The following is a 72,089-nucleotide window of genomic DNA, read 5'->3' on the forward strand; positions in this document are numbered from 1 at the left end:
TTCTAGCTAATCGAAAATAAAATGGGAAAACAATCTCAAACCCTAGTTTTCGTTTTCTGTTGTAGACGGCTACCGGCCGCAACTCCCCAAACCGGTCTCCCTTTCCTGTTGTTGTGTCTCAGAACATATAGGGTGCTGTTGCGTAGGGGTGAGCATAAAAACCGGAATCGCGGATTTGACCCGTATCCGTCCGCAAAATTGCGGATTTCACCCAAACCGCAAAACGTATGGGCCGGACACGGGTGGGATTCTCAAATCCGTACGTTTTAGCGGTTTGGGTGCGGTTGAATATTGAAAACCGCGGATTACCCGCACCGTAGGTTAGTAAAGTAAAACCTTATAACATAAGACAGGCCCAAACCCCAATTCAATAGCATTGGCTTCCACTAGGCTTAAATGGGCTTCCACTAGGCTTCCAATTCAATTCAATAGTAAAGTAAAACCTTAAATGAGCTTCCACTAGAATTTACGCAACGGTAGTAACGACTACCAACTAAAAACACGATGCCAAAGACAGGCCCAGATCTCTTTTTTTTATCCCTAATCTGCGGTTAATCTGCAACCGGACCGCACAATCCGCGGATCCGCGGATGTAAAATCCGCGGATGATTGGGCCGGTCACGGTTTGATTTTTCAAATCCGCAGCTTTGACGGTTTGGTTGCGGGTGACCCCTAATCCGCAACCGTCCGTCCGTTGCACACCCCTACTGTTGCGAGAAAACAAGACCTAGCAAATAATTGCCAGGCCCAGTCCAAACTCCTCCGAGAACAGCCCAACACCACTTCTATTTTCTGTCCGTTCTTTCCTTGCCAGACTGACCACTAACCAATTCCCATTTCTGAGCATTCAACCTCAGCACCAGACATACCACCAGTAGCATTCATCCATTCCCCCAGCTCCTTCCTAGGCTCATACGAACCCACCGGATTCTGACCAACTTCATGAAAACTTCAGTTTAAATCCAACCAACTCCTTCCAAATCTCGTGAATCACCAACAGACTTGAGCCAATACCAGTTTACTTCCTTGTTGCAACTCCGTTAACCTCCATGTCTACATCCATGGACATAAGCAACCATCTTCTATTCTCTGCCTTCTAAAGCTCTCGTCATCAGCCATCCCAATCATGGCAGTAACAGCTCAGTCAAACTAACTAATTTTTGCAGGCAAAACAAACCCACAACTTAGCTGCTCGTACCACGAGTTTCATTCCCTTATTCAGCTCAAATATTAGCCTCAACTCTCGACTCACAACCATAGAATCTGTGACATTCAGGCCAAGTACTTCACATTCATCGGTTGTAATCAATAACCCTGCCAACGAACATCTTTACCACAACTCCACCACTGCCATTGCTTCAGCCATACCCTTCACCTGTTGTAATCCGTCCTCCTCCATTGTCGATCACTGAGACAACACTAACATGCTTTAAGATTACCTGCAATCATCCATCTATTCTCGCGTCTTCTCTCATTACAGTCACCAGCTCAAGCTCAACTGACTTGAGCCCAAAGAATTAGACTAACTCCGTTCAAACCATATACACAGAACCTCCATTCTCCAGTTCGATCCATTGCTGCAGTTAAATTCCATCACATCGGCAAACAAAATCCACCTTCGTTCCATTTCACACTGCCACAAGCATCCGGTTCGAAACACATCCATATAGACTTTACTGCTAGAACCCGGTTGAATCCATGCTGATTTCGATAAAATTCAACACCACCAGCTGCTTCACCCCATCGTTTACAGTTCCGAAGCTTTATCAAAAGCATGACCTTCATTCTCGTCAAATAAGTTTGGTGGTGACGGCAGCTACTTGGAATTGTTCTTCTGGTTTGTTAAGAAAATGAGATGTGGTGTAGACCTTGATACGTTACCCACTTATTTCTTCCTTCTATTTACTGCAGCCAACACGTAACATCCCTGCCCACTTTGACAACTCCGTGAAATGGCAAGGTGCTTCTGCATAAGTAACAACCTCATTTAAGTAAGGTCTCTGTTTGGTTGCACTGAGAAGTAGGCTGGGTGTTTTGTGTCGCAAACGCCTCTATTACGTGTAGCTTAGCCATTTTATTTTCGGACGATCGAATTTGTTCGTACTTTCTACAAAAGCACTAAAACAGTGTCATTAGTCAAAATATCGAGTCCTAGCTAGTATAAATATGGGTATAAAATATAGCATTTGCGTGCTTATCACGCAATAACATTGATTTGCACCATGGACACACTTCCTTCCCTATCAAAGATTTTATGGGTCTCAGAGTATGTGTCCCTCAACATCCTCAGACTTAACTTCCTGCTTATATAACCATCCTTCTTCACAAACAAAGTTCTCATCCAAACCGAACAAGATCTTGGTCAATTTGAATATTTTCTCCCAAGAAATGCCATCTTCGTAGCCATCACTGAGTGCTTTTCCCTCAAGCTCGAGGCCTAGAATTTGATGAGCATCATCGGGAGATACCGCCATCTCACGGAATGGGAATATCATTGTATCAGCCTCTCCGTAGAACCTCTCACAGAATGCAGATACAGTAACTTTGTCATACTCAACAATCGAACTCTCCACCGCAGGCCACATCCCAGAGTTCTTGACAATCACTTGCACCTCGGCAAATTCCCATTCAAATGGCCATATCGTCATCATAGTGTTTGAAGCTTGGCGCCTCAAAATACGGATGGCATGCTTGTGATCCTAAATTCCAAAAACACAAAATTAAAACAAATACAAACACTGGAAGCAAATTTAAGATAAACAGATAAATACACTTAAATAAAAACAAAGTTTTATTGAGATTACTTATGATAGCATTATGGATTTCACATGCCCATGTATCTTTTTATCCAAAAAGAACATGTTCACCATCTTCTGGGATCCGTAGTGGAGGCTAACCTGGTTTCAGTGTGACCTTCAAGTGAGGGGAAAGCATGTGGGGAATAAGCTGGTTTAGTAATAACCCGCTTCGGGCTTCCGGTTGCAGTTGCAGTTCTACTTGCCGATTGAATTTGTTGATCACTACCTATTTTTGTTCCACCTTTTTCTTCTTCCTCTTCAACAATTAATTTCATCTTGTCTATCATTATCTTAATCTCCATCATTGTTATCACCATCACCATTACCTTCTCCAACAGTGACATGTCTTGATCATCATCATCATGCTCATCATCTCCTCCAGCAACCGGAGTTCTTTCAATACTATCATGATCACTACCTCTTCTACCAGATGGATTTGATTGGTCTTCGTCTGGAGTTTCATCTAAATCACTGGGTTCCGATGGTGGTTGAGAATTATTCCGTTCATGGATCTTGAGCATTCCCGGCTCAACTAATGCCCCTCGATGTGTTGCAGTTAACAGTTTGTCACCAACACGAGGAGGTCTTGAAGGAGGAGTAACATTTTTCTTCTTTCCCTTTTGCAACCTAAACAAGAACAATTAAAAAAAAAATCAACTAGTCATCAGGGTCGACAACTATAATCTACGTCGACTAAGAAATAGTCGTCAGGGTCGATAACGTACTATAATCCATGCCGGCTATACAATAGTCGGCAGGGTCTTATTCAACTACCATGTCGGCTTATGACAAGTTTGAACACAAGAAATACAAATGATTTTCAAACAATTAGTCGACAAAGTCTATAATCCATACAATGCCGGCTAGAATGCAGCCGACAGGGTGGTATTCAAATACCATGCCAACCTTATGATTTTAGGCATCAGGAAACACCAACATTTTTCAAAGCATACCGTCGGCAGGGTAAAAATTTAAAATCCAACGACTAAAAGAAATACATTCCGGCGGCACGGTATTAAGGTTGAATACCTTGCCGACCCTGTAAAAAGCGGTTACAGATATTAACAGCCGGCATGATATTCGACCTAAGAGCCTGCCGACTAACCCTAAATATGAAAAGTCGGCAGGGTCGTCAATCAGAGACCATGCCGGCTAAATAACTGCAGATTCACAAATTTGATTTTTCTGACCTAATTTGGCATGCAAACATAAAATTGAAGTACTTGAGTGAGTTTAAGTAGACCCTTACTTTCTCAATCGAACCATTTCTTCGGTTTCAGCGGCGTTGATTTCTTCTTTTCCAACGGTTTTTTTACTCTGTTTTTGTTGAACTAAATTCGCAATTCCAGGATTATGTTGATTAGGTTTTCTATTTGTTTGTTTTATACGACTAGCCTTCGGCGGCTCCATGTTTGAAGATTACTCGGAATTTTCGAATCGACGATTACGACGAGTTTTCGTTGGTGGAGGATGGAGAAGCCGGTAAGGTAAAGGAGGAGAAGAAGAAGAGGATAAGATGAAATGAAAATGATAACTGGTTAGGACAATAAAAAATATAATGATAAAGGGTAATTTTATTACTTCACCCATTAGGACACCCCTTAGCCCTAAAAAGAGTCCACTTAAATTTGGGTATACCCCAATCAATCTGGGTATACCAATCCGGCCAGGTAAATAATACCAATAATGATCGTAGGCACGAAGTAGAAAAGTATATCCAACTCTGTCGACATTCTTGTTAATCAACAAGTACACATGATGCGACATTAGAACACAATATACATGACTCCAGTCCAAATTAGATATTATACTCAAATAAACAACTAGTGTGATAGAATCAAATCTAACTAATGGTTAAGACTTGATAGCATAGATACAAGAGTAACTAAGAACTTGTTTTTTTGCAGCTGACTTGGCGTCTGAATCTGAGTCAACCCCTGACTCGGACCGAGTCAGCAGTCAGACCGTTTGTTTTCCATTTTAAGTCAGATCTGACTCGACCTCTGACTCAGACATAACCCCTGACTCGGACTCATTTGAGTCAGGTAACAAAATACCCCTGACTCATGGGACCAAACCACTAACTCACTTATTTCTGAGTCAGATGAGTCAGATCTGACTCAAAACAAACATATCGACTCAGATCCAGATGAGTCAGGTGATTTCACTCAGATCCAGATGATTCATATCCAGACGACTCAGATGAGTCAGGAGTAAACAAACATGGTGTAAGTTAACAAAATATCAATTTGGTTTGTCCAACTAGGCAATCAGTGAGACTCTGAGCCGTGTTAAGGTCCAATGAGAATTTGATGCATCTTACTATCCAAGGAGTCCACATGAAATATTTGGTATTACCATTGGTTGCTCAGTTGCTGGACCTTTATTTATATTTTCTTTTTGGAACAGGACTTTTTGGTGATCAGTTAGGCCTAAATATATCTTTTCCGGTCATCATCCATCGCCAAACAGGAAAATAGACTGGGAAAAGTAAAGATATGCAAATAAAAAACCATTAGTCTTTTAATCTTTATAGGAAAGATGGCGCAAATCAGGTAAGGTACTGTCCATATAAAAGTGTGCATAGATCCTACCTCATGATTTACCAAGTCAAGCAGTAGAATGGAACCAGAAGTAACCCATATTTGTCTACTTAAAGATGTGCTATGTAGTAGCGATTGCAGTGCTGGGATAATCTGGCATCATTAAGGAACTAGATTTTGTTCCCGTGCTACGCACGGACGGCTTCGCAAACTTGGTTCACCAATTCAATGTACAACTACAAATATCAACCAACCATAGGAGTAATGGTTCTTTTTCTTTGAACCATTTTTGATTTGGTAAAGTTCGGCTTCGCCTCGCCCCGTGCAGATATGATTTGGTAAAACTCGACTTTGACTTCGCCTCGCCCGTGCAGATATATAGGTAAAGCTTGGCTTTGGCTTCACCTCGCCTCGCCCAGTCCCGATATGATTTCGTAAAACTAACAACAGTAGCTTTTCCCTTATCAGCCTTCCCTTTCAAGACGTAAGAACTGCACAAACTTGAACTGCATAATGAAGAACGGTTGCACCATCCTAGCCACATACGTTATCATTACTTTCGTCTTATAATCTTTAAGAAAACTGTTCGACATATTTAAGATTTTACTGATTTTATTTTGCTTACCCTGGCCTGTCTGTAGCATGAGGACTTGCGCATTTTCTTAAAATATGACTAATAACAGGCTCTTTTGTTGCAAAACCTATTCAAGCTCATTTGGCTTCAATAAAATAAGCAAACTTTCATACACTGAAGCATTTTTACAATAACTACAAATTTTTCCTTATCAATACCATCAATATCTACACCATCTCAAAGTAGTTTATGCATAAAATAATTCTGACTTGACTACGCAGTGGTCTCCACTTTTTCTATGTTAAGAGTCGTAACAATTTTCAAACACCAAAACTGAACTATGAATGCATGCCTTTTTTAGCGAAATTTTAAAGGGAACAAAAATCAAGTAGACAACAAAGGTTCAAGTAACTAACAATTAATATTTTAGTAAGATCAGGAGCTTCATTTTGCTCAAGGATTGCCCTTTCTTCTGGTCCCAAAAGTAATTCAACTTATGCAAAAACCAAAAACTAACTACCTTTAAAACACGTGAGTAAAACAACCTATGATCATCATATGGAAGGCTAATTACACTCTAACAAAGTATGTTTCATAGAGAAGATGGAGAAAATCCAGCAGCCAACTACTATAATAATCCAAAAATTGATCCAAGATTTCCCTTTCTTTTGGTTTTAATAAGATAGTTGATTCCCCAAAGATCATCTCATGCAACTTCAAACACAATAAGAAAAATAGTCAGCAACCAATGACTAATAATCCATTGCAATTGTATTGGATTTTCAATGAGAAATAAGAGACGTCTTAAACAGAATATTGGCTTGCATATCATGAACCACATACCCGTACGCACTCTATACTGTTAAAGCAATAATGCTGCACTTTCAATTTTTAAGTGCAATCAATTTCTTAATAAAACTAAAAAAAGCAAACCCAGTTTTTTTCACTCATAAGAGAATAGGTTTATCCGTTTAGGTTACCATAAATTCACTTGCACAAAAGGCAGAAAAAAATGGCAGCAAAGTATTTGCAAGAAAAGCAAACCCTAATCAAAATTATTTAAAAAAAGAAGAAGAAGAAGTTAGGGTTTGCTCCACCGGTGGAAGAAAAGAGGGAAGAAAAAGAATTTTCTTTGCAGCTGTTCACTTCCCTTTCTCCTTGAACCTGAATTCAAATCCAACTGAATTATGACCTAAATCAGCATACATGTCTTATCACTATCACTGACTGCACTCTTAATACTGGTAACAGCCATCACGACCAACGCCAATTTTAGGTCAAATCCCTGAATCCCTGAATCATAGCAACAATCTTTGTATATCCATCCATCATCCTTACTGAATTCCATCTCAGAACAACCTCATGATCCTCTCCGTTCATCACCATTTTTCCACACGAAATCAGTGGCAGCAGCAGTCCATGGACCCTCCTTTCTCGCCAGTTTATCGGCTTAAACGCAGTCGATATCCTTCAATAGATCGTTCCCCAGCACCGTACAACTGCAAAATACAACCACCAAACCTTGTCAACACCCATTGTTAACATATCACCAGCACCGTACCTTGTTTGCGTGTTGTCTTCTAAACTTGTCCAAGCCAATGCCAGACACACCTTGTACTCGTCTCTTGAACTCTGGTTAGAGGGATTACGATTAAATGTTTGTCAAATATTATCAAATTGTGTTAGACATGTACATGATATATAGAGCAGTAGGGTGGTTTCAGAAATTACCTGCCTTTAATCTTTCTTTTATTCATCGATCGTTCTTAAAGTTCCTGGTACGACATCAGCTGATGGATTTTGAGGACCGAATTGGAGACTGTTGGAGTCTCGTATGGATTACACGAGTTAAATAGTGCAATACCGTGGATATAACAACAAATATGCAAGGTTAAATAGGAGAAAATGGAACGTAAGAGATCCACATTAGTTATATGAGAAGTGTATTAGTAGAATTCAACGTACTGTAAATTTTCGTTACTATGATGAGTAAACTTACCTTGTCTTGGATGACATGAGCATTGTCAGAAGACATTTCATGTATCTCATTCAGAGAATGACCAAAGCATGACTTCTCGATGGCCTTGATGATAAAGAAAAAAACTAAGAAGCAAAAAACCGAATAGATTCAAATTGCATTTTTTTATAATTGAAACAAGAACTTTATGATTACTTTCAGAAAATTGAATCTCTGCCATTAGAATTGGCAGATGGTAGAGCTAGGCTGGCTTGTAACTACTGAAATGAAAAATATCCACATTCATAGGTTGCATCCATTAGCAGTTATACTTAACTTTTGCAGTGGCTGCATCATAAGTTGCATCTAGTAGCAGTTATACTTAATTTTTGCGGTGGCTGCACTGCAGTAGTCATTAAAATCACATTAGAATGTTAAGTTTTAACAATCAAACAAAAACAAAAAGAATAATAACAAAAGCGAGTACAGTTCACATATAAAGCGAGTTTAATGTTGGTTAGTAGTGGCAATTTTTGCACCGTGGACATACATTTCACAGTTATATACAATGTACTTTGCATAGTCCATTTCGGTGGCAATATCCATGAGTCAAGTCTTAAAGTACATTAAAAGAGAAGGCATGCCTGATCTATTCCCACCTCAGAAAAGCTAGCACCTCGGCTTTCAAAGATGCACTCTCTTCCAATTGTTTTTTGATGAGATCCTTAAAGATGACTAAGTAACAGTGACTATACTAATAATCCTTCATAAAAAATAACAACGGGATTGCAATCACCTAACGTTCCTGATAATTTTCTTGCATATTGCGACAGTGCAAAACCTTTATGTTCCTTTCGCATTCTCTTTAAAATTACTCTATAATAGATAAACACCTGAATCAATAGTCTAAATTTGTAGATTTTGTTTCCAAATACAAACGTAACTACGGAAACAGAGAACTCTTTATATGCTCTTGGAAAGATAAAAACATGCATTTGTAAGAACTTAATATGTCACTCCAGTATTCTAATAAGCATACATGGTTTCTGCAACTCTACTTCATATACATATAGACTGTGCAAGAGTGAAATAAATCTTAATAAGCATACATGGTTTCTGGAGTTCGTGGGATTTTTAATAAGCGTATATACATGCTTAAATAAAGAAAAAAAAAATGATCAAATCACTTTGCTTGGGATTTTGCACGAATAATGGTACGAAAGATACAATCTTTTTCCTTTTTCTCCTTCTTATCAACAACACCATTAGAAGAACAATTTGAAGTTCAAATCCATTAAACATCTATTATTTTTTTTTGGAGGGAGATGAGAACATAGAATTAATCCATGAATGACCAACTGCTAGTTAACCAAGTAAGACCCAATTTCTGGTATATGAGAAATAAAAACCATGAATTTCTGGTATATGAGAAATCAAAACAATTTGAAGTTCAAATCCATTAAAAATCTGATATTTTTTGTGGAGGGAGATGAGAAATCTATGGATGACCAAAGGCTAGTTAACCAAGTAAGACACAATTTCTGGTATATGACAAATAAAAACCCTAAATTGTTATTAATGCATCCGCAGTACCTTTAAAATCAACCTGACAAAAGAAGTAGATCAATGAAGAGTTAAAAACAAAAAACTTAAATAGACAAACCCGTTGCTGCCCTTAAACAAAAGCTGCATTCTGGCTAAATGTTCAAGAAACTGGAAATTTCGTGATCCAATACATAATCAACTTGTTTTGAACCTTTTTTTGTTAGTTCAGGTAATGATAGCTAATAGCTTGATGCACAATCAACTCTTTTAATGGAAAGTATATAAAAAAAAAAGATTGAAGAAGTTTACCTTCTGCTTCCATAGTAAAAAAAAAAAATGAAGAATACTAACACAATTCAGTTTAGACTGGTCATACAAATGATGGCATCATCAGGCACTGTCTAGAACCGAGAACCTAGTACCCTGTCCATATGTAGTAATAGTAACATCCCTATCAACACGGACAACAACCACCAATTTCAACTAAAAATTAAATACTATACACATCCGTGCATAAGAAAAAATAAGTCCTTACTACTAATAATCGGCAGTGGAGAAAAGAAGGCCATGATATTTGCTTTACTTTACTTTGCTGCCCTTAAACAAAAGATGTATTCTGTATAAATGTTCAAGAAACTGGAAATTGGTTGATCTAATACACAATCAACTTGTTTTGAACCTTTTTTTTTGTTAGTTCAGGGTAATGATAGCTAATAGCTTGATGCACAGTCAACTCTTTTAATGGGAATATATTAAAAAAAATTGAAGAATTTTACCTTCTGCTTCAATAGTAAAATGAAAAAGATTGAAGAATACTAACACAATTCAATTTGGACTGGTCATACGAATGATGGCAACATCAGGCACTGTGTAGAACTGAGAACCTAGTACCCTATCCATATGCAGTAATACTAATATCCCTATCAACACGGTCAACAACCAACAACTTCAACCAAAAAGTAAATACTACACATCCGTGCATAAGAAAAAATCAGTCCTTACTACTAATAATCGGCAGTGGAGAAAAAAAGACCATGATATTTGCTTTACTTTACTTTGCTTTCTACCGTTGATATGTATGCGTAAACCTCATCCCGGTAGTGAGATCAACGTAAGGAATCCAATAAAGATATACTATATTCTGTCAAAGACTTCAAAGTATTAACTAATGTAACATACTCTCAAACAAAGATCACTAACTCGTCTCTATTAATGTAGAAAATGTATATATAAGCTAAGTGGCCATATATATGAAATGGTTGAACAAACCACATACATGAATCAGAAGAATTAAATCTAAATAGAATTTACCTAATTCATAATTTTTCGGTCAATCTTTGTATGATTTTATGATTTTCTTTCTCCCTTTCCTTATCTTTTACCTGTAAACAATAAAACGTAAAAAAAAGAGACCGAAATTAGATATAGCTCAAAATTGGGTTAAGATGTAAAAGAGAGGGGGTATGAAAAGAGTGACTAATTGATAATATGTAACTAAAAACTAAAAGAATTGACCCACCACCAAGCAGCTTATGCATTTTTATCTAACGCTTCATGTTCCCTTGCTTATCTCCTTCTTCGCTAAGAATGCAACTTAGAACATACATAACCTCAGTTACACAAAAATTAAACCACTAAACCTTTATCCTGAGCTAACAGTGTCCCAGGAATCAAATGAATGAGCATGGGCAGTGAGAATTATGAATTGCAAAAAAAATAAAAAGTTAACATTTACTATGAATTCCCGCCTGTTGAGTGTATCCAGTGTTCCATTGTTGTCTCTATGCACGTGGAAGCCTGGTTCCAAGCATGTGGTCGAGATCCATAACCTGCGGGCCACACGTTTTGCGCTGCTGGATATGCACCCATCGAATATGAAAAGAGCCCCTGTGGCACATGAGGAGCTTTGAATGCTGTTTCTAAGCGTTCTTGATTGACTGAGTGTCTCCATAAAGACCCAGAAACTACAAAACAGAAACATAAACAACCTCAAGCTTGAGTTTTCCAACCACACTGAGAAAATAATTGTTAATACCAGAAAATTCAAATTTGTGAATTAATAGTTCCTTGCATTTCAACTTAATAAACATCAAAAAGAAAACGGTCCCTTCAAATGTATAGCAGAATAACTTAAATGGAATAATCAAGTGAATAGTCAGCAGAATACATTTTACCAATCTGTCTTATGTTAGAGTGCCGGTATGCAACACAATAAAATCCCTTTTTTCTAAATTGCCTTACATTGTCTAACAAATATGTACCTGATGGAGACCAAATCAGAATATATATATCAAAAAAATACTGTAAGAGGTTAACATAAACCCACCTTCTAATGGTAAGCCAATTTTGTCCCAAACTTTTAGGACCTGAAAATCACTCATAATGCAAACGGATTCATAAGAATCAACAGAAACAATCATTTAATTAAAACCATAATACGGTGATCACATACCTTGGTTCATAATACCCTGGATTTCTTCTTTCTAAATACACAAAACCTTGAATCAACATTAATCTCTTGAAAAAACAAAACAAAACAAAACAAAAGATTTGGTTTATAGATTAGGGTGAGGGTTTACGAATAGTAAATAAGGTGTGAGATCAATGATTTTTTTTTATTGAAAATATATGTACAATTTGTGTACTCACAAAGCTCGTATTTTCCTGGTCGTGTTTCCAATTTCTACGCTTCTATCACCATAACAACACTTATACAATCAAATATCAAAGCGAAAATTATGAGAAGAAATAAAGAAATGCAAAATAGGGTTAGGGTGTTGTTGCAAAGCTCATACCTTTTCAGTGAAATTCATGGGAAATAAAAAGTACTGTGGAGGTTTAGCCTCATTACTGTTGTTCAAGCAAAACAATAACTTTCTATAATCCTGCGATTTTTACTATTAAGCAAACACTAAGAATATATATGATGAACCCATCCCATCAGAGCATTGGTACAACCAAAAACTCAAAAAAAGAAGAAATTAAGGTTAGGGTTTACCAACAAATTAAGGTTAGGGTTTACCAACAAACTATGAATCTTTTTGAGAAAATAACGTACCTGGAAAATAAAATCAAACACATTAGGGTTAGGATTTACCAACAAATTATGAATCGTATTTGATCCTTTTGAGAATTACATGGTAAAAGAATTAGTCCCCTTTTCGAATTCCATATCAAAGTATATCACCTGCGACAGAAAAACAAAACAAATCAATAGTAAATCAGAAAAAACAGAGAGAATCAAGAAGAAGAAAGGACGGAGAACCAAATAGACGGGATGAATGAACCATCGCGATGGAGAAAGAATTTTTTTGGTGGTGAATAGAGGAGAAGAAGGCAGAAGAAGAATTTTTTTTAGGTTTTGTTCTACGTTTTTTTTTTTCTCTCGATGTTTTTACTTTTTATTTTCTTGGATTTTGTTTTTATTTTCTAGGATAATTAAATTTGTTAATTTTGTGGGTAGAAATCGTTTTTTTCTCTCATTTGAAGAAAAGTGAAACAGAATAATTTTGTGAGTGGGTGAGGGTCACCGTTCAACGTAGAGCCTTATGAGCTTAGAATTTGAAAGGAGTTAAATATAATTAAAACTTAATTCTACTAAGAAATCGACGTAATCTTTGTCTGCAGGGGCTCAATTCTGACTATCACATAGTGGGTTGCATGTACCTTAAACTCGAATGACAATGAAAGTTACTAAATGCTAATTTTAAAATGTTTGACGGGGACTTAAATGCGTGGAATGCAGCATTTGAGAACTCCTTAATCCTGCGCGTGCAAAATATTCAACTAAGGCTGTATGTTTATGCCGACTCCTAAGATTGATTTTTTCCAATTGCAACGAAGAGCCTCGCCTGTAACAAAATGAAACTCATTTGGTATAATAATAATAAGATTCTCATATTAACGAAAATTGAACCGATAGTTTGTCAATTAAAATAAACTAGGTTGTTAATATTAAAATCTAGTATGTTTTTCTTGAAAACTCGGTTTCAAATATAATTTTGTTAAGCTTATTGAAGGTGTAATTATAAGAGTAATTCTACACACACCGCGGTTTTATACCGTAAGATGATCTGACGGACGAGAGTAAAACTCTTTAGCATTGGGATTGTAGCAGTGGAAGTGGCGTCACCTGTTTTCTCTCACGCGGTGGGTTTTGTGGGATTTCCCTTCCGTGGATAAATCATTTTCGTAAGAATCCTATTATTGGGGCTTGGAAAATCAAAGGTCTTTTGAGGGCTTTCCTGGGTCATTAGAAGTAATTCCATAGCCTCTTAACCAATTATTTCAACAATGCCTGAAACACCCCCAATTTGATTAGTGTTAATTATGGTGATTAACCAAATTAATAATGATTAGTGTATTGATTAAGATTAATCATTTGATTAATTTTCTAGAAAAAAAATAATCAAACATTTTTTTTCCTCCTCTTTTTTTTCTTGATTCACGTAAGATGATTTTGAATTTTTTTTTTTTTAATTGTTTTTCGAACACTCAGGATATGCCAAAAATAGTCAAGAGAACCTTATAAACATGTCTCATATACATTTCTATTTGAATCAGATCCGTCAAAAAACAGTAAAAATATGGGTTTTTTTACAGGCTACGGTTGGGATCTCTTGTCGACCTAACCGAAATATACAATTTACGGCGGGGAATAAAGAACTCCCATGCCTTTTTTTTTAAAATTTTTTTAGACAACTTACGGTTGGGAAAACGGTTGGATTTCCCAACCGTAAGCATAAGTTACGGAAGGAAAAACCTTCCCGTAGCCCAACTTCTATTTTTTTTTTTTTTTTGTGGTTATCAGAAGTGCATACGGTTAATATATCCTAACAGTAAACACTTACTTACGGCTAGTTTTTCCTAGTTTTCCAACCGTATACTGCTTTACGACTAAGAATTTAATGTTTCGCTGCAACAAAAAGCATGTACTATGAAAATGAGTATATAATTGAACTCATTTTAAGATTCAGTGTAAACTGATACTCACAAAATGAGTATAAACGGATTTCTACATAAAAATTAGTTATTATACTGTCTTTGAAATTGAGTATAAAGTAATACTCCTTCTGAAATCGAGTATGAAGGTATACGTTTTCTGAAATCGAGTATATAGTGATACTCAATTTTGATTCGAGTTTGAACTTTTACTTTTTCTTAAATCGAACGTAAAGTAATACTCATTTGGAATTGAGTATGAATTTGTACGCTTTTTCTGTTAAGGATAATGTGAACTCATTTTAAAATCGAATGCACATAAACTACTCATTTTAAAACCGATCAAAATTCATCATAAATTTGTTTCTCTTTTGCAGTTAAGGCTGGGAAACATTATCGATTGAGCGGTAACCAACACTGTTCGGATAGGAAATTAAGAATTCTAAGCCGAAAATATTTGTTACGGCTGGGAAAACCTGGCCGGAACCAAACATCTGTTTTTTTATTTTTTTTGCAAGTATCATGGCTAGGAAATCCTAACCGTAAACAACTTCCTAGGACTGTCAATGGGTACCCATTACCCGGAACCGGAACCGGATCCTGATCCGGTAGACTTGGATCCGGTTCCGGGTCCTAAAGTTGGACCCATTAACAACTTAGGACCCGACGGGTAATTACCCGATTGGACCCGAATCTAAACGGGTCCAAACGGGTAATACTCGTTGGGTACCCGCGGGTATCGGGTACCCGTTTATTCATACTTTTATTCATGTTTTTGCTAGTTTTAGCTTTGGTATTTTACTCGTTCTAAATTTTTCTCTTACATTTAATCTTTATTTAGTACATTAATAAGAAATAATAATAAAGTTTATAAAAGTTATTTAAATCCAAGCCAAAAAGAGACAAATATTAAGTTTTTGAGGTTTTCTTAATAGTTTTCTTAAGACCCAATGGGTACCCGGGACCGGCGGGTACCCGGGTATTTAAACGAGTCAGGTTTTGGGTCCACAAGTGTAGGAACCGGACCCAGAACCGTTAGGACCCGGATCCGACCTTTATAAGTAGGGTCCGGGTCCGGGTCTAGTGATACCCGAGAGGACCCGGACCCGTTGACACCCCTATAACTTCCTACGGCTGGGAATTTGAACTTTCCCAACCGTATACCTGAGCACGGTTAGGAAATCGTAACCGAAACTAGACCTTTGTTTGTATTTCTTGTATGTGATCATCAAAATACCTTACGGCTAGGAAAACCTAGCCGTAGACACCCTTTTACGATTGGGAGTTCTTTCTTTCCCAACCGTACAGGTAGGTTCAGGGGTCACGGCTGGGAAACATGTATTTCCCAACCGTAACGTAGGATTCACGGTTGGGAAAGAGTGAACTCCCAGCCGTTACAGTTTCAGAAACAGTTTTTCTTTTTCCTCAAATTAATCGAAATGAATTTGTAAGTCAAGCAAAAGTGAAAATAAATGGTGGGTTTTCTTAGTTTTGATTTTTTTCATAATTTATACGCGATGGAGAAGATGAAGAAGAAGATAGGAAGAAAATAATAGATTTTGTTTTTTTTTATGATCATCATCTTCATCATGATGCGATGAAGAATCACGATGTAATGCAGAAGAAAAAGATAGAAAGAAGAATTATAGACTTAAGTTTTTTTATGATTTCATCACGATGAAATCATGATCATCATTCTCATTGTGATGAAATGAAGAAGAAGAAGGGAAGAAGAAGAGATTTTTTTTATTTATAATAGTTAGATTATATTTATTAGAAGGGGTATATTTGACTTTTACTATTGGTTAGTTTCCCCCTATCCATGTTAGGGTGCTAGAACTCAAAAAAGCCCCAAAGCCCCTTGACTTTAAAGTCCCAATAATAGAATTCTTTGGTAATTATAATGATCCTGCTTAACGGTGAAATTGTTGGCCACGATCTTGATGGTGTTTGTGCAGTAGATGGTGGATAAAAATGAGTTGTGATGATCTACTTAAAAGTGAGTTAGTTGAGTTAATTTGGACTGAGATATACACAATCAAACACTTGTTAATACCAGTTGAAGTTTGGTAACGCCATCTGACAACACTAAAATCCAAAGCCAAAACGCAGGCGCCGATCGTACTACAGAATCTACCTACAAAATACTCATCTCCTCATTTTCTCACCTATATATCATCGTTCCACGAGATATTGCCACGTCCATCCACAATCCACATCTCTCTACTGTTTAGCATCTACCATGATTCCATTTTCATATTCTGTCACCCTTTTGTTTCCCATGTTGTTTTCCTTGTAACATCGTCCATTTAAAAAAAACATCTATACTATCAATTTTCCAAGCAATTTTCCGTCACCAGATAGATTTAGATAGCTTTTCGTGCAAAATCGATCACGCATTTTGACTTCTTCTCTTTACGTATCTAATTTCTAGTATTCGCCTAATTGGAAATAGAATATGAGTTCCAATTTGTACAGTTTGCGTAACAAATCTATTATCTATACGTAAGAGAAGAGAGGAGTTAAAAGGTAATTTACCGCAGCAAAAACTACTCAGTATATATGGATGGATATTCATTGGATTCTAAATGGAACTTAGTGATATGCTACTTTAAGAAAAAACCGACTCCCAAAACACCGACAAACCATAATAACTTCAGCAAGCGATGGTGTACAGAATGGATCATACAAAGATTTCAGATCACTATCGAACAAAATATATTGACACGCGTCGAAAAGATCATTGGGATGTATATTGACTCCGAGATATGATAATGTACAGAATCGGGATTCTACTTGACCTAAACACTAATTTACAGGGAGTTGAAAAGATTTTGACGTCAAGTGAAGAACACGTGTGAGAGAGAAGAGAAGAAAGCAAGAGAGATTTATAGAGACGTGAAAGGAGAGTCATTATTTGGTTATCTATCTCTACTGATCATCGTCTTCATCATCATCATCGAATCTAAACGTACCTAAAAATCTTACCCCTAACTTCTTTCTTTCGATCATTCAGCAAAGAACTCTATTGTTTTTTTTAAACAAAGTTTAATTCATCATGTCTTGATTACAGTTTTTTTTTCTTCTTTTAATCTTGTTTTGTGATAATTGTATAGATGAAATAGGAGAAAAAAAAAAGAGTTGTATATTATTTTATTCATTTTGTTCTTTGTAAATTTGTTTCATTATTTGGGTTTTTCTTTTAATTTTTGACTAAGAAAAGAAACCAAAATTTTCTTGTTTCTGAACCTGTGTTTTTTTAAAGGTTTTTGATTGATAAGTTTAAATAAAAAGACGGAAATCTTAAAAAAAGGTTCTATTTTTGTAAATTTTCTTTTTTTGGGGATAATTTAGAGAGGGAAAAATAATGGAGAAATTGGGTAGTTGAATTTATAAATTTGGGCTGTTTCTTGCTTGAGGCTGAACGGAACGGCCTGTGGTTATGATTGAGAAACACTTTGGATCATTACACTTATTATACATTTCTGGTGCTGAGTTGTTTCATTTTGGGTTATGGGGATGAGGAATGATGGAGTAAAATCACAGAAACCTGTTAATGGCTTCTTACCAACTTCCTTTAGGACTTTATCTGGTTACTTGAGAACTGTTTCTTCTGGTGCGTCAAGTGTTGCCTCCAGTGTTAGGTCTGCTGGAGCATCTGTTGCTTCCTCACTTGTGGATAAAGATGGTGGAGATGCCAATTGTGATCAGGTAACTAGCTCTAGTTTCATCATGCGATGGTTTAGTCATGATTGTCAGTTTTGTTAAGTTCAAATTGATTCAGCACTTTTTTGGTATAATTCAAAAATCAGGTGTAATGTGATCCAATACATTATCAGTAGGTTTTTATATTACATTAATGAAGAAAAAACTTTCCTTTTTTGTTGCATGAGTTTTTCATTTGTAAAAGAATTTCAAGTTGTAATCTGAATGATATTGGCTTTGCATGTGGGTGTGGTCTGTATGAGTGATGGTTACTTAGATTTTTGGAGTCATGAATAGATAGATTTGCAGTCAGTTCTTGTATTTTGCTAATACAACTCAAATTCTATTTGTAACACTAGTCACGTGTGATTCGGTTGGGTAAAGAAGCTGATAGTATATAGTGATTTATAACCTGCTAATTTCATGGTCTTTGTCATGCATGTTGAATTAGGTAATCATGTAGCTTTCAAGTTTGAAGAGTGTCTTTGGATGTATGTTTCCAATGATTAAAGCGCGCAATATGGAGTGTTTTCTCCTGCATGGATTATGTGAGTCTAGGTTAACGTGGTCTGTTGGGAAACAGTGTTATAGATTTTTGTAGCCACCAACGCACAACACAAACTGTGCATTGTCCGGTTATTTGGGGAAAACTAATTTTCATGGTATCGGTTCTGCATTTTCCATGCAGTCATTCTTGTCGCATTATGTTTGAAGGTTAATTTCTTGGCTTCGTGAAATTGATTTGATATGGTAAATTTGAGCAATCCATATGAAGAATATTTAAAGTACGGTATTTTGTAGTGCAGTTTCTTGCATAAATAACAGAATTTAAAACTAGACCAGTATGTCGGAGAATATATGGAACAGTTATCCAAATCATGACGGTTCATAATTTTTGAGTCATTCAGGGGACACGTGGACATGATTGTAGTTTTATCGGATGTGTAGAGTTGTACTAGACGTTAAATTCATCGTAAGTATAAAAAATTGGCTACGTAGAATTTGTCAAGGGTTATTCTTGACGGATTTCACATGCCATATAAAAGTATCCCAGTGGAGTTTGATAAGTAGATCCATTGTGTCATGCTGACGCAATGAAGCTAGTGATTAATCCTTGAAGTTCTATAACAATAATGGGCATGCATGGAGATGAAAGGATAGTAAGTATTCGATATACTGTATGATATTCTAGGGTTGCAAGTGCTTTCTGGCAACTACATCCCCGAGAAAGTTTTTTAATTTTACTATTCTGTCATTTACATACAATTTTTTTTGGGTTCATTGAAGTTTTCCCGTATTTATAACACAGGTGCTCTGGGCTGGGTTTGACAAGTTAGAGTGTGAAGGTGATAACGTTCGTCGAGTCCTTTTGCTGGGATATCAATCTGGTTTTCAAGTTTGGGATGTCGAGGAGGCAGATAATGTGCGTGAATTAGCATCTAGATTTGACGGCCCTGTTTCTTTTTTGCAAATGCAACCAAAACCCAAAGCATCAAAGACTTCAGAAGACAAGTTTACAGATCTTCGCCCATTGCTAGTGGTTGTTGGTGATGGATCTTCTTCTGGAGGTGGTAATGTACAAGATGGATTGGGTCCTTCGTACAATGGAAATTTCAACGGCTCCGATGAGAACGGAAGCGGCAACTTTCTTCCTTCCGTTGTTCGATTTTATTCTCTAGCCTCACAATCATATGTACATATCTTGAAGTTCAGAACAGCTGTTTACAGTTTAAGGTGCAGTCCCCGAGTTGTCGCTATTTCTCAAGAAACTCAGGTATATATATATATGTGTAAATGAATACTTGTGATGCAGCAATAGTTACCTGATCAGTTGACTCAAACATATGTCTTAACTTACCTGTAAATGCAGATACACTGTTTTGACGCCAGTACACTAGAGAGAGAGTACACTATTCTTACTTATCCAATAGTTTCGAGTTGTCTTGGTCCTGGAGGCATAGGCTATGGACCACTTGCAGTTGGTCCCAGATGGATAGCTTATAGTGGATATCTGGTTGAAGGTTCAGATACTGGTCGTGTCAGTCCGCAACATCTGGCTCATTCTGGGAGTCTCTCTGGATCTCCGTCAAATGGCAGTTTGGTTGCTCACTATGCGAAAGAGTCAAGCAAACAACTTGCTGCTGGTATAGTTACTTTAGGAGATATTGGGTATAAAAAGCTCTCCAGGTACTGCTCGGAGTTCTTGCCCGATAATTCTCCAAAACCAGGGACTTCTAATTGGAGAATCAATGGCGACCTAAATGGGCATTCACTTGACGAAGATAGTGCGGGAATGGTATGATTTCTTTCTCAATTCACACTATACATATTGTGCAGTGTAAAATATTTTCATTTCAAGCTGTAACTTCCTCTGCAGACTCGTTTAATATACTTCTGCTATGGCACTGCTTCTGTGACTTCTCGTGATGAATATATAGAGCCCCTCTTTAGACAATACAAGAGTATGTATTGATAATTCTTAGCTATCAGTGTCATTTATCAGCAATTTTTTTCATGGGATCTCTGCAGGTCATTGTAAGAGACATTGTACGAAAATCAGTTATTGTCCAGTTCAGGGCACATAAAAGTCCTATATCAGCTCTGTGCTTCGATCCTAGTGGGACCTTATTGGTGACGGCTTCAGTCCAGGGTCATAACATTAATGTTTTCAGAATTATGCCTTCATGCCATGGAAGTTCTTCGGGATCTGATTCTGGCCAGACGTGCGTGCATCTTTACAGGCTTCAGCGTGGCTTCACTAATGCGGTAAAAACCTCTTATTTGCCAGCAATATTTTTCTCGAGAGTATATGTTCTCATTTTATGATATGTGCTTTTGTTGATCAAAATTTTCAGGTTATACAAGACATAAGTTTCAGTGAGGACAGCCGTTGGATTATGATAAGTTCCTCCAGGGGTACAAGTCATTTGTTTGCAATATCACCTTCAGGAGGAACCGTACAACTTCATTTTGATGATGGTAATTTAACTAATGGAAATAATGGATTTAGTGCGTCAACGAAGCAAATGGTTAGGTCTAGTACGATCACACCAAAACTTAATCAACACAGCCTTTGTGCAGCTGGTCCTCCCGTTACTTTGTCTGTTGTTAGCAGAATAAAGAATGGAAACAATGGCTGGATCGGCACTGTAAGCGGTGCTGCTGCTGCTGCTACAGGCCGAGTTGGTTCACTTTCTGGTGCTATTGCTTCTACCTTCCACAACTGTAAACGAAGTAATGTGTATGCAGAAAGCGGCTCGTTCAGAACGAACTACCATCTTCTGGTGTTCTCTCCTGGCTCCATGGTACAGTATGCATTGCGTCCATCATCTGGACCAGATTCCAGAATAGGATTTTCTGAAGTGTCCTCAGCTTCATTTGAATCATCTCCAGATAGTGATGGAAGATTAGTTGTTGAAGCACTGCAGAAGTGGGATATCCGTCGGAGGCGTAACAGAAGAGACAGAGAAGATAACGTTGACATTTTTGGTGAGCATGGTAATGGGGATAGCAATAAAGTGTTTCCTGAAGGGATGATAAGAGGGGCTAGTAATCGCCTTACTAAGGGTGCTGTCACTAAAGGGAAGATCAGTGCTGAAGATAGTCATCATTTGTATATTTCTGAAGCTGAACTGCAGATGCATCAATCTTCTGTTCCATTATGGGCTAGATCTGAGGTAGTTCCATATTTCTCTATCTGCAGATAGAAGAGAAAAAAATTTCCTTCTCTTGTTTCATGCAGCTGCTAGTTTTCCTTCTAAATGTTCTTGCCTTTCTTGTAAAATGGTGCAGATATACTTTCACATGATAATGACGGACGGCATCCGCACAAAAGATGAAAAAGCTGTAGGAGGGGAGACTGAAATTGAGAATATTCCAACTCGTATGGTTGCAGCAAGAACGAAAGATTTGATACCTGTCTATGACCATCTCCAGACTCAGAAACTGTCACACTCGAGGTGTGTTAGGAGTTATAAATATGCTCTCAATCTTATAGCACGTTCTTTTGTTGCCACCCTAGACTACATGTCGAACTACGAGTTTTAATTTGTGCTGTGCTTTTTATTAAATTGTATAGTTGGGTTACTCAAGTTATGCTCATAGTACCACCATGACCCCCACAAGAATCATATCATTGTGCTGGATAAGTGCTGTGATATGTCGTGGATGATGGGATCCAGCAATCATTAGATTTCATTTTACAGTTAATGCTTTCTATTATTTTTTAATAAATGCTTGGATTTTCTCTTTTGACGATTGAGGATACTTTCCCTTTTCTGAACTGCTTTCTTTTTTCTCCCCTTTATAGACCTGCTCTTGAGAACAGCCTTAGTGGACCACATGGACAACAGAAGTCTGCCGTGGTCGACGATGGGAAGCTTTCATTTAGTTGCAGCTATAGCTCTCTTGACTGTATGTCCGAAGGTGGTGCTGCTTGTGTGGCTGAAATTCAAAGTGGCATTGGAGAAGCTAGTGTGAGCAGTCTTCCAATGCCAAAACTGTCATCAGAAGAGGGGCCTGTGAATAGGGATGTCGGCCGTAAACTGAAGACTCAACCCAATCTTGTAAATAATAGACAGAACCTGAAAAAGAATACCCATCTTGACTCTGTAAATATTAACCGGAAGAACCTGAAGATGGAGAACCAGTCTGAAGATGTTGATCATCAGTTGAATTAAGCGGAACTTGTTCTTCACCTTGTTCTTCACCTTAGCAAGTAAAAAAAGGTAAGTTGTCCACGCCTTGGTAACTTTTAAATTACGTGAATGGTGTTACAATTAGACATATAGTGGCTGGAAACACTAATCACTTTGATCAGCCACTGTTGTGATCAAGTTCATAAAACTTGCCTTCTAAATGTTTTCAAATTACTTGGGATTTAACTTTATTTTTTGTTCTAATATCCTAAGTTCTGATGAGCACTATCTTTCAATGTTTATGTGCAGGTAATTTGAGGCTTGGTTTTCAACTTTGTGATTTCGTGTTCTTCTCTTCAGGTGTGCAAACCTATTAACTTCATTCTATTTCAGGAGAGGCATATTAACAGCTGCTAGTACTTGTGGTTGGTTAAATAGAGAGATTAGGTGAACAAAAACATAAGAGAGGTTTACTTTGAAATGGGAAGTCTCAGTGGTAAGATTATCTGGCTGTGTTTTGGGGTGGGAAAGGGAGTTTCTTGTGTTGTTTATCCTTTATCAGATTGTAAATAACAATGTTCATGACTGTATGTATTTCTAATAAATGAAGCTGTAATATGTAAATGTTAGCAGCAAAACGTTTATTATATTTTGTGCTCTTGTTACAGTTATTTGATGGGTCTTAATTATTCCACCAGGTTAGGGCGCGCCACCTACCTAGTTTGACATCTATTTGTTAGGGGTATATTCTGAAGTCTGACCATGTAAAAGTGAACTCCCAAAAATTATGTTCCTTGTATGAATTGATAGTAGTAGAGTGTTAACTATAGGATTGGAACTTCTTTCATAGACTATTTTAAAACCTTATATTCTTCCCATCATCAACAATTCCAGGATGAAATTCTTGCTGATCTCCCAATTAAGTTCTCTGAAGAGGATAACATAATTTTGAATATGTCTCTATCTCCGGAGGAAATTAAGAATGCAGTTTTCCAAATAGGGTGGAAAAAAGAACCTGAACTTGATGGTTTCACATGTCTTTTTTACCAAAAACACTGGGACATTGTGGGGATGCTGTCATTGATATGTCTCAGACCTGCTTTAGAATTGGGCATATTGCTAAGGTTTTTAACCATACTAATATTGCTCTTATCCCCAAAGTTCCTCTTGTTGAACTTGTTTTTCAATACAGACTTATAGGGCTCTGTAATTTCATCTACAAAATTCTTTCAAAAACCCTTGCTAATAGACTCAAACCCTTTATGAATAATATAATATCCCAAAATCAAAGTGTCTTTATTCTTAATAGGAGTATTTCTGATAATATTCTGCTAGCTAATGAGGCCATATATGCTGTCAATCACAATGACAAAATTGAAGGCATTGCCGCCATCAAACTTGATATGTCGAAGACTTATAACAAGCTTGAATGGGATTTGTTAGAAAAGGTTTTAACTAAAATGGGTCTCTCTAACCACTGGGTTAAACTCATAAATCAGTGTGTTTCTACTGTCTCCTACTCTGTTCTTCTTAATGGTAGCCCAACTGGGTTCTTCCAACCTGAAAGAGGACTGAGACAGGGAGACCCTCTTTCTCCTTATCTTTACATCATGTGCTCTGAAGCTTTATCTTCTTACATTGATAGTCTTAAAAAAAGGTATTTTAGAAGGTATCAAAGTTTTGTAAAGATGCTCCAAAAATGATACATCTTTTGTTTGCTGATGATTCTCTCTTATTTTCAAAAGCTACTTCTCGAAATTTTCTAGTCATCAAAGACTATCTTCAAAAATATTGCCTGGCGTCTGGGCAAGAAATAAATTTTGAAAAATCTGGTAATGTGTTTAGCAGGAAGATTCCTGAGCATAGGAAAGCTCTTCTAGCTAATATCCTAGAGATCCAGAGCAGGGACTTAGGAGAAAAATATCTTGGCACCCCTACTGTGTTCCAAGTCTCTAAAATCCAGACTCACATGGGTATTCTCCAAGCTGTTGATGCCAGAATCTCCATCTGGCTTCATAAGCTCATATCCCAAGATGCTAGAACTACTTTGATTATTGGCCAATCTATTCCCCTTTTTCAAATGGGAGCTTTTCTTATTCCTAAGCACCTTTGTAAACAAATGGATGCTCATCTTTGTAAATTTTGGTGGGGTGAAACTTTAGACCCAAATGATAGGAAATTGCACCTGCTTGGTTGGGATATTTTATGCTCCCCCAAGGCTGAAGGTGGTTTGGGTTTTAGAAAGGCTGAATTAAACAATTTGGCTATGCTGGCCAGAAATGCCTGGAGGATTCTGGAAAATCCTGACTGCTTGTTAGCTACTGTTTTTAAGGCTAAATATTTTCCTAGAACTGATTTCTTGAATGCCAAGTGCACTTGTAAGTGCTCTTGGACTTGGAAGTGTTTGCATGCATTAAGAACTAATTAAGCCTTTCATTTCTTGGATAGTTGGGGATGGTCAATTTATTGACCTATGGTGTGATAAATGGATACCCACTCTGGGTTCTGCTACACCCAACCCTCTTGTCCCCCTGATCCTAGTATTAAAAGTGTCTTATTTTATTGACTCCCAAACCAGAAGTTGGGATGTGTCTAAACTCAACACCCACTTTGATAATGATTATGTCTAGAAGATTAATTATCACCATTCCCTTAAGCCAGCTTTGCACTCCTGATAGGAAGGCTTGAGATCTTTCAAAGAATGACAAGTTTTCTTCTAAATCTGCCTACACGGGGCTTAGAGGTCTTAGGCCATCCCCTTGTAAAAACCTTTGGAAGCGTATCTGGAAAGTCAGAGTTCCTTAAAGAATTCAAGTGTGTGTCTGGAGAGCAGCTAGAAATGCTCTGCCTGCCAGAACTATTCTTCATACTAGAATGCCTCTGCATAGTGTGGATTGTCCTAGGTGTACTGATCCTTATGAATCTATTATGCATGCTTTGGTCCTTTGTCCCTTTGCTAGCAGAGTCTGGTTTATCTCTGATTTCAATATAAACACCCAGTTTTTTCAAAACAAGTCTTTCATTGACTGACTTCTTTTTTGGTTAACTGACCCTATGTCTAAACTTTCTGAGGAAGATCAAAGCCTGTTTGTTGTTATCTTATGGTCTATCTGGACTGGTAGAAACAATTTTATTTTCCAAAACCTCACTGAAAATCATATCACTGTCCTTGCTAGAACAAGAGTTATGCTCCTTACTAGGAAAACTAGCTTTACATTTTCTACTACCACTTCTGTCAGTATATGTGATAAATGGATGCCCCCCTCTTTTGGATGGATTAAATGCAATATTGATGGTGTTTTTGATGTTACTTCAGGAGCAAATGGTGCAGGGTATGTGATGCGTGATTTCTCAAGAAAAGCAACCTTTTGTGCCTCCTTAGTATTTGAAGTTCATTCTGCTGAAGAAGTTGAAGCCAGAGCCATCTGGGCAGTCTTGAAGAAAGCTCTGGAGCAACAGTTTACTCATATCATTGTTGAAAGTGATGCGAAATCCCTCATCGACCAATTTTCAGCTGGAAAGTTCGAAGGAACCTTGCGTACGGATGATCTTAAGGATATTCAACTTTTTTCTTCTAAGTTAGTTGCTTGTATCTTTAGTTTTCAACCTCGGATTTGCAACTCTGCAGCTCATGAACTAGTTTTATGGGCTAAAAAAAACAATTCTACTATATACTGGTCTGCCCCTCTTATTTGGCTCCTACCAACAGTGATCATTAGCCTTTTTGAAGGCCTTTGATTATAAAAAAAAAAAGAAAAGAAAAAGTAGTAGTGTTAACTTGCATACGGTACAATATCGACTACTGTTTAAATTAAAGGTTGTTGGTTCAATCCAAGAAGAAACCATGCCGACCTATGCCGACCTTTAAAACAGCTAATATCCTTCGTAGAGCCTTTTTTCTCAGCCACACCCTTGTCGATTGGTATTAGTTGTCCTTTTTGTGCATCAACCAACAAATGATAGCAACAACCTAACATCTCTACTTCACTTCCGAACAGATAACGTGAGAGCATTCTTTCATGATTTACGTCCAGAGAGAGGATTCAGATACGGTGATGTAGTGTAGAGCTTTAGATGTTAGACGGTGGTGTGGATGAGAGTCCTCGGCTGACTGAGTTGAGCAATAGCACCGAGACGACGACGCCAAGAGTGTTGACTGTGTTATCGTTCTTGTTAGAAAAATTGGTGGCACGAAACGACCGGCTCCTGTCAATAGACCAAGAAGGAAAAATTGATAATAATCAAGGATTTATCAAGTTATGCGAAGGGAAGAAGACACTGAATGTGTTCCATGGAGTTAGAGCTCCAAGTATGAGTATAGCGAAGTACTTGGAGAGAATATACAAGTTTACCAATTGTAGCCCATCTTGTTTCGTGGTGGGTTATGTTTATATTGATAGATTGCTTCATAGACATCCTGATTCTCTTGTTCTCTCATTAAATGTTCACAGGTTACTGGTTACTAGTGTCATGGTTGCGTCCAAGGTTCTTGACGATGAGTAAGTTCTCTCTCTCTCTTTATCTGTAAAAATGGAATGTGTTGGCAAATACATAAATACTAGCTACGTTTGGGTGGTTGAGGTAGTGTGAACTTGCATTTTAAGTTTATCTTGGGATGAAAAAGATGTGTGCGTATTAATGGTTTTTAAAACTGGGATCCGCCACTTTTGTACTGTGAGGGTCATCACATTTTGGCTTAGTACATTAGTCATTTCTTTTCGAAGTATTATTTCATCATTAACTAACTATATTCCTGTTTTAATTGTAACATAACCAGGCACTACAACAATGCAGTTTATGCTAGAGTTGGAGGAGTTAGCAATGCTGAACTGAACAAGCTGGAAATGGAGTTGTTGTTCTTGTTGGATTTCAGGCTTATAGTGAGCTCGCGGATTTTCGAGAGCTATTGCTTGCACTTGGAAAAGGAAATGATGTTGGGTGGTATTGGCCAAAGAATTGACAGACTGGTTTTGTCTAGTTCTGTCGACGACGAGACTGAAATATCAGTTGATGATACTCAACGGAGTTCTTCCACGCCGCCTCTTTTATGATATCTTCTTTCTTTGCTTATATACTTTACTAGAAATAGTCCGTGTTGTCGGCACGGCATGAGGTTAACAGAAAGTTCTAATAAATATCTAGAGATACTAGAAATAATCCGTGCTGTCGGCACGTGACAAATTTTGGTAAATCTTTTCTCTTCATTTTATTCATAATACTTTCATAGATATTTATACATTAGGTTCTCCAAACTTACCTAAGACACTGATTTGAGACTTTCCTTATAAGTCTCACAATCATGACTTACATAACCAATCGTTTCCTAATATATACCACTTACCTTATCAGTCTCAAGTTTGTGACTGATATGGACAATACTTTCTATATATATACCACTTACCTTATCAGTCTCAAGTCCGTGACTGATATGGGCAATACTTTCCATAGACTAACCATTACGGTCTTGGAAAGTATTACCACTTTCCTTAATACCCCCCCTCAAGACGGAGCATGCAGGTCACAAATGCCCATCTTGGACAAAAGACCTTGAAACTGAACTCGGCCTAATGCTTTGGTGAAGATATCCGCCAACTGTATTCCTGTGGGCGTATACGAGGGAGAAATAATTTTCTGTACTATCGCATCCCTGATGATATGACAATCCACTTCGATATGTTTAGTTCTTTCGTGAAATACGGGATTCTGAGCAATATACAATGCCGACTGACTATCACAAAGAAGACTCATTCCCTGTGTATGACGAATTCCCAAATCACCTAGTAATTGCTTCAACCACTTCAATTCACAAGTAGCTGCAGCCATAGATCTATTCTGCTTCAGCTGAACTCCGAGAAACTGTGTACTGCTTTTTAGTCTTCCAAGACACTGGTGAATCTCCAAGAAGCACAAACCATCCTGTCAACGATCGTCTAGTCAAAGGACAGCTTGCCCAATCTGAATCACACCATCCTTTCAAACTTAAACTACTATCAGAGCGCAACAAAATTCCTTGCCCAGGATTCTTTTTCAAATATCTACTACCCGAAGTGCAGCTTCCCAATGTTCTTGTCTTGGATGCTGCATAAACTGTGACAAAATATGCACAGAGTAAGCTAGATCCGGTCTAGTCACAGCCAGATAAATCAATCTTCCGATCAATCGTCGATACCTTTCTGCATCACTCAACAACCCCTGTTGCTAAAGCCAAACGATGATTAGTTTCCATTGGAAACTCTGCGGTTTTGCTCCTAAAACCCCGTCTCCATAATAATGTCTAATGCATATTTCCGCTGACAAACATAAATGCCTTGTTTACTGCGAGCAATCTCCAAGCCCAGAAAATATTTTAATTTTCCCAAATCTTTCATCTTGAAACACTGTCCCAAGTATGTTTTAAATTTATTTACTCCACTATTATCTCCTGCAACAATCAAATCATCCACATACACCAAGACATTAAGTTGCATCTTTCCGTTTATCATAGTGAAGAGAGAATAGTCTGAATAAGATTGCCGAAAACCATAATTCTTCAAAGCTGTTGATAGTTTCGCAAACCAACAACGTGGATGTTTCAAACCATACAATGATTTCTTCATTCTACATACCATATTAGGATTGCCTTTCGCAAATCCAGGTGGTATTTTCATATACACCTCTTCCTCCAAATCTCCATGTAGAAACGCATTGTGTACATCCATCTGATGTACTTCCCAATTTTTAACAGCTGCAACAGCTAGAAAAGTGCGCACTGTTGTCATTTTTGCTACCGGTGCGAAGGTCTCTTTGTAGTCTAAGCCTTCCACTGATGATTTCCAAAGATCACCAATCTTGCTTTTAAGCGAACCAAATTCCCATTTTCATCATACTTCTCTGTATATATCCATTTACTTCCTAGTGCTCTCTTCCCTCCGGCATTCTTGCAAAACCCAGGTATCTTGTTCTTCTAGTGCTCGTATTTCTTCTTCCATTGCTTTCCGCCATCCTGGATGTCTCATTGCTTCTTTAAAATTGCGAGGTGCTGAACTCGCAGTTATAGCTGCAAGAAATTTCTTATATGGTGTAGAAAATTTTTCACAACTAACATAATATGTCAAAGGATACGGCGTACCTGAGGAGGATGATTGTGATGTATGAAGATGAGATGGACCATTTTCTCTAGTGGTGTGCGTCACAAAACCCTTAAGCCTACTCGATGGAATTTTCATACGCTTTCCTTTACCCATATCACCTTCTACAGCAACACTATTACCCGGACTGACTGCTTCAGCAGTCTCTCTTGGACTGCTGTACGTTCCTCTTCCGTCGCATCATATCTTGAACTCTTTCACCATCTCCGTTTGTCGCAGTTCATCAGGCATACCCACAGCGTCTCCTGCTGTTGCTGTTATGCCTACAGCGTCTCCTGCTGTTGCTGTGACACTGGTACTGCCACGCTCTCACTTGCTGTTGCTGTTGCTGTCACCTCTTCATCATCGCTCCAGTCACACGCTGGATTCAACTGAGCAGTCTCAGCTGATACACCAATCCCTCGGTCTCAATATAATGACCAGGCTGATCACTCAGTGCGAGTTGTAACTGTCGACTGCTGCACCACAGACGTTGCATTCTTATATGGGAAACTATTCTCATAAAACTGGACATCTCTTGACACTAAGAATTTTCTTTCATCCAAGTCATATACTTGCCATGCCTTTTTACCAAATGGATATCCAAGAAAAACACACCGCCTTCCTCTACTTGCAAATTTATCCCCTTTGTTATTTTGATCATGCACATAACACAGGCATCCAAACACTTTCAACTGATTATACGGAGGTTGCTTTCCAAACAATATTTCATACGGCGTTTTATTTTCCAGAATAGGTGTAGGAGTACGATTAATCAAATACGCAGCTGTCAATGCGCATTCTCCCCAAAACCGTATTGGCAAGTTGGCTTGAAATCTCAAAGCCCTTGCCACATTCAATATATGTTGATGCTTTCTCTCCACTCTTCCATTTTGTTGCGGAGTGCCTACACACGATGTTTCAAACACTATCCCATTAGTCTTAAAATATCCACGCAATGAATTAAACTCAGTACCATTATCACTTCTAACAATTTTGATATCTTTATCAAATTGTCGTTTCACAAGAGCTATGAAATCAAGAAACGTTCGTTCAACTGCAGTTTTATTTTGAAGCAAATGAATCCACACACCTCTTGAAAAATCATCTACTATTGTTAAAAAATACTGTGCTCCACAAGACGATGTAGCCCTATAAGGACCCCATAGATCTATATGAATCAATTCAAAAATACAACTGGCTTTATTTAGACTACTAGCAAAACTACTTCTATGTTGTTTCGCTCTTGGGCAAATATCACAAACTTCATTATGCTTCTTCAATCTACTATACCCGGCAACCTTTGCAATACTTTTTCTGATGGATGTCCCATTCGTCGATGCCACAGCTCGTATGATGCTCCACTGACTGCCATAACTTCAACTTGAGGCACACCACAGAAAATGTATAGTCCACCTTGTCGTTCACCCATTCCAATCACCTTCCTCGTCAACCGGTCCTGTATAAGACATAAACTGTTAGTACATTGTACCGTACAACTAATTCATCAATAAGTTGTGTGACAGAAATTAGGTTACAGGTTATTTGAGGCACATAAAGCACATTATCAAGTCTCAAACCGCCCTGTAGAATAACAGTCCCTATTTTCTCAGATTGTGCATATTTCCCATCTGGGAGTCCAACAGTACACTTCACAATATCTTTCACATCAATCATGTCATCTCTTCTACACGTGACATGATTTGTAGCTCCCGTGTCAATAATCCAATTCGGTTTAGTTTTCTTACCTTGTAGTTGGGACGTATTTTCTTTGCATTCAAAAACTCAAGCACCTGTCTGAGCTGTGTTGCAGTTACTCCCCTCAAATCTGAGCCGTCTGAGGAATATGTGTTATTTGACTGCTTTGTCTCTGCTATATTTAGATTATGTGCTCGAACCTGATTTCCCGTTCCTTGTCCTGCCTCCTCTTCCATTCGCAAAACCACCACGTCCTCTACCACCAGTTCTTCCACCTCTACCATATCCTCTTCCACTTCTCGGTTTATCTCCCCACCATTCAGGGTATCCAATAAGCTGAAAACAACCTTCATCCGAGTGTCCTTGTCTGCTACAGTGCTTGCAATATTTATTTGGATCATACGTGTTGTTGAGAGGACGTTGATCAGATTGTACCTTGAACGCCATCACATTGTCATGAACTTCCGGTGTGGCGGCTACATCTCCTTTCCTAAGACGTTCCGAGTTTATCATTGTTTGATATGCTACATCTATGGAAGGCAGTGGATCTCTTGCCAACAACTGTTCACGCAAGGGACCATAGACAGCATCCAGTCCAATTAAGAAATGATGTAATAAATCTTCTTCTCTCAAAGTACTAACCTGTGTTGCAATATCACATTCGCACTTGCCACACTTGCACGTTGGTACCTTCATATATGTGATCATCTCATCCCATATCTTATTCAATCTTCCAAAATAAGCAACCACATTTCTGTTTGCTTTTGTTTACATTCACTTAAAGATGTCTTCAGCTGGCATGTCCGTGTTCCACTTACAACACAAAACCGTCTCTTCAAGTGGTTCCATAATAAGTTTGCATCATCAAAGTCTCCCAAACTGGATCTAAGTGACGGCTCCAATGTGTTACTGATCCAAGAAACAAGCATCGACTGAATTGCCACCCATTCTTCCAACTGTTCACTTTCTTTAGGTTCTTTGATTGTTCCATCAATGAAACCAAACTTCCTCTTAGCTATTAATGATCTTCTTATGGCTCTAGCCCATTCATCATAGTTATGTCCTTTTAGAACAACGGTGTGATAATTATACCTGGACCATCACTTGATCCTAGATGATATACTGGATTTTTTTGCGTATCATATTCTAATTCTTGTCCTTGCTTGATTCTTCATCACCACCCATTTTTTTTTTTTTTTTTTTTCAATCAACTGGCTCTGATACCATGACAAATTTTGGTAAATCTTTTCTCTTCATTTTATTCATAATACTTTCATAGATATTTATACATTAGGTTCTCCAAACTTACCTAAGACACTGATTTGAGACTTTCCTTATAAGTCTCACAATCATGACTTACATAACCAATCGTTTCCTAATATATACCACTTACCTTATCAGTCTCAAGTTTGTGACTGATATGGACAATACTTTCTATATATATACCACTTACCTTATCAGTCTCAAGTCCGTGACTGATATGGGCAATACTTTCCATAGACTAACCATTACGGTCTTGGAAAGTATTACCACTTTCCTTAATAGCACGGCATGAGGTTAACAAAAAGTTCTAATAAATATCTAGAGATAGCTCGTGCCGTAAATATGATATCTGACTGGTGTGAAATTTTTTTTTCCGGATTTTAAATCGTGTTTCTTTGCAAGATAGTTTTCTATTTTGTTTTAAGCGAAAATAATGTCTATAAATACATTGTAAAATTATTCATATACATTATCCAAAAACGAACACAAAATCATTTAAGTAATGGTGTATGCATATCTCACATGTGAGTTATGAATAGAAATAGACAAATAAATCCCAGTTCCCATTAGATTCATCATGCCACCAATGTTCTAAAAAACCGGCCCGGCCCGGTCGGTCAGCCCAGTGAAGCAGTGAACCAGTCTCCTTTTCGGATTGTTCCAACAGCGACCCATTAAGTTCTATGAAAACCGGCTTATTTTCTGAAAAACGGATGACCCGGCTGTATTGACCCGTGATTCAGCTGAGCCAGTACGAGTTAATGGGTCGAATTTTTAACACTTTAACAGTTAGAGATAACCTTACAAACAGACATCAAGATTCATCAACTCCAGATTCATCAAGAACAGTCACTGATGAAGATATTGCACAATGGATAGAGGTTTATCAACCAACAAAAAGGCTCAAACTTGACTCCTTAAATCAAAAAGCTGCTACACCCTCTAGCAATTCCATCATCGGCACATTCAGTTCAGCTACTATTGAAGAAAGCTCTACAATGTCACCATCTACTGCACCACCAGAAGAATCGTAATTTGATAACACCAACATTCACCTCCTTCAGACTATCCCGATGCAACAAAGACACATTAAAGGGCCGGTGGATACTTCTCTATATCTCTTGTCATCCCTTTATTTTTGATTCACTCTGTCTATAACCATCCGTAGAATGTTTGTTTTAAATGCTTGCTTAATATGTTTGCTTGCTTCTGTTTAGTTATCTAGGTTGAGCTGATGGTTTCCACCTTTTTTGGTTGCTCGATATAAATATCTATGTTTATATGTTATAATCTTATGTATAGTATAAGTTTGCTCAACTTGGATCCTGATCCTTCTATATATAGATTAGTTTACTAGCTTGTGTAATTTCGGTATGCTTTCCATTTTTTCTGATATTAGTAATTTTCCTAATTAGTATCTTGAGTTCTGTCTTCGAACCTTATAATCTGCATATCTCCCCCTAAACTATAGTCTAACCTGGTTGATAACTTAGACTGCACCTGTGTTCTAACACCTTCTGGTTACTAATTCTGTAGACTCTCCCTTCTTTTAGATCTTCTGATTGAAACTGCATTGTCTTTTGTCCTAAAACTTACATTCATCTCTTTGCTAATCTGGCCTCTTGTAAACTGTGACATACTATTTACTAGACTGTCTTATTGTCTATCAATTGGTTTGTCTTCCTTACTCCTTTTTATTCTCTAATTTTAAGCTTGATATCGACTGTTTTTGATTCTTGTCACAATTGATTGCTCTACTTCTTTATGAATTAGAAATCTGGTTTCCCCTTTTTTTCTTCTTTTTTCACTCTGACAACCTCTGAATCAATATTTGTCTTATAGACTATTCCATTAGTGTTTTTTAACTGGCTGGTATACTTGTCTCTGACCTGCAATTTGTTCTTAAGTTCTGACACATTTTGCTTCCATATCTAGTGTAATTGACTCAGCTATTATTTTGTTGTTATCTGCAATTACAGATTAAATGTGTATATTGTGTTTCTGCTTTTAGATTAACTCATTAACACTTTCTTAAATTTGTTCTGATCTCTATTTACCCAGCTCAGTTATTATCTTACATCCTTGTTCACTGCATTTTAGGCTGATTTGTGTTTTGCTTCCAAGGGCATCTAATTATTAACATCTTCCCTTCTCTTGCATTTACCGTCACAATTCTGATTTAATAAGTCTGCTTCTCTATGCAATTTAGATTGCTTTAGACTGGCACTTGATATAACTCAGTAACTCCTCATTTAGTGTAAATCTGCTTGAATCTTCTTGATATCTGACTCGTTGCAGTCCCTTTCTAAGCTTTCACACTTGAAGACAATCCTTAGTATTATAAGTCATTTTTCCTTACACTCTCATAGACTGTCCTTACAAATTATTTTTTATTTATTTATTTATTTTTAGACCTATACTGAATTCTAAGCTTCTTAACCTCAATCCATGTTGCACATTTGACACTTAACGGTCTTAACAGTTCCTCAATTATTTACCTTACCTTGTAATTATAGAATTCTCAAAGACTTGTTCTGCATATGTTACTGCTTTAAGTTTCGTTAGAATTACTCATCTCCTTCTTTTATGCTCAATATTCCCTGTTGAATGTTATAATTTTCATAGTCTAACAGTATCTAATCTTTTTTCCATAAAACACCTTCTTCATCATTAAGCCCAATTAAACCAAATTCTACCATATCCCCAAAGCCCATTTAAACAAAACCAACACTGAACCTAAACTTATTCTTCCTCTCCACCGCTTAGCCCAATTAGACAATTTACCTTTTCAATATGAATATTATTTCATGGAATTGTCAAAGCATAAACCTCCCACCCGCAATTCAGCATTTAAAAGGACTAGTCTCTCTTCACAATCCTAGCATCCTATTTCTCTCCGAAACGATTGCTAACGATCAACACATAAGAAGATTAACACAATCCCTTCGATTCAATAACTACTTCAACATTCCCAAAATTGGAAGACGAGGAGGACTTTGCATAATGTGGGAGGATAACCTAAACATCCAAATATTATTACATTCTCAAAATTTCATCCACACAAAGGTTACACCACCACCTCCAGAACAACCATGGTTCTTCACGGGTATCTATGGCCCTCCACATCCAGATATAAGGAAAAACCTTTGGCATGATTTTCCAACAATATTCAACAATATCAATCCTTCCAAACCTTGGATACTGATAGGAGACTTCAACGACGTTTTAAACCAATCAGAAAAAAAAAAGGAGGAAGACAAGTGACATATGCTCAATCTCAACCGCTTCTCACTTTAATGGACCAGATGGGTTTTATAGATTTAGGATTCCGAGGAGATCCTTACACTTGGACAAACAACCAATTGGGGTAAGATAATATCCTAGAAAGACTAGATAGGGGTTTAGCAAACCAACTATGGAGAACAACAAACCCCCATGCGGCAATTACACACCTTCCAAGAATAGCATCTGATCATGCCCCAATACTTTTACAAAAGAAAGCAATGCATTGGCAAGGTACAAAAAACTACAAATTCGAACACCTCTGGCTCTCTCATCCCCAACTTAAGTAAATACTCGAATCGGCTTGGGAACAACAACAGGATAACGAACCGACACTCAACCTCCAACTAAAGCTCATAACAACAGGACAAACTCTCTTAGAATGGAACAAAGAAATTTTTGGACACCTACCAACGAGATCAAGGAATCAACAACCTAGATAAAGAACGCCCAACACCAATGTGCATCCCAAACAGGTTCAGATCTGGATCACTGGTTGATTTTAGAAAAACAACTAAGAATAGAACATGAAGAACTATTACAATGTCATGCAACATACTGGAAACAAAGATCTAGAATTCAATGGCTTCAATCAGGCGGTCTCAACACAACTTTTTACCACACTAAAGCTACCATCCACAGAGCTTACAACAATATACAACAACTTCAAGACACACAAAACAACTGGATTACCAAAAAACAAGACGTAGTTCAACTCATTCTAGATCACTATTCTCAACAATACACGGCCCCACCTACATAAATAAATGAAGATCTTTTTGTAAACATCAGACTGAGGCTGACTCCTAGACAATCGGACCAACTTACGAAGGAAGTAACCACAGAAGAAATCAAGCAAGCCCTTTTCTCCATAAATTCTGAAAGTGCTCCAAGACCGGATGGCTATACAAGTAAGTTCTTTAAAGTTTTCTGGGAAACAACTAACCCTCAACTGGTATCAATGGTTAAGGCCTTCTTTAATAATCTTAATATGCACCCTCTCATGAATCACACAAACATAACACTAATACCTAAAATAGACCACCCTTCAAAACCTTCAGAATTCAGACCGATAGGACTCTGTAACGTCACTTATAAAATCATTTCAAAAATATTAGTCAACCGACTTAGACCTATTCTCCCCTTCCTAATAAGCCCTTTTCAGAGTGCTTTTGTTCCACAAAGATCAATTCACGACAATATAGCAATTGCTGGGGAACTGTTCCATAATATCAGAACCTCAAAACCCACCAAAGATCCAAAAATAGCTCTAAAATTAGACATCCAAAAATCCTATGATAGCCTAGACTGGGGATTCATCAAAACTTCATTTACAAAACTGGGATTCCCATCAGCCTTTATAGACTACATCATGTTATGTGTTACAACAGTTACATATTCCATCAAAATAAACGGTACACCCCATGGATACATCACACCAACTAGAGGTATTAGACAAGGTGACCCACTATCATCCTATATTTTTATCATATGTGCTGAAATCCTATCGACAAACCTGGGAAACCTCCAAAGCCAAAAATTAGTTCCGGGACTTAATATATCACAAAAAGCACCTCCCATAATTCATCTAATGTATGCGGATGATCTTCTGATTACGTATAAAGCGTCAGATCGAAGTAATCAACACCTTAAAACCGTCCTCCAAGCCTATAGTTCTTCTTCAGGGCAAGTAATTAATACTACCAAATCAGTAATCATACATCACCCTAATTTAGACCCAATCAAAATAAATGATCTTCAACATTTTTTTAATATGCCAACCACTTCAAAACCTCCAACCTATCTAGGCATACAGTTTAAACAGGGAAGAGCAACAAACCGAACTTTCACTCCCCTTCTACAAAGACTAGCTAGAAAAGCAGAAAAATGGATGATAAAATGCCTAACGCCAGCAGGAAGACTCGTTCTCATCAAAACCTCCCTAACACCAACCTCCAATCACATAATGCAAACACAAAACCTACCCAAAAATATACACAAACAAATAGATCGTATAATCAGGAATTTTTTTTGGGGACACGACTCAACAACCAAAAAACTACACCCCATAGGATGGGATAAAGCAACAAAACCAATAGCCGAAGGAGGATTGGGAATAAGGAAAAGCGCTGACCATAATAAATCCCTTCTCATGAAGAGAATTTGGAATTTACACGAACAACCTAACTCTATATGCGGAAGTATATTCAGTGCAAAATACTTTAATGAACAACCAATTCTACAAGGAAACATCTCCATTCCATCCTCTTCCAGCCCTCAATGGAGACAACTTGGTTCAATTATACCTACCATGCAAAATTTAGTTTTTCATCGTATTGGAAATGGGTTATCAACACCAATAGAAGCGAACTGGATTCCACACTCCCCAAATCTAGATCCAACACATTATTACCCAATCAAAATGGTAGCGGATATCATCGACCCTTTCTCCCACTCCTGGAATCATGAAAAATTGAGCACTTTTCCCAATCAAACAATTCAAAAAATCATCAATATCCACCTTCCACAAAACAATACCCCCGATAAAATTATCTGGCCACGCTCAAAATCAGGAAGCTACACCACATCTTCAGGATACAAATGTCTAACCCATGGTCAACCAACCCACACACCTTTACAACCTACCAAATTCCTATGGACTTTACCATGTCCACCAAAAATTAGGCTTTTCTTGTGGAAAGCCATCAATGAAGGTTTACCAACCTTCTCTCTCTTACATCGAATCCATTTGACCAACTCAGACATATGCCCAAGATGCAATTCTGATAAGGAACTATCAAGCCACCTTTTAATTCACTGTCCAACTACAGCTACTTCCTGGAAAAACTTATTCAATCAACTTACAAATACACCAAACACCAGCCATACCCATACCTTCACCTTAACTCCACAAACAACTATATCTCAAATCCTACAACAACCAACATCAACTGCGACAATCTCCTCCTTCTGTTTTCTATTCTGGACCCTATGGCTATCCAGAAATGATCTAATTTACCAACGAAAACAAACAACATCAGAAGAAATACTAGCCTTGGCACAAAAACTACAACAAGAATATTCCTGGGCACAGCGAGCTTCACCACCAATCATACCAGGAGCTACACCAATAGTCAACCACACAATAACTGATAAAAGGATGACAACAATATTGGTAGGCTGGTCCGCTCCAAATACCAACTGGATTAAAATTAACACAGATGGAGCAGCCAGAGGCCACCCAGGATTTGCAGGGGCGGGTTTCGTCTGCAGAGACTCTGATGCACGAACAATAATAACTTTGGAAAAACCATTAGGAATTATTACGACACTAACTGCAGAAACATGGGCCTTACTATTGGATTCAAGAACAGCAACAGAGAGACAATGGCCTAGAATTCTCCTTGAAACAGACTCAGAGAACCTCATGCGTCTCATCACAACAACTACAACACCACCGTGGTACATAGCAGAAATGATTAAAGAAATAAAAAACAGACTGAGGCAAATTCCGCAAGTCGCTGTACAACACAACTACAGAGAAGGAAATCAAGCAATGGAAGGACTGGCAAACCATGCAGCAGATGGAAGTCAAACAGGAAACTACTCAACCAAAATCTGGGACCAGACAATCCCATCTTTTATTAATCACATTTTCTTTCAAGATTCTGTGGGTACCAAATACCCAAGACAAGTTGTAAACTAAATCCTTTTATAATAAATATATGCTTCAAAAAAAAAAACAAAAAAAAAACAGACATGAACAAAATAAAAAGAAAAATCCTACGAGATTAAGCAAACAAACCAATTGATGATGAAGAATCAAACAACAAATGATTCTTGTATTAAATATTAATGAATAATGATCATTCTGGAATGATCAGCTCCTCAACATCTCTTCAAAAAAAATAAAAAATAAAATGAAATCCCCCTTTCAAATCAAACTAAAGGACTAATATCAAATCAAACACCTTTTTTTTTCTTGTATAATCAGATCACACGATCAAGATCATCATTTGTTTGCATCTCTTACACCATACTTCAATTCAATTTAGCGAATACATGCATGCAAGGATTAACAACATCAAAATATTCTCAATCTCTATTTCAATGACTTCAATCGACAAATACCCAAAACATTCACATAAATGATAAATCAGTAAACAACTTTGAAAAGATTGAGATTACTTGGTGATGTGAAGAACAGAAGAAGAATTAAACTTGTTATTTTATCTTTTCTCTCATAAAATAAATCAAACCAGGGAAAGAGACGGGGTACATGGGAAGGAAGCAATGATGTTTTATCAATTCACGTGTCAACTTTCAAGCATCCACAAGACACGTACATTTATAAAAATAAGAATAATCTATAAATTGTCTTCACCAGTAACATCCTCTCGCTTATGGTGCTCATCGTATATTTTAATTTTGATCCAGTTAACCCGGGTTGATTCTCTGGTTGGACCATTAACCCTTGACCCAGTAACTTTACTGGTTTAATGCCCGGGCTGTTTTCAGAACATTGCATGCCACCACTAAATCCAATTAATGCATGTATGATATATTATGATTTCATTTAATGTTTATTTGAATATCTTGAGTTAAGAGTTTATGCAATAACTAAAGATTAATAAATTTTGATTTATAATGGGAGGGGTTGCATAAACGACGACCGTCGGATGTCTTTCGCTGGGATGAGACTGGGATTGTCGGATGCAACATTTGTCTCTCAAAATATCATCCGACCGTCCAAGCTAAAAAACTCATTTTGTTTTGTATTATAGACTAGAAATAACCCATGCCATAGCGGCACGGCATCAGACAAAATAATTTTTCGTGTTGAGGCTTAATTCGACCCATGAGAACTTATACACATGAAATCTTAACCCAAATAATTATAAATTCGGTTACACTTAAATAATAGTTTAATAATTCCTCGCGATATTCTTTAGACTCTCGTTGATCATTCTTTGAAGGACGAAATCGGGATTTCTCCGTTGTGGTATTGGACTTAGAGAGTGGAAAAAGTCCTCCCTAATGGAGCAATGTTCCGAACTTCCAATATCAAATTCTTAGGGACGACAACGTGGTATCTTCCTGTGTTGGACGTCAAGATTGATTAGAATGCATGACTAATATTTTTATTAAAAAAAAAGAACATTAGTTTGATTTGGACCGAAATAAAAATATACTCACGTTTTGATCGATCATTAGTAAATCCAAAGCAGTGACTTAGTTGGTCGCCATGAAATCGACATTTTCCCATTTTCTGGCAACATGAAACTTGAGTACTGCAGGTTTATTTTCATCACAATTATGTAAAAAATTATTAGAAGGCGTCGCTAATATTTTATTCTCTTAAAAAAATAGTTTAATCAGATCGAAATAACAATATACTCAAGTTTTCATCGATCATTAGTAAATCCAAAGTAGTGACTTCGTTGGTCGCCATGAAATCGATCTCTTCACATTTACTTGCAACACGAAACCTGAGTACTGCATGTTTGTTTTCATCGCAATCATGCATTTTCGAAAAGAAAGCAAACACGTTTTGGGCAACGGTTTTTATGGGGCTGCGGCTAATCACGTTTGACATGTTGATACTCTTAAGCTAAAAATTTCACCAAAAAATTAAGTTGGAAAGAGTTGGAAATGAGTGAATGTGTGTGGTTGAATAAATACACTCCTTTATTTATACATTGCTCATTGATAATCGTAATTAGGGACACATTCAATTTTTTGGACGTTTTTTATTTTGGAATGGGTTATTACGTGCTAGTCATAAAGGAGCCGTCGTTTCGTTGCATGCAGACCTTAGAGCATGGACGTTTTTAACTTATTTATTGATAAGCAACTCTCTTAATCGTGGGAGGATAATGGGGAGTAAATAGAGATCCAAAACAATTGAAAAAATTGGAATTAAAAGAGGAGGTGATTTGTTTCTGGTCTAATAAAAAACGTTTTGTTTTTGAGATTCTTTCATCTTTGTTTGTGATGTGGATCACCAAAAAAGAAAAAAATTATTGATTCCATCAGAAGACATTAAACGTTTCCAGAAAAGCGTTTCAAGAAAAAACTTTGATTCCAGAAAAACGCATGCACCATCAAAATTCACGTGCATGGAAGCTCATAAGTTTCATTTTTCCTTTTCTTGGAATCAATTGATATGGTGACAGTTCATTTCACCATTTAGTTTCTATAGTGTTATCTTTATTTTTCAATTGATTGGAAGAGGCTAATCATGATTAATTGATTTTTTTTTTTTGCAGGATGATGGAAATAAGATTATTCTAAAATTAAATTAGGCCCACGACATAAGGTTAAATCTTTTGTGGGTCATTTTTTTGAATATATATATATTCGTGACTCATTGTTCCATTTGTACAATGATTATAATGAAAGTCATTAGTTGTATTTTTTGATTCTTCCCTTTACACAATGAGTACAATGAAAATTAATTTTATTATTTTTAAAATCGTTTCCGGCAATTTCGTTTGGATTCTTCCATCTTGTGTTCACTGATCCTTTCTCTCCTTAACTTCGCATGATTCATACTCTCAAATGGTGTACTTTTTTCGCCTGTTCTTCAGACATGGTTTTTTTTTTTTTTTTTTGCTAAATCAATTATTTTATTAATTCCAAATCAAAGGTCCAAAATACAAATCAAATTAAGAACAAAAGAAGAAAAACCACAAAATTGGAGTTACAAAGAATTGCTCCTAACAGAACCTATAATACTCACAATGTGGCATTTCAATTCTAGGTAAGAAATTTGGTCTGCCTTTGTGGATTTATCTTTCACCTGCCCTTAGGTTAGCTCCTCTCTTAGCCACAGTATCAGCTGAAAAATTAACCTCCCTGTAACAATGTTCAAATTGTATAAAAGGAATTATTGACTTTACTTTCCTCCACCTTGATCTGAGAAACCATGGTATTTTGCCTTCTCCAAACTCCTGCAATACAGTTTTGGAAACTTACCTGATTATGATCTTTGTTAATCCCCATTCCATGGCTAACTCTGTTGCACATAACACTGCATAGTTCTCTGCTATATAATTTGTTTCCATTCCCAAACCACCACATAAGGTACCTATTACCTTGCAAAATTCATCTCTGTGACCACACCAAAACATGTTGCTCCTGGATTTCCAAATGATGAACCATCACAGCAAAAGAGGATGTAGCCATTTGTTGGAGGAGACCAGAAACAAGCTCTGATACACTGAAATTTTGTGCTTTTGTGCCCCAAGCTGAAGAAATTTATTATCTGATCATCATAAACCTGACTCCATTTATGCCCTTTCATTCTCAGACCGCCCTCCTTCACATACTTGATTACTTTTCTTTGAATTTTCTGCACATTTGGTTTAACCTCTTCAAAATATTTCTTGTTCTTCTGAAACCATATTTCCTTTAGAATGACACAAGAAGCTGTAATCAAGATTTGTTGTATGAGAGGACTTTTATTTTTTGCACACTTCCATACATCTTCAAATGATTTAGGAGCCTTGAACTGAAAAATGGCTGAAATCCATTCCCATATTTCAACACTAACAACACAATTCCAGAGTAACTGGTTCATACTATCCTGATCTTTTTCACAGACACAACATCTAGATGCTAAATCATACCCATTACTCACCATAATTGCATCATCAATGTAAATTCCTTGCACTAATTTCCAAATATTGCTTGCAATACTAGGATGTAAAAAGTTATTACATACATACCTTGACCAATGCTTTCTAGTTTCCTTGTGTCTGAGCTTATTTGTTGCTGCTGGCATTGTAAATGTACCTTTAATATCATCATTCCATATCAATTCATCTTCATCCCCAAATGTTTCAGGTAATTTTTGATTTATTAGCACAGCCTGGATTTCACTTGGTAAAGCCCATGAACTTTCATATAAGATGTCAGCTAGCTTCATCTTCTTGTTGTTTAGGAAGAATTGAGAAGAACCCATTTTATCCACCAGTGGAATTTCACCTATCCAAACATCATACCAAACTGATATTTTGTCACCAGTTCCAAAGTTCCACCTTATATCTTCTTTAAAAAATTCCCATGCCCATTTAAGACCCGGCCACACAGTAGATAATTGCCATTTATGACTTCATTAGCCATTCTTATCCATATACTTAGCTTTAAAGAAAACTGCCCACTCTTCATTTGAATGCATGATCTTCCACATCATCTTCATCAGCAATGCTCTGTTAATGACATCAAGTCTTGGAATAGCAAGTCCACCTTCTTCTAAAGGAGTGCAAACCTTTTTCCAGGCTAAAGTTTTAAACTTTCTAACCTCACCATCACCTGACCAAAGGAAGTTTCTAATGATTTTTCACAGATTTTGATCACAGTAGAAGGCCATTTGTACACTGTCATATTGTATATGGGGATACTGCAAAGGATTGACTTAATAAGCACCAATCTTTCTTTAAAAGACAACATTCTCCCTTTCCAAGCAGCAAGCTTGCCTTGTAACATTTCTACCATTGGCCACACAGTTGAGGAGTTTACTCTGCCTGCTGCTAAAATGACTCCCAAGTATTTTTCAGGAAAATCACTTCTCTCCATCTGCATTATATCTTGTATCAAATTTTTCCTTAAGACAATTATGCCATCAATGAAAAGTTTACTTTTACTCTTGTTAATGATCTGCCCAGAGCTTTTTTGATATGCATCTACTAACTGCTGAACATTTTGTAGACATTTCTTTCCTCCATTACAAAACATAAAGATATCATCTGCAAAAAACAGATGAGTTGGTCCTATTCCATTTCTTATAACCGTTGGAGTTATTTTGCCTTCACTTACTAGTTGAGTAATCTTTTTACTTAGAACTTCCTCCATTAGCAAAAACAAAATTGAAGATAGGGGATCTTCCTGCCTAAGGCCCCTACTCACTGGAAAAAAACCACATGGACCTCCATTGATCAACAATGATATTCTTGCAGATTTAAAGACAATGTGTAACCAATCACACCAACTTGTGGAGAAACCAAATTTTTGAAGTAGTTGAAACAGAAATTCCCAACTCACGGAATCATATGCTTGTGAAATATCAAGTTTAAGTCCAACATTACCTCCTATTCTTTTTTTCTTCATTTCATTGACCATTTCAGAAGCAAGAAGTACATGTTCTTGGATGCATATGCCCTTTATGTAAGCTGCTTACTGAAGGGCTACCAGCTTTTCCATCAAAGTACTCATTCTTACAGTAATAATCTTGGTAATAATTTTGAAGCTCACATTACTCAGGCCAATTGACCTAAAATGATTTGGATTTTTTGCTCCCTGTACTTTTGGTAGAAGAACAAGAAAGCTTGAATTAAGTCCTTTGGGGATGAATCTTTTCCTCCAACAATATTGTATTGCCTGAACCACATCTTCTTGTATGATTTTCCAGCAGGCTCTATAAAAGCAACCTGAGAATCCATCAGGTCCTGGAGAGCTCTCAGGGTCCATGCTAAACACAGTTTTTTTAACTTCTTCAGCACTAGGAACAGAATCCAACATATTCTGGTCTTCTTCTGTAATATTTTTTGGGATTACATCAATAATGAGTCCGCATCTTCCACTTATTTAAATTTGAATTTCTCTTCAAAATGATGTACAAGAAGCTCTGCTATCTTTTTTTGATCAGTACTGACATTTCCATTTTCATCCTCTAATTCACTTATAAAATTTTGTGCTTGCCTTATCTTGATAGAAGTATGAAAAAAATTGTATTAGCAGCTCCCTCTTTGATCCATTTATCTCTAGATTTCTGTTTCATCATTGTACTGAGTTGGACTTCCTTAGTATTAAGGACATTTTGGGCTTCCACCAACTTATTCAGTTTTTCTTCATTAAAAGGATCCTTATCAGATATTTCCATTGCCTCTTGAACATTTACTTCTGCTTCTTTCATTTGAACATTAACATTCCCAAAAAAAAATTCCAGTTCCGTTCTTTAAGAATGATTTTTAATCTCTTCAACTTTGTTTGAAAAACAAAAGCAGGGTCTCCAACTACTTCTTCTGACCAACTTTTCTGAACTGTTTCCATGAAGTTAGGATGAGATATCCACATTTTCTGAAATTTGAGAATTTTTTAGCTTTGGAATACTCAAACTACCTCCTAATAATGGTTCATGATCTAAAGCAATTCTTAACCCCACTTTAAACCCCCAATACTCATAATTTTGTAACCATAATTGGTTAAACATTGATCTGTCCAAATTGCAAAGAATCCTTTTATTGCCATGTTGACAATTAGACCATGAATATTGCTGCCCTGATTTTGGTGCTTGCAGTAATTCACACACATCAATACAATTATTGAAATCCAGCATTGATCTCTTATTTGGAGCTTTTCCTCCAATTTTTTCTTCTACACAAGTAATAGCATTGAAGTCCCCCAGAATTAACCATGGCTTATTCAATTGACTAATTATTTCCATTTCTGACCATAAAAACCTTCTTTACACAATTCCCACATGAGCATGAACTCTTGATATTAAAGAATCTCCCACATTTACAGTGATCATTTGACTAGACATGGACACAATTGTTGGTGTTGGCAATGTCTTATTCCAAAAAATCCAGATGTTCCCCTTTTTATTTGAAACTGAATTATGATTCACCATGCTTTGCATACCTGGTAGATTTAACTTATTGCAAAAAGAAGAGGTGCAAAAAAATTTAGGTTCTACAACCCAAACTAGAGAAGGATTGAACTGATTTACTAAAGACCAAATTTTTTCTTGAGCCCTAGGTCTTTTAAGGCCCCTTAAATTCCAGAAAAGAAATTTCATTGTTTAGGATGGAGGCCTACTGTGCCTAATTTTCCTTGATTTCTTCTAAGATTATGTTTCACTGGTGCTGGTGGAGTAGTTACCTTTGGTTCTGCATTCTTTTGAGTATCAGTTTTTGTAGCCACACTTGGATTTTGAATAATTCCGGACCAAGAAGTGGAGGGTACTTTTTCTTCAGATACTTCTCCATTTTTTCCATTAACATATTTCACCACACTTGTATCCAAAGAGTTATCCTCCACAATTTGTAAAACTTTTGTTGGAATTAACATTTCTTTATTGATATTATGCTCCTCGGTATCCATATTTTGTAACACATCAAACCTTCCTGAAGTTCTTTGAAGAATACTTATTGAGCCATTAACCAGGTTCTTAAAATATTTTTTTTGAAATTTATAACTTTACATAGTTTGATAGTTGGTAGCCGAGTGACAAGTTGAGCACTAACTCCCTTTTGAATAGCAACACCCAGTCTATGAAAAATAAAGCTACCTAGACCACTACCAACGTCATGCCATTAACTGGTTCTTTAATTTGAGGTGAAGGACATATATCAAAATTTTCCGTACTCTGAGCTGGAGTCATATTCACATTTATTGTAGTATGACTACCTGCTTGTTGTTCTCTAGTTGTATCTTAATTTGAATTATTCTTTGCTCTGCATTCTGGCTGAGTATGGCCAATAATCTTGCAATTAGGACAAAATTTGGGTAACTGTGTAAGAAGAACATTCTGCATAAAACTTCCATATTTGTTTTTAATCCATAATTTGTTGGGAATTTACTTTGCTAAATCAATCTGAACCAGTACTCTTGCATATAGACCATTTTCATAGTTCAGGGTAACTTCATCAACTTTTACTGGAGTACCAATTGCACTACTAATGGTGAAAAGGGTTTTTTCATCCCAGTATTCCAGACTAAGACCAGGGAAATGAACCCATATCATTGCTGATGATGTCCTTTGATTTTCTGGTCTGAAATTAGGCATCCAATTTCGAACCCTTAAAACTTGATCTGAAACTTCCCTTTTGCCAGCTTTAATTGTATTCTTATCTTCTATATTCTCCAATTTGATTGTGAAAAACCCCTTTCCCAGAGGAATCATTTTACATGAACCAGTTAATTTCCATTGATTCTTCAAACTTATAACAGCATCCGCAAATTTAAGCCTCAAAAAATCCAATCTACCAATTAAAGAAAATTTCCATACATCATATCTAGCTTCTGAATCATTATCTATAAGCTCAATTGATGGATATTCTTCAACAGGAGTAACCATATCTACAACTGGGACTTCCATCGAAAGAAAACCTTATTTGCCTTGAAGATGAAGCAAATATCATAATTTAAAATAGGATTTAATGACAGATGATCATCATGTAATAACACCAATCATCAATGAATATGTAAGAACACCTGAGAAATGATTATCCACCTTGGAAATTGATGAAGAAACGAAAAAAAATTCCCCGAGTTGATCGCCGATTTGCAGAGCACTGAGTCAAACGCTCTGCAAATTTGATATGTGCTTTCTTTTGGTCATGAAATGTCTCTATGGAAATTTGATATGTGATTTATTCAGACAGTTTGGGCAGTTACAACATAAGGTTGTGGTTAGAACACGTTCTACGTTATCCTCCTTCCGTCCATCATCTTCTCAGGATGATACCTACTTTCAATGCCCATTACGGAATTTCGATGATTGCCGCAATGGTGTTGGTGGTAGAGGATTTGTTAGAAGTGATTTCTTTAGACATCTGAAAGACCGACACTTTTTTTCTGAAGATGGGAAATAAACTTGCAGGGAACGAATTAGTTCCTCTGCAGATGTCTATAGTGCGTGGGAAGATGTTTCACGCCAATTAAAAATGTGGTTATGCGGGTATTGTATGCGGTTACATTATTGGAGAAGGCCTTGCCGTCTTCATGATGGTGCTATTGAAAAAGCGGGGGTCTAACAACACCACCCAATATTTCGCTTAGCAATCTGTATGGACTAACTCCGAAATACTTTGCTAGAGAATTAACTAGACAGTCAAACTCAATCTAGATAAAAGTATCTCAAGGAGTTAATATCTCTCTCTTGATTTGATCTTTACTCAAGCTAAAAACAATAGCGAGTCTTTATCAAATACAAGGAATACTTGGACGGTACCAAAGACCAATGTCCAAGGATCAATCAATATCAATCAACAACCAAAGGTTGGATTTCCAATTGATGATCATGAACGCACAACCTGTATTATTTCAATTACATAAAATATAATGCGGAAAAGAAATAACACAGACACCATAAATTTTGTTAACGAGGAAACCGCAAATGCATAAAAACCCCGGGACCTAGTCCAGATTGAATACACACTGTATTAAGCCGCTACAGACACTAGCCTACTCCAAACTAACTTCGGACTGGACTATAGTTGAACCCCAATCAGTCTCCCACCGATCCAAGGTACAGTTGTACTCCTACGCCTCTGATCCCAGCAGGATATTGCGCACTTGATTCCCTTAGCTGATCTCACCCACAACCAAGAGTTGCTGCAACCCAAAATCACAGACTTGATAATAAACAGATCTTTCTCACACAGAAAAGTCTATCAAAGGATAAATCTGTCTCCCACAGATAAACCCTAGGTTTTGTTTCCTATTTTGATATAAAATCAAGGTGAACATGAACCAATTGATAATCCGGTCTTATATTCCTGAAGAACAACCTAGATTAATCAATCACCTCTCTACAATCCTTCCTGACTACACAAGCGGATTGTCAAGGAATCACAAACAGTGAGACGAAGATGTTTGTGACTTCTTTATCTTGCCTATCGGAGAACTCTCACGATCTCAAGCCAATCAATCGATTGTACTCGTACGATAGAAGATGCAAGATCAGATCACACAACTACGATAAAGTAGTATCGTCCTGGCTTCACAATCCCAATGAAGTTTTTAAGTCGTTAACCTGATTTTAGAGAAGAAAATCAAAGGTTAATGGAGATCGACTCTAGCGGGCGCACTAGTAGCACACAGACGTGTGGGGATTAGTTTTGCACAATGCTAGATATCTCATTTATATAGCCTTCAAATCAGGGTTTTGCCTTAGTTACAAAGCAATCCTTATTCACCGTTAGATAAAAACCTGATTTAGATTCAAGCTAATATTTCTCAACCGTTAGATCGAAAACTTAGCTTGTTACACACACTTGGGTAGACGTTTACTGGGTTCGTGAAAATCATGCCCAAACGTGTACGTGTATGTTGGTTCAACATAGTAACCCAAAAGGTTAACCATATGAGCATCTCATATGAACCTTGTTCTTCTTCACCATAACTAGTTCAACTGACTTAAATGAACTAGTTAAAGAGTTGTTCAATTGCTATGAGATCTTATGTAACTACACAAGACACAACTGAAACAAAGATGATTCGATTAGATTAAATAGGCTCATGAACATTATATCCACGGTTTGCATAAAGCATTCCTTAGTAATTTAACGTTTCATGTTCAGAGCACATCTTTAGATCATAACCTCTTAAGTTCAAAAACAAGTTCTCGGACTTAAGTTAATCGGTTGAGTTTTCCAAACTCAGCAGAAATTCTCGGAAAGAGAACTTCCGCCAGTTCGCGGACTAAGCACGCAAACGAGTTTCGGAAAATCCCAGCATAAATTCTCGGTCGATAACTTCCGACAGTTCGCAGACTTGGCAAGCCAATTCCACAATCCTCCCGATTTCTCTTGATCAACAAAGTTCGAAAACTTCGGTTCAAGGAATACATGGTTATGTAATTTAAACTCTCATTTTAATCATTGATACATTCTCAGAGGACGCTATGTAGCCGTTATTCACATACCGATTCACGTCAGAGCAATTCTTAAAGTGATTGAAACTTTTCATGACTTTCGTCACTAGGTGAAGATAAACTTGATCAAAGCGAAACGCTTTACCAACACACGATTTCGAGATAAAAGATAAGCAATGAATGCTCAACTCGAAATCTCAAATGTGTATGATCTAGTCTATATAGCATTCGATTTTTGTCTCATAAGAAGTAGGAGATAGAAGAGATAGACTTTTCAGTGATAGATAAGTTCTAGTCTCCACATACCTTTTTGTTGATGAAGTTCTACGGTTCCTTGTATAGATCTTCGTCGTTGTATGATGAATCGCCATGAAGTCCTTGAGCTCAACTACACTTTTCTATCCTATTCCGAGACTTAGCTATGTAGGCTAAAAATCAAGACTTATAGTTTTGATCACTAACATTGACAAACATGCTTGAGATAACAACGCATGCGAGGTTGACCGAGCTATGCTCTAACAGATATAACTGCAGCGCCTTTCAATTGAATTGATGCACACTTCCTTGTTCACTGGATTGATAGACCCACTTCCACCATTGCTGATTCATACTTGGAAGATATTGTTACAGAGATTCCAATGGCGTTGTCACTTGACCTCCTTAATCAAGTTTTTCAACAACAAATCCCTACAATATCCAGCATACCACATCAATGCAGACTCATGTTCTCCAAAACGCTAAAAGCTACTCTTGACAAGATACGGCTCAAACCTTCAGACATATCAACATGGATTCATTTGATACTTCTCCCGGTATGTACCCTTAATCTATATACTCCAAAATCTTCTCTAGAAAAACGTTCTGGGACAAGGAAAAGGCTTCAAATCTCTTCTATTAATCATGCCTTGCTGAAGTGGAATGAGCCAAATGGCTGCTATAATATGGCCAATGATTTACTCGAAACACTCAAGCGCAAACAACCTGCTAGAGTTGGCAGTAACAAGAAAGGGGACAAGGCCAATCTCAATGCCTGCAGAAAGAAACTTAGCCTTGGCCATTACACGGCTGCAATCCGTGTTTTATTTTCAAACGACATTGCACCATCTACAGTCGCTACTCTTTCCGAACTTCAAGTTAAACACCCATATGCACCTCCACCCTCCTTGCCATCAAACCCTTCTGTAACTGCTGCCATCTCAGTTGGTGTTGATGCTGTTTTAAGGGGTTTGAGAAGCTTCCCAAAGGGAACATCATGTGCTAGAGATGGGCTAAGAGCACAACACCTCTTAGATGCCTTAAGTGGCCCTGCAACTGCACTTGCTGATGACCTTCTTTCTTCTATAACATGGGTCGTAAATTTATGGCTTGCTGGTAAATGCCCTCCATCCCTTGGAGAATATATTGCAAGTTCTCCTCTTACAACCCTAATGAAGCCTGGGGGTGGCTTAAGACCCATAGCTGTGGGCACAATATGGAGAAGATTAGTGTCGAAACTTGTAGCCAAATCTGTTGGTAAGGAAATGGCCATGTATTTGGGTGATTTTCAGTTCGGCGTCGGCATCCCATGTGGCGGTGAAAGCATTGTACATTCAGTGAATCGACTAATTGAGGAGAAAGGTAACCAGTCTAATCTGCCAATGCTACTCATTGACTTCACTAACGCCTTCAATTTAGTCGATAGAACCACATTAATTCAAGAAGTGAGGAACAAATGTCCTAGATTCTCTAAATGGGTCGAGTTCTACTATGCGCACCCTGCCAGATTGTATTACAGAGATGCAATTATTTCTTCCGCGCAGGGGGTACAACAAGGGGATCCCCTTGGTCCTCTCCTTTTTGCATTAGCTTTACACCCCCTTGTTCAGAAAATTGCCTCTTCTTGTAAGATGGAACTGCAAGCATGGTATCTTGACGAGGGCACGCTAATAGGGGACACTTTGGAAGTGGCCAAAGCCCTCTCCATTATACAAGCAGAGGGTGGTTGCATAGGGTTACCCCTTAATATAACCAAAACTGAGTTATACTGGCCAACAACTGACCCACGAAGCACAGCTACGGGGGTTTTTCCAACCAATATTGGCAGGCCACACGCTGGGGTAAAGCTTTTTGGCAGTCCGATCAGTTTGGATGACCAGTTCTGTAGAGACATGGTTGTTCATCGAGTCCACAAGACCGTACAGCTGATATCTCTTCTCAGAAATCTTCGTGACCCCCAATCTGAACTCCTACTGTTGCGCAACTGTACCGGCGTGTCACGGCTGTACTTCACTATGTGAACCACTAGACCTTCTGCACTTCAACAGGGTCAAGTAATTTTTGATAACCATTTGTTTCAATATCTAAGACAGCTTATTGCAGGAGACGGTGTTGGATTTGGCACATTACAACAACGACTAGTTTCTTTGCCTATTAAAGAGGGTGGACTAGGTATATACACGATGTATGATACTGGTCAATATTGTTTTCTAGCTTCGTGTATTCAGACCAGCTCCTTACAATAAACTATCCTCAATGATTTACCTTCTATGGATACAAGCCGCGTTTACCAGCAAGCATTACAAAGCTTCATACAGGCCAGTGGTGTCTCGCCTTCGCCTCTTAGCATCGTTGACGGTGCCCCCCATCCCATGCGTTCCTTGGCAGCCATCTACTTCGACGCTATTGTGAAGACGATCCCCTCTAAATTACGTATGTATGACCGTGATGTTGTGCTATGGCAATGTAACAAAAAGAAACATGCCCAGGACTAACTACATGCAGTGCCAATCCGCGGACTTGGCCTAAACATTGGGCCTCGACAATTTTCAGCCATCTTATGCTACCGGCTTGGAATTCCTCTTTTTACTGAAGGCTTTGCGTGTCCAAGTTGTACAATGGATATATTCGGGGATCATGCACTACATTGTGCTATCAATGTGGGGCTCAAGTTCCGACACGACTTAGTTCGAGACGTCTATGCAGATATCTGTTATAAAGATGGTGTGCCCGCACAGAAAGAGGCATCGTTGGGTTTTTTATCTGAAAATCATAATGCTTTGCGTCCGACAAACATCCTTGTACACAACTGGGAGAACGTCCAAGACGTTTGCTTTGATGTTACAGGTGTCCCACCCTTCACCAATGGTGTCCACAATTTCACACCAGGTCAAGCCATTACCAATGGCGTCTCGCGCAAGCACAACAAGTATCTTGACAAATGTACTTCCCATGGTTATGTTTTAGCATTCTGGCCTTCACCACTTTGGGCGAACTAAGTGAAGATACTATTATCTTTTTGAAGAGACTAAGGAACTGTTTAGACAGTCAAAACACTAATGAGAGAGCGAAGCATTTTCTTTTTTATAGGATTGGTCTTGCAATCAAAAAATGTGTTGGAGCCCAGCTTGTTACTAGGCTCCCATCGAATTTCTTGTAAGAACCATTACTTATTATCAAATTAACAATAAATAAAAAGAAATGAATATATATATATATATATATATATAAAAAAAATTGGTTTTTACACACATATTAAAAAATATAGAGATAGTATATTTTTTTTTTCCAAATTTACCCAAGCTAGTATTTAAGATACATGGTTTTTACATATCTAGTTTTTTGGTCTTTATAGAGAGGAGAATTTAAGATTGTGTATAGGAAATAGAATTACACAATTCTCAATACTAAAACCTGATTCCAACATAGGGGTAAATTAGGATAAAAAGTGGAAAAATATGAAACTTGGCAAGTAATTTAGGACAAAAAAAATTCCCAATTTTGGCAAGTAAACTAGGACGGATGGAGTATATAATAATTGTTTGTATTTTAAAAGATGGATAATTTATTTTTTGTAAAGATATGGGTTAAAGATTTATTTATTTTTTAAATTTCAATGCATGGTTGTAAGTTGTAACATTTATTTTTCAGTTAATTTTCTTAATGGTGCATTTATTTTCTCAGTTTATTAAGAGGGTTATTAATATCTCCATAATTGAAGAAGGTCACAAACACCACATCCGTTAATGTCTTTGGCTGGGATGAGACTGGGATGGTCCGATCACTTGTTTGTCTCTCAAAATGTTATCCGTCCGTCCAAAGATCAAAAATCTATGTTGTTTTGTATTATATATATATATGGAGTCTCTCTTCACCCCCAAAATTGTTGTTGCAAAGAAGAGTAGGTACATCGAAGTAGAACTGTGTTCTTCAAATCGGCAACGTAATTCAGGCGTTAATGTGTCTTTCCCAAATGAGTTTATTTCCTTGGTACTGATCCATTGCGCAACCTTTTAAGCAACATGAACCTACAAGAAGAAGACTCCGGAATCCGATCTGATATGTTTTATAATATACAATAGGCTAAATGTACTCATCTCGTGCCTCTGATACAGAGAAGGCTGTCTTTTCTCGATAATATTATCTAATCCTTAAAAGCACTAACTCGTATAAGCCTCCACGTTGAATGGTGAGAAAATCCATTTCACCATTCGCGGTAAACGTTAACCACTTTTAATAATGCTTAAACCAACAATTGGTGAAACCCGAACAATTTCTATCTTTTCTCCATATAATTCCTATCTGTTTTCCGCTTATTTTATCCAAAAAAAAAGAATAAAATCCAAAAAAAAACCACATAAAAGTTCACGATTTATATGAGCTGATACCAGTCCTACTAGGGGATGATACCAGTTAGCCAATCCAACGGTCAAGATCGCATAGGATCTTTTTGTTCTGTATGAAATGGTATCATCCCTTGGTAGGACTGATATCAACCCATACAAATCATGTAAAATTTAAGAGAATATATATCGTATCTAATAATTACCTAGAATATTAGATTTTTAAGACGGAAGATATGTAATCATTATTGACTTTTTGATAATAATTAATTATTTAAAATACGTGTATTTTTTTCTTTTTTTATAAAAATAGTAAAGAAAAGGCATATCAGACAAATTTTCGCAAAAATAAAATGAACAAATAAATAAAATCTCTACATGTTTCCTTTCTTTTTTCCACATGAATCACGACGGGGAAGGGTGAAGCCACGCCACACCAAATCAAAAATGCACAACGACACAATTGGACTCATATTTTTGCACAAACAAAAGGAAAAAAATAAACAAAATCCCTTCATGTTCCTATCTTTTTTCCACATGTTGAATGAATCACGACGGTGCGGGGCGAAGCTACGCCACACCGCACCAAATCAAAAACGCATCATGCGGGATATGGTTTTCCTGGTGCGTAGCACGAGCACAAATCTAGTTAGTTGTATACAAACACTAGAGGAAATCATTAAATGATCCCATTCTCTATATGGAATGATGAGCTCTTTTGAAGTTCAGATGGAGAAAACATTTAGAAATCAACTTATTCCCTTAGCACACCATGAGATGGAACGAGAAATCTCATAAAATTTGCCAAGTCACCTGGGTCATGCCAAGCACAATGGTAAACGATTTCGCTTGCTATAGCTTTAATGTAGTGAAATCCAACTATTATGGTCTTCCGTGTTGCTTAAATGTAGCGAACGAATAACTAACACTATAAGAGATTTCTGGTGAGGAAAACTTGGTCCTATGGATGTAATGAAAGGTTGGAGAGGTTTATGCAAGAGCAAGGAAAAAAGAGGAAATGGTATTAAAAAGATGGATCTGATGAACCTTTCTCTCATTGCCAAAAATGGATGGAGACTTTTCCATCAACCTAACATCGTTTTCTCTAAAACCATGAAAGTGAAATACTTCCCTAACTCTAATCTTTTCCATGCCTCTTGCAATCATTGCTCCTCTTGAGCATATAAAGGTGTCTATAAAGGATTGATGATTCTTAAAGAGTATAGTATCTGGCAGGTTGGTAATGGGAACTCTGTCCACAGATGAAAGGATAAGTGGAATCCTGACGAGGAAGGAAATCCTATAAACTTGGAGGATATGGAAGGTGTTATTAATCTTAAAATGGTAAACGAGTTAATGACCGGGACAAAATGGAATATGGATGTGCTAAATGAGTTATTTGAGTGGAATATTGTGAACCAAATTCTTACTCTATCCCCAATAAAGAGACTGATGAAACTCTGACATGGATTGACAACCCTCAAGGAAATTTTACTCGTAAGTCTCTATATAATCTTCTGGATAAGAAGACTTCTTAGCCTCAAGATACTCTGGACAGAAAAATATGGAGCATCAAGGTCATTCCTAGAATTCAGTTCTTCATATGGAAGATGAAAAACAATATCCTTCCCTTTAGTGAATAATCATTCTGAAACTGGTGAGTACTTGCTTATGCACAATTGTTTTTCCAGAGCAGTTTGGGCTCACTGCTCTTTGAATCTTGATAATTGTAGCTTAGGGTTTAACAACTTAGCTGACTGGTCCTTTAGCTGGTTCTCTAGAGACAATCACATACTCAGTGGGGATCTTGGGAAGATCTTTGTGCCACCATATGCTAGAAAAGTGCCATGTTTAATGGTCTTACAACAAACTCTATCAAAGTTTTTTAGACACGAAATAAGGTTATTCATTTTATCATTAGTCCTGAAACTAGTTCTTCTTATTCCGCCTTGTAGAGCTTGAGTGATATTTTGATTACTTCCCAGAAGATTGAGAGATCTACAGTGTATTTGAGAGGCCCAATGTATAGCATCTAAGCATTCACCTTCTTCCCTTTCATGGATTCTGGTTACCCTGGTTCTCTTGCCAATGGTGTCTCCTGTTGGACCTATTATACAAACATCAATCCCTGTTAGACCTGTAAGACTGTCAAAAGAAGACATGAAAGCAAAGGAGACCTTCTCACTAGGAGTCTGATCAGCAGGGTCAATCCTTCTTTCAACTATTCTATTTCTGTCTAATTGAGTGTGCATCAAAGTTGTGGTTATAAGTGACTTATTATCTGTTTTCCTGTGTGTATAGGACAAGGTTTAATTTTCTTGAATACCATATCACACCTAGACAAAGGCTAGCTATAGATAGACGAAAGCCTCAAAGTCCTCAATTGTGGGAGGCACTTTTACTTTCAGAGATTTGTCAGTAACTCTTTCTTTATCTATATAAAAAAATATAGCAAAATCCCTTAGCTGCACTTTAAAGTTGATCAGATCTGATGCGGGTTGTAGCTAAGCGAAATCCCACGAAAACTGAGATTTGAAAAAACTACTTTACAGAAACTCAGTTTCCATGTGATTCGTTTTTCGAATTTTCAATTTTACTCCTAATTTTTCACTTTCAGCTCTTTTATTTTACGAAAACTCCTTTTTTCCTATCATATCACCATTTTTTTCTCTTAAAACTTTTTTTACACATAAAAAATATTTATCTAAATCGATGGGAAAAAATTTGGAAAAAAAAAACAAAAAAAAACGGAAATTAGGTTTCCATTTGGCACTATTTACACGGAAACTGAGTTTCCGTTTGATTAAGCTAAGGTATGCCCATCATTCATAATGAGAATGCACCTCATTCGCATTTCACTTAGCTTCAAATAAGTTATAGCTAAGGGAAATGTGTTGTGCTTGGCCTCAAAAGTCATGACCCGAAATATGCATCGACCCAAAATATACCACCTTATCTCAAAATTAAACTGAGCGACTCAACATTTTCATGGAGCAAAAATTATCACATGAAAATAAAAAATTTGCCACGTGAATTATGACGGAAAACCGGTCCCGTGTTTAAAACTTATAATGCAAAATTACGGCTTGTTATCGAGAAATTTGCCACAGTAAACTTAATTTTATTTCATGACTCAAATTCTGGTATGGGAGCAAAACTTTGCTTTACAAAAATAAAATTTCATGGTTGTTAATAGGGGTACCAGTTTATAGAGGATACCAAATTCCATATAGGGCAAAGCATCATCGTGTTTGTCTTGTATGAGATTTAATACCCTCCCTAGTAAACTGATATACCCTATTAACAATGTTGTAAATTTTGGATCGAGGGACAAAATTTATATAATATCCACCTTCAACCACCCTTAAGCCATGACAAAAAGTACGCCCTGATACCCAGAACATATATTGTGCTTTAGACAATTCTTATGGAATGAATAAACTTCAAGTATGTTCTTTTTGCTTCCACTATGGGCTCCACAAACATGAAAAACGGATGGCCAAATCAAAAAATTCGTTGGTTTGTTGAGTGCGTACCAACATGAGACGCGTGTTTCATTTTACACCACGCGGTGTAAGAAAATCTGCGGGCGTCCCTTGAAGATCGCTCACTACAACTTTCAATCTGAAAATCTTAATTTTTTAATTTCTTCTGACTTTTAACTATAAAGAAACATTAATATATTCTTTTTAACTTTATTATATTATATTTATAACTTTTAACTTTATCATATTTAATTAATATTTTAATTATATTACATTAGGTGGTAGGTCCCAATGTGTCAAATCTGATCATTTTGAATGGGTTTTCCATAGTGGAAAAGTACGTTTGGCCATCCACGTGGCTCAACGAAAATTTTGATTTGCCAATCACTATAAGAACCCGCCCTTAGACTGTGTCATTATAAATCAAAATATGTATTATGACCCAAAAATTATATTTACAACACAAAATCTATTATGTAAACTGTTATAGTACTCTCATGATATTGAAGAAGAAAGATAGACAAGAGAAGGAAAGATTTTATTCATTAGATATGAGTTACATACTACATAGGTTTCAGCCTCTATATATGAAGCAATTTTGGGGACCAACCGATTTTGGAGGGGACCCTTCCCCCTTTTGAACCAGATCATTATGAAGTAAATCAAAATGTCCTTTATCTAGGTATTTTTTTTAATGGCAAAACGAGTGCACTCTCTTAATTAGTTAGTTGATTGATTGCTTGTTTTAGATTAGGTTAGTGAGTGAGTTAGATAAATAATTTGAGTTAGTGTTAGTTTTAAAGTTAGAATTATTGAAAGATAGAAAAAGAAGAAGAGTTTTAGAATCTTTTAAAAAAATTAGGTTTTGAGATTCTTAAATCTAAAATGAGTGATTTGAGTGACAGCTCCGATGAATTTGATTCTTCACATCGTAGAGTAAATAGAGTATTCCTTACAATGGTATGTCAATGAGTGATTTATTAGATGGTGAATGCATTCTTCCCCAAACTCAATCTTATTAGAGCACTGCTCGGTCGAACACTCATGCGTTGCTATCTCAAGCACGTTTGTCAATGTTAGTGATCAAAGCTATAAGTCTTGATTTCTAGCCTATTTACAGATGTCTCATACTAGGACATAGTTTGTGTAGTTGAGCTTAGACTTCACGACGCTTATCACTTGAAGACGAAGAACTACTAAGGAGAGCTTGTGGAACTTCATCGACAAAAGGTATACGGAGACTTAAACTCATCTATCACTTGGAAAGTCTATTTCTACTCTATCTCTTATATTGAGACATAAGTCGTGTTAAGATATAGTTTTCTGTATACACATTTGAGATTTCCAGCCGAGTATATCTCGCTTACATATTTCTCGAAATATATGTTGGTAAGCTTTCGCTTCGACCAAGTTCATCTTATATCATGAGAAAATTGCCGAGTAACATCTTACATGGTTTGTGTGATACAATCATTTGGTGTAAGATTTGGAATATTTCGATAATGATTATTTCAATATCTTGAAAATTGCTTTGATGCTAATAGTGTGTGAAAACGGCTATTGTCATTATAGAAGAATGTTTCAATGATTGAAATAAATAGTTTAGAATCCTGTAACCATCTTTGGATATAAGAATAGTGTGTTCGCACATTAGTGTATAAGTCCAAAACCGGGAGCCTAAAGTATGCATACTTGTGTGTATACAAGAAAGGTTGTAGGAGACTGGGTAAGTATACGTACCCGTACGCATACTGGAAGAAGTTCACGTCCGTGAATTTCTGCTGAGTTTGAAAACAAAAACCAAACTCATCCGGTTACCTAAGGTACGCATACCCGTACGCATACTGGCGGAAACTTCACGTCCGTGAATTTCTAATGAGTTTCAAAACTAAAACAAAATCAAATCCGGTTACTTAAGTACGCATACCCGTAAGCATACTTAAGTGGTTACTTTCTAATATCGGTTGTACATGAACCTAAAACATTTATCAATAAGGAATGCAATCTTTGCAAACCGTGGCTATAATATTGATGTATTGATTCAAGTGAATCAAGCCGATTTTGCTTCAATTGTGTTCTTGTATAAATCCATGAGAATATAGCAATTGAACAACTATTTAACTAGTTTCATTTGAACTAGTTATGGTTAAGATGAATAAGGTTGATATGAGAGTAATCATATGGCTAACCTCAGTTAACTATTTGTGAACCAACATGGTGTACACGTTTAGGTACGGTTACATAAACCTAAATGAGGGTACATTTCATTTTTGTTTGACAAGCTAAGTTCGATCTAACAGTTGAAAGATATTAGCTTGGTTGAATCAGGTTTTTCATCTAACGGTGATTATTGAATGTTTAGTTACCAAGGTAACTTGTATTGCAAACCCCGATTTGAAAATTATATAAAGAAGAACGCTAGCAACTGGGAAACCTAATCCCCACACATCCTGTGTGTTACTAGTTGCATAACTAGAGTTGATTCTCCTTTAACCTTAGGTTTCTTCTCGAGACCCTGTAGGTTAACGACTTGAAGACTTCATTGGGATTGTGAAGACAGACCCAATTATTCTCTTTGTAGTTGTGTGATCTGATCTTGCTGTTTCTATCGTGATTGAGTGCAATTATAAAATTGACTTGGAATTTATATCTCCGATAGGCAAGATAGAAAAGTAATCACAAACACCTTCGTCTCATCGTTTGTTCCACAATAACTTGTTTCGCTAGTCAATTAAGTTTATTGTAAGGTGATTGATAATACTAGGCTGTTCTTCGGGAATATAAGTCCGGTTTATCAATTGGTTCATGTTCACCTTGATTTATCAAAAGACGGAACAAAAAACTCTTGGGTATTTCTGTGGGAGACGGATTTATTCAATCCCATAGACTTTTCTGTGTAAGACAGATTTGTTTGTCAAGTCTTCGACTTTGGGTCGTAACAACTCTTTGTTGTGGGTGAGATCAGCTAAGGGAATCAAGTGCGTAGTATCCTTCTGGGATCAGAGATGTAAGGAACACAACTGTACCTTGAATCAGTGTGAGATTGATTAGGGTTCAACTACAGTCCAGTCCGAAGTTAATTTGTAGTAGGCTAGTGTCTGTAGCGGCTTAATACAATGTGGTGCTCAATCTGGACTAGGTCCGGGGTTTTTCTGCATTTGCGGTTTCCTCGTTAACAAAATTCTGGTGTTTGTGTTATTTCTTTTCCGCATTATATTTTTTTATATAATTGAATTATCACAGGTTGTGCGTTAGGATCAATCAATTAGAATATCCAAACTTTGGTTGTTGATTTACATTGATTGACACTTGAACATTGGTCTTTGGTACCGTTCAAGTAATTCCTCTTATATTCAATCGGGCTCGCAGATTTCTATTTGCTGATTGCGGATTGAATTAAGAGTTAGAGATATTAAACTCTTTGATATACTTTATTCTAAATTGAGTCTGACTGTCTAGTTGATTCTCTAGAAAGTGTATTGGAGTAAGTCCTCTCATATTGCCAAAGGAATTGTTGGGTGTGGTTGTTAGACCCCCCGCATTTTCAAATCTCAATCTCAAAATTATGGTTTTTACGAGCCAATACGAGAAAAAATGAAGAGGACGATGTTTAGGAAACTCAGGTATACATGTTAGTCTCATTTGTTTGCTCGAATTGGTGAAAATGAAAACTTTTGAAGATGAGTTTTGGAAAGTTCGGATAGAAAAATGAAGAACAAATATCCATACTTAGATCTGCTGATGTTTTGGTCTAAGTTCGGTTACTTGTTCTGAAGAACTCCTAGCCGAACTTGAATTTCGGTTCTACGGAGAAATGTTCGGCTAATTCGAGTGCAATATTTTCCTAGTCGAACTTTCACTTTGATATTAACAGAAAAATGCCAAGTATAAGTTCGGCTAGTTCGTGTAACGTATTCGTTGTTCGGTTAGGGAAGAATATGTCAAAATGTCGAACCTTTTCTTTATATCGCAACTAACGTCATTTTTATTTCATGTATATCCAACCGAAACCTATACCAATTGAAGATCAATCTTCTTCTGTTGATGCTTGACTGAAGTTACATCCCATCACTATGTGAATAACCTGATGGTTGCCACGATTTATGTGTACTTCAATATTTCAGAGTAAATTGTCAAGTTTTGAGACTTAATATTTTGGTGTATGTAGTCATGGAAAATGATGTCTAAGAAAAGAGTTAGGGTAGACAACATATCAAAAAGGATATGTGTGTACTAGCTTTGAATGGTAAATCTAGCAAAATTCATTTTGAAATGGTTTGTAAGAGAAGTCGAAAGACGGATAGTCACAAGAAGAAGGGTTATGTGTATAAGGGAAAGACCGGTAGGAAAAATACAACTATCTTAAAGAAGGCAAATTGCCCGTTCAAGCTTGTATTTAATATCAACAAATATCTGAAGAAATAGGATTTATTTAAAGCTGCACAAGGTTTCCATAACCACTCTCGCGTAAAACATCTTGAAGGACATTATATGGCGGCAAGGCTCACTCCTCAAAAAAATGGAGAAAGTAGATAAAATGAAGAAATTGGGTATTTCACCAATTAATATGCTTCGCATAATAAAGGAGGATAATAAGGATAACCAATCTTCTTTGTCCACCATTTACACAAATGAGAGATAGAGAGGTAATGCAACAATTGTTTTTTGTGGCTAAAGAGAAAAGTTCTATGACGATTTTTGGGATTTCTAAACAGAACGTTTCTCTGTTAACCAAGATTGTTTAAAATTTAAAAGTTCGGTCAGGAGATATACCAGTTCAGCTAAAACACACATATATGTAGTTATTTTGTTACTCAAACCTTATACAAATTATGGTTAATATCGAAGGTTGCCTGTAATAGAGTGAAGTATACTCCAATTTGTGAAGTATTGACCTTAGAAGCTTTCCTGCGTTGGTATTGAAGGAAAGCAAGCACTATAGTTCCCAAAGAGTAGTTGTCGACTGCATCGAGGTCCTCCAAAAGCTGGAAATAATGGGAATATACCTTATTTCAAGAAGTGACGGGGAAGACAAGGCTTTCTAGATGATACAACAAGCGGTCACATGGTGCTTAATCTTTTCCTCATCCTCCTCCAAACTATTTCTTCAAAATTACCAACTTGATTTTTTTCAACTTCTGCAAATACTTGTCGTTTTCATCGTTGTCCATATGTTCCATGCTAGGTTTAGGCTCTACAACCGAGTATCTGAACTCACACTGTTTCTTACTAACTATAGAATTGGTTGGGAATTTGCAACCGTAGAAATCTTTTACGGTTGGGAAAATATGAATTACCGTATATAGTGTTCATAGTTAAAAAAATCTAGCCACATGTTAAATTAAAAAAAGAATCAAAATTTTCCCAACCGTAAGTTAATCTGACTTTGTCTACGGTTGGAAAAATATGAACTCCCAACCATATGTTGTATTTTTCAAAAAAAAAAAAATCATTTTCTTTTGAACAAAAGATTGATTTTGTTAGAGCGCTGCTCGGTCGAACTCGCAAGCGTTGTTATCTCAAGCTTGTTTGTCAAGTTTAGGTGTCAAAACTATAAGTCTTGATTTCTAGTCAACTTATAGCTATGTCTCGCATTAGGATAGAATGTGTAATTGAGATTTAGACTTCACGGCGTTCATCGATTGAAGACGAATATCTGCTAAGGGGAGCTTGGAGGAACTTCATTAACAAAAGGTATATGGAGACTTGAACTCATCTATCACTTAGAAGTCTATTCTATTCTATCTCCTATTGAGACTAAGTCGTATAGCTATATAGATTTTACATTATACACATTTGATATTTCGAGCTGAGTTTAACTAGCTTATATCTTTATCGAAATATGTGTTGGAATGCTTTTTGCTTTAACTACGTTCATCATTATTCTTGACGAGTTTAGTTGGAAACAATTTATTTGTTGGAAACTAAATAATGAGTCAAAAGATGATCATGTGAAAATCGCCTTGTAACATCTTACATGATTTGTGTGAGACAGTCATTTGATGTAGACTCGGAATATTTTATATTGATCATTCGATCACTTGAAAATTACTTATAAGGTAATAGTTTGTGTGAGACAACTGTTGTCGTCTTCTAAGGATGTTTCAATGAATGAAATGGGAGTTTAGAACAATTAACCATTGTCTGGATATAACACAGTATGCATACCCGTATGCAAACTGTTGTAAGAATGATTCAGGTCCGGGAACCAACTATGCATACCCGTATGCGAACGGTTTTAACTGTTAAAGTCTGGGAACCAAGTTTGTGTACCCGTTTGCAAACTGTTTCACCTGAGTTCGGTCTGGAACGACAGTATGCGTACCCGTTTATGAATTGTCGGAAAAGATCAAAATATGGAACTCTAGTTTGCGTACCCGTTTGCAAAGTGAGTTGGTTTAAGTACTAAAATCGGTTAAATATGATTTCACACTCATGAAAAAATATATTTATAAATTAAGGAATGCAATCTTTGCAAACCGTGGCTAAAATGTTCATGAACTGATTCTTTTGAATCAACCCGATTTTGCTTCAATTGTGTCTTGTATACTTCTATGAGAATATAAACAATTGAACAACTCTACGAGTAACACAATTAGATTCATTTGATTATCATTTGATCTAAAATTGTTAAGATGAATGTGGTTGATGTGTTTCAAAAGTTGTTGTAGTAGTAGAGTTCGTCTAAGACTTGTGAAGGTTCAATTTTTAAATTTAATAAAAATAAATATACAAATAATGTTAACAATGGTGAGAGGTACTGGGACTAAGAATTTCACCAAATTCCATTCATGTGATTCAAAATTATTCCTGCACAATTATAGCTTGTATGATAACAATTTGTTGACTCTAGTTCCTTTCCTAATGTAGATTTTGAGAGCAATGAATGTAAATCTAAAGCATGAGACATCAAAACATTTTAGCTAAGCATGACCCATCAATTGAAATGACACCCATTCAATAAAAATCATAAATCATTTCATAAACAGTGCAAGTAGTCATAAAAAGAAATTAATTTATTTACCACAATGACGAAAAATGGCTCCATCCGTCGTCCCAGCATGTGATTCTAGTTGCAATAAAATTTTAGTTAAAGGTAAGAGCTAAGGGAGAAACTTTTAGTTGCAATAAATAAACTCCAGAGCCTAGAAATTTATACTTATTAAGGTTGGCACTAACCAATCTAAGTGGATGGGAACATCTTGGTTGTAGGAGTTGAGGAACCAATCTGATTAGATGGAAACATCTAAAAGAGTCTATTCATAAAAGCACAGAGCTCAGGTGTAGAATTAAAAAAAACACGGTAGTTTCGCCATATCTTGTTGAATCCTAATCTTCTGTTTTTATTTTTTTTAAGTGATTTGGTGGGACACACGTTTCAAGTTGTTACCATTGCTAGGGTCAAATAGAGTGATTGAGATACAAAAAAAAAAAAAAATTGAAAATTGAGACCAGACCATCAGACCAACCGGAATAAACTCAATAAAGTCGACCACTGGTGCCCTTGTATATGCCAGTTGTGTTGACCTAGAGTTAGGTTTATCGACCACTGGTCCCCTTGTATATGCCAGTTGTGTTGATATTAGGCAGACTGGTATCTCAGTCCATTAGGATAGGTTCATCTTGGCAGAGGCCTTCAGACAGATATGGGAAACACCGTTCACTTTAAACCATCTATTTTTTTTTCTCTTTATCCATCTTCTTAATATTTCCATATGATTGGTTGACTCCGGTTATGATGTAAAGAAACTATCTGAGTAGAGCTCTGTGACTTATATGTGAATTTTAGTATGCTTGAGTGCAAACTCGTGTACAACAATTGGAATTTCGCATCAGGGTACTTCCTCCTGCAGTCAATGAGAGTATGCCAACCAAGGAGATTTTTTATTGCCTTCCAAGGTTCTGCGTAGATAGATAGGGTCTGGAGTAAAGGTTTTGTGGGTACACCTCTGGTAAACCCTCCCGAGATTAACTCGGTCACTAGGGCCACCTAGTGAGTTTTTATTTTCTAGAATAAATTTGCTCGAGGACTAGCAAAATATAAGTTTGGGGGTGTGATGAGCGATTAATTCTTACATATTTACTACCCAAAATATATATTGTTGGTGCTTATTTTGGTATTGATTGTGTTTTTGTAGGTAAATGAATAAAATGGTCTCTTCCAAGAAAATCGGCTAAAACTAGGATTCCAAGAAGAAAATATGGACTTCGGAGTACATGGGTCGTGGATACTTTTGGATCTAAATGGGATATGCCCAATTTAAGTTAGTGAAGGAGATGATGGGCTGAAGTTGGTTTAAGAAACTAACATGCTCGGGTATTTTGGTTTCGTGGATTTTAGGATGAAGGACTTGGTGATTAGTTCTCGAAGGATTTAGGAGTTATCACGTAAAATGAAAAATCCTACTCAATAATTAATGTACGAGGTATGTCGACATGGTGGAGGAAGAAAGGAAACTAAATATCTCTTGCAACTAAAGAAGATTGATTTTGAGCATAATATATACTTCACCACATTAATACATGACGCCTGTTTTGGAATTGAGATAATGACAAAATGAGTACTTACCTCGTACATAAGATCAGTATGTGCTCATATAATATTTTCTTTCCCATGAAAAGAAAAGCAAATGGTCGTACATGTGGCGAGTCTTTATTAGGTGATACTGTGTATTCTTAGACAAGTGGCACACTCCCATTGGACATGACATGTGGAAGAGAATTAAAAGAGGAAGGTTAGATTTTGTTTAAATCTATATATTGATGTCGAGAACAGGAAACCAGGGGGTCATTTTTTTGGAGAGTCGGTGAGCCGGTAGCCAGTTTCACAATTTTCTTTTATTTCTTCTATTTAGTTTCCTTTCTTCCTCCACCATGTCGACATACCTCGTATATTAATTATTGAGTAGGATTTTTCATTTTACGTGATACCTCCTAAATCCTTCGAGAACTAATCACCAAGTCCTTCATCCTAAAATCCACGAGACCAAAATGCCCGAGCATGTTGGTTTCTTAAACCAACTTCAGCCCACCATCTCCTTCACTAACTTAAATTGGGCCTATCCCATTTAGATCCAAAAATATCCACGACCCATGTACTCCGAAGTCCATATTTTCTTCTTGGAATCCTAGTTTTAGCTGATTTTCTTGGAAGAGCCCATTTTATTCATTTACCTACAAAAACACAATCAATACCAAAATAAGCACCTACAATATATATTTTGGGTAGTAAATATTTAAGAATTAATCGCTCATCAGTGGTTAATACAAAAGTCTTCATATGGCTAACTTCGGTTAACTGTTATTGAGCCAACTCAATATACACGTTTGGGTACGATTACCCATATATAAATGAAGGTATATTTCATTTGTGTGTAACAAGATAAGACCATCTAACGATGGAGAGATATTGTTTTGGTTTTAAGCAAACTTAGCTTGAATCTTAAATCAGGTTTTCATCTAACGGTGAATATTGATTGCTTTGTTCCAACGCTATCAAACCCTAATTTGAATACATGGGAGAACTCTAGAAACTAGGAAACCTAATCCCCACACCACCTGTGTGATACTACTTGCGACTAAAGTCGATTCTCCTTTAACCTAGGTTTTTCCTAAAACCATTATACGTTAACGACTTAAAGACTACATTGGGATTCTGAAGCCAGACCCAACTATTTTCTCTGTAGTTGTGTGTTCTGATCTTACTTGTTCTATCGTATTGAGTACTATTTTATCTAAGATTTGCTCGAGATTTATTTCCGATAGGTAAGATATAAAAAGTAATCACAGAGCTCTTCGTCTCATTCTTTGTGATTCCACATTAACTTGTTCTACTTCCATATAGTTAAGTTATTATGAGTTGATTGATATTTCTAGGCTGTTCTTCGGGAATATAAGACAGAATTATCAATTGGTTCCTGTTCACCTTGATTTATCAAAAGACGGAACAAAAACTTCATATGTATTTTTGTGAGAGAAAGATTTATCTATTTGAATAGACTTTTTTGTCGGAGACAGATTTGTTTATCAAGTTTTCGACTTTGGGTCGTAGCAACTCTTAGTTGTGGGTGAGATCAGATAAGGGAATCAGGTGCATAGAGTCCTGCTGGGATTCAGAGGCGTAGGGAACACGACTTTACCTTAATCAGTGTGAGATTGGTTAGGGCTCAACTACATTCCAGTCTGAAGTTAACTTGTAGTAGGCTAGTGTATGTATCGGCTTAATACGGTGTGGTGTTTAAAACTGGACTAGGTCCCGGGGGTTTTCTGCATTTGCGGTTTCCTAGTTAACAAAACTTCTGGTGTCTGTGTTATTTCTTTTCCGTATTATAATTTTATATAATTGAAATATCACAGATTGTGTGTAGTTCAATCAATTGGTAAATCCGACCTTTGGTTGTTGAGTGAAATTGATTGACACTTGGATATTTGTTTTTGATACCATTCAAGTTATTTCTTAAATCAATCGGGCTCACAGATCTCTATATGTTCGATTGCAGATTGTGTTGAGAAATTCAGTTATAACTCTTGGATATATTTCCTTGATTGAGTCCGACTGTGTAGTTGATCCTTTTGGAATTATATTGTAGTTAGTCCATACAGATTATCGAACGAAATATTGGGTGTGATTGTTAGACCCCCACTTTTTCAGATCTATTGCAAGAATTAAGTTGTTACATAATCAGTATCTTTAAGTAATTGGGATCTAGTCTCATTAGGACAAGAGTCAGTATAGTTAAACCAATCACTCTTACTATCTTAGATAACATATCTGCTATTTTATTTCTCTCTTTTGTAATGTAATAGCATTTCCAAGAGGTAAAAACTGTAAAAAAACGATTTAATGTCCTTGATGTAAGTAAGCATTCTCCAGTCAGTTGAACCATTTTCTTAATTGACTGCATCCACCACCACTTTCGCATCAAGCTCAAAATGCACCTTCTCCGGTTCAAGTTATTTAGACCATTGTACATCTTTCCACAATCCAATACATTCATCTAGCAATGCGCTCCTGATATATTTTATATGGATGCAGCTTGCTGCTTGTTGTTCACCTGCAAAATTACGAATAATTAAACCTATACCACCTGACTTATTAGTTTCTTGAAACAGCCATCACAGTTAATCTTAAAGAAATCTAAAGGAGGAGGTATCCAATGTAATTTCTGACGATTAACCTTATGTTCTCTAATGGAAAAAATAGGTTTATTAGACCGCATGCTCTTTAGTTAACAGTCTAAACCTCTAAACAATCTTTTCTGGAGTTGACCTTTTTTTTCAAAGACTTTTTCGCATCTTTCAGACCAGACACACCAAGCAATGATAAATCTTTTAAAAAATTCTAATTCAGATATTTGCATGTTGTGTAAGCTATCAACCCAGTTGCATATCCAATCTGACAGATTATTGTGATTACTGGAAGACCAACCTATAACAGAGAACTAAACCAATCTCGAGAAATTGCAGTTCATAATACCATGAGTTACAGACTCAGTATATTGTCCACAGAAAGGGCACAAGTTATCATCACCAACTATTGCTTTACCAAGAGCATCTTTGGTAGGAAGAAGTACAAAAATTGCTCTCCATAGAAACTGATGGATTCTTGGTAGAAGAGGTAAAACTTCCACATTGTAGTATAGATCCTCTGTAACCTAGGACCAACTGACGGAGTAAGATTAGCTTCTTTATATATTTAGGATAACAAGACTTGACAGTGAAGTTACCATTTTTTTCAAGAAGCCAAATGAGTCCATCATCATAATCCTTATGAATAGAGATATTGAGAATATAATTAACTATATCCGGATCAAACAACTTATTAAGTAGAGTCATATTCCAAGAAGAAGTATCTGGGATGAATAATTGGTTAACATGAGTATAGTCTTGATGAATAAGACACCCCTGTTTTGGTTGAGGAGAAGTGTGAATCTCTAGTATCTACCTGTGCTTCCATATTAGAATTGTTTGAACATTACCTAGACTCCAACAACCGAACCTCTGAACAAAATGTAATTCCAAGATGATGCTTCTGCATGACCATGTGAAATCCCATCTTGTCAATAAGAATAAAAAATGGAACCTTTTTGTTTCTTCCAACAAAAAATGGAATACTCAGTTATTTTTTATCTTTAATGTGTTGTTCTCTAACTTTAAGAATACCACTGAAGTCCTAGCAATCAACTGGATCCATATCAAACCGGAAAAAACAACTGACTTACCGAAGTTTATTAGTTTCCCTGAACATGAACTGAAGTGATCAATAACCCGAAGAAGCTTTTGAGTTTAAGGGAGGTTAGCCTTACATAACAAAAGAAAATCATCTGCAAATAGTAAATGGTTCACTTTAGGTACTGATCTTGAAAATTTCATACCCGTGAGCTGTCCAATGGCTTCACAACGAGCTAGATATTTAGAAAAAAAACTCTCTGGCTAAGATGAATAAGTAAGGTGATAATGGATCCCCTTGACGTATTCCACGAGTTGGATGAAAATCTGAAGTTCGAGAACCATTTAGAAGTATTTCAATCTCAGTCGTGCTTATGTATTGGTGTATAAGATGACAAAGTTTGTCACCAGAACCAATTTTTTTTAAGTATATCCATAAAAAAACTCCACCCTGGCCTATCAAAATATTTTGACATATCCATTTTGAGGGTAAGATGGCCACTTTTTTTTCCTCTTCATTGCTTGAATCATTTGTTCAACTAAACAAACATTCTCGGAAATTATTGCAGCCTGGTACATATGCAGCCTGCATAGGAGAGATAATATCGTTTCTTCAGTCTCAAAGAAATTATCTTAGAGATAATTCTATAGACAGTGTTGCACAAAGAAATTGGTCTAAAGTCTTCCAGTTTATGAGGGGATTGAGACTTTGGTATTAGTGAAACTCCAGTCTTGTTGAGATTCTTCAGAAGAAAACCAAAGTGAAAAAAACGAATTGATCATACTACAAACATCCACCTTAACTATTTTCTATTCTGATTGGTAGAAGCTTGGTGGAAATCCATCCGGACCCGGAGATGTCTAAAGGTTCATAGTCATTAGAGCATTATGTATTTCTTCTTCTGTTGGAATTGCTTCCAGTTGCTGATTGTCTTCTTCTGTGATACGTAAAGATATATACTGAAGAAAATGATAGATGTCTGATGGCGATGATGTAGTCATAATATTTTGAAAGTGTTTGCTGAGGAGAGCATCAAGAGATTCTCTATCTCTACACCAAGACCTATCTGGACATAGCAAATAGTCTATTTTGTTGTGTGCTCTTATTTTATTGGCTCTGATATGAATTTATTTGGAGTTCTTGTCCATGTCATTGAAGTAAAGATCTTTTGGTTTTTGCCTGTTGG

The 72,089-nt window shown here is 36.8% G+C and overlaps 5 protein-coding genes and 1 long non-coding RNA gene across 13 annotated transcripts; 4 read left to right on the forward strand and 2 right to left on the reverse strand.

The window, feature by feature from the left end:
- Window positions 1-6,772: 6,772 nt before the first annotated feature.
- Window positions 6,773-12,794, reverse strand: LOC113303991. Of its 6 annotated transcripts, none has more exons than XR_003337967.1 (6): window positions 12,555-12,794; window positions 11,870-12,475; window positions 11,744-11,783; window positions 10,937-11,381; window positions 7,647-10,799; window positions 6,773-7,547 (listed from the first exon to the last, which is right to left on the reverse strand). It is a non-coding gene; the product is annotated as an uncharacterized LOC113303991 (long non-coding RNA). The 6 variants fall into 6 exon arrangements; XR_003337969.1 differs by having other exon boundaries at window positions 11,870-11,934; window positions 12,067-12,794; XR_003337973.1 differs by having other exon boundaries at window positions 7,647-8,748; window positions 10,729-10,799; window positions 11,870-12,794.
- Window positions 12,795-17,286: 4,492 nt separating this feature from the next.
- On the forward strand, window positions 17,287-23,349 carry LOC113304006 (autophagy-related protein 18f-like). 2 transcript variants are annotated; one of them, XM_026553113.1, is made up of 8 exons: window positions 17,287-18,069; window positions 19,373-19,837; window positions 19,934-20,359; window positions 20,593-20,829; window positions 20,919-21,740; window positions 21,856-22,022; window positions 22,373-22,790; window positions 23,094-23,349. In XM_026553113.1, exons 1-7 carry the CDS (start codon window positions 17,872-17,874, stop codon window positions 22,740-22,742), a joined length of 2,685 nt encoding a protein of 894 aa, XP_026408898.1. In that variant the 5' UTR covers window positions 17,287-17,871; the 3' UTR covers window positions 22,743-22,790; window positions 23,094-23,349. The 2 variants fall into 2 exon arrangements, with proteins under 2 accessions (XP_026408898.1, XP_026408891.1); XM_026553106.1 differs by having other exon boundaries at window positions 17,288-18,069; window positions 23,010-23,349.
- Window positions 23,350-23,734: 385 nt separating this feature from the next.
- LOC113351989 lies at window positions 23,735-25,128 on the forward strand. Its single transcript, XM_026595880.1, has 2 exons — window positions 23,735-24,357; window positions 24,549-25,128. Exons 1-2 carry the CDS (start codon window positions 23,735-23,737, stop codon window positions 25,126-25,128), a joined length of 1,203 nt encoding a protein of 400 aa, XP_026451665.1.
- A 626-nt stretch (window positions 25,129-25,754) lies between these two features.
- On the forward strand, window positions 25,755-26,438 carry LOC113351997. The gene has a single exon (XM_026595887.1). The coding sequence runs from the start codon at window positions 25,755-25,757 to the stop codon at window positions 26,436-26,438; it is 684 nt and encodes a 227-aa protein (XP_026451672.1).
- Window positions 26,439-26,559: 121 nt separating this feature from the next.
- Window positions 26,560-33,230, forward strand: LOC113304022 (cyclin-U1-1-like). Of its 2 annotated transcripts, none has more exons than XM_026553130.1 (3): window positions 26,560-27,199; window positions 27,478-27,813; window positions 33,061-33,230. In XM_026553130.1, the coding sequence occupies exons 1-2, from the start codon at window positions 26,775-26,777 to the stop codon at window positions 27,749-27,751; spliced, it is 699 nt and encodes a 232-aa protein (XP_026408915.1). In that variant the 5' UTR covers window positions 26,560-26,774; the 3' UTR covers window positions 27,752-27,813; window positions 33,061-33,230. The 2 variants fall into 2 exon arrangements, with proteins under 2 accessions (XP_026408915.1, XP_026408909.1); XM_026553124.1 differs by having other exon boundaries at window positions 26,561-27,199; window positions 27,478-27,869; window positions 33,049-33,230.
- A 9,912-nt stretch (window positions 33,231-43,142) lies between these two features.
- LOC113352004 lies at window positions 43,143-44,015 on the reverse strand. Its single transcript, XM_026595893.1, has one exon. The coding sequence runs from the start codon at window positions 44,013-44,015 to the stop codon at window positions 43,143-43,145; it is 873 nt and encodes a 290-aa protein (XP_026451678.1).
- Window positions 44,016-72,089: the final 28,074 nt, after the last annotated feature.

The sequence above is a fragment of the Papaver somniferum genome, chromosome 1 (assembly GCF_003573695.1).
Source record: "Papaver somniferum cultivar HN1 chromosome 1, ASM357369v1, whole genome shotgun sequence".
NCBI classification, from domain to species: domain Eukaryota; kingdom Viridiplantae; phylum Streptophyta; class Magnoliopsida; order Ranunculales; family Papaveraceae; genus Papaver; species Papaver somniferum.

What these genes read in the sequence shown, in the direction of transcription:
- LOC113351997 (XM_026595887.1), top strand. Translation starts at nt 25,755, where the DNA reads ATGTCTAAACTTTCTGAGGAAGATCAAAGCCTGTTTGTTGTTATCTTA.
- LOC113304006 (XM_026553113.1), top strand. Translation starts at nt 17,872, where the DNA reads ATGGGGATGAGGAATGATGGAGTAAAATCACAGAAACCTGTTAATGGC. An exon ending in ACGAAGATAGTGCGGGAATG is followed by an intron (nt 20,360 to 20,592) that starts GTATGATTTCTT and finishes GGATCTCTGCAG; the next exon opens with GTCATTGTAAGAGACATTGT. An exon ending in AGCGTGGCTTCACTAATGCG is followed by an intron (nt 20,830 to 20,918) that starts GTAAAAACCTCT and finishes CAAAATTTTCAG; the next exon opens with GTTATACAAGACATAAGTTT.
- LOC113304022 (XM_026553130.1), top strand. Translation starts at nt 26,775, where the DNA reads ATGTTAGACGGTGGTGTGGATGAGAGTCCTCGGCTGACTGAGTTGAGC. An exon ending in TCCAAGGTTCTTGACGATGA is followed by an intron (nt 27,200 to 27,477) that starts GTAAGTTCTCTC and finishes TAACATAACCAG; the next exon opens with GCACTACAACAATGCAGTTT.
- LOC113351989 (XM_026595880.1), top strand. Translation starts at nt 23,735, where the DNA reads ATGTCTTTTTTACCAAAAACACTGGGACATTGTGGGGATGCTGTCATT. An exon ending in ATTGATAGTCTTAAAAAAAG is followed by an intron (nt 24,358 to 24,548) that starts GTATTTTAGAAG and finishes TGTGTTTAGCAG; the next exon opens with GAAGATTCCTGAGCATAGGA.
- LOC113352004 (XM_026595893.1), bottom strand. Translation starts at nt 44,015, where the DNA reads ATGGGTTCTTCTCAATTCTTCCTAAACAACAAGAAGATGAAGCTAGCT.